The sequence below is a fragment of the Nicotiana tabacum genome, chromosome 19, assembly GCF_000715075.1.
Source record: "Nicotiana tabacum cultivar K326 chromosome 19, ASM71507v2, whole genome shotgun sequence".
NCBI lineage: Eukaryota > Viridiplantae > Streptophyta > Magnoliopsida > Solanales > Solanaceae > Nicotiana > Nicotiana tabacum.
Window position 1 is genome coordinate 75,757,207 of NC_134098.1, and position 72,089 is coordinate 75,829,295.

Consider the following 72,089-nt stretch of genomic DNA (forward strand, 5'->3'; position numbering starts at 1 on the left):
GATTGTAGCCGGAATATCCATCAAGAAAAGAATAAAAATCTCGTCTGGCCAACCTGTCAAGCATTTGATCAAGAAATGGAAGCGGAAAATGATCTTTCCGAGTGACTTTGTTGAGCTTCCGATAGTCCATGCACACTCTCCACCCAGTCACCATTCTTGTAGGAATCAACTCGTTCTTTTCATTGGTGACCACAGTCATGCCTCCTTTCTTTGGGACACATTGCACCGGAGAGGTCCACGAGCTATCGAAAATAGGGTAAACTACCTTGTCATCTAACCACTTTATGATCTCCTTCTTTACCACCTCTTGCATTGCTTCATTTAACCTTATTTGGTATTCAATGGAGGGTTTGGCATCCTCCTCTAAAATAATCTTGTGCATGCAAAAGGCGGGTCTTATACCCCGAATATTCGCCAGTGTCCATCCTATAGCTTTCTTCCTCTTTTGAAGCACCGCCAAAGTAAAACCTACTTGCACGGTAGTCAAGCAAGAGGAAAGAATAACAGGTAAAGTAGAACATGGGCCAAGAAACTCATACCTGAGATGTGAAGGCAATGGCTTTAACTCCAAAGTGGGAGGCTCCTCGATTGAGGGCTTTGTAGGAGGAGTCTTCCGGTTCTCAAGATCTAAGGACAATTTTCGAAGTTCATAAGTATACGATCCCATTCCTTGTAATGCATTTACACATTCCACATAGTCATCCTTTTCATCATCATAATGATTAATAAATACGGCTTCCAAGGTATCATCAACATTCATCATTGCACTAGCATCATCAACAATTACCCCGGTCACTAAGTCCACAAAAGAACAAACTTCGTTGCTATTCGGTTGCCTCATAGATTTGCACACATGGAAAACTACCTTTTCATTGCCCACACAAAAGGTGAGCTCACCGGCTTCCACATCAACAAGAGCCTTTCCCGTAGCAAGGAAAGGTCTGCCCAAGATAATAGGCACCCCATAGTCCACTTCGCAATCAAGAATCACAAAGTCCGCTGGAAGGATGAACTTATCAACACGAACCAACAAATCATCTATAATACCCAATGGTTTCTTCATAGTACGATCCTCCATTTGTAACATCATATATGTGGGTCTTGGTTTCCCATTCCCAAAGTTTTGAACACCGAGTAGGGCATCAAGTTAATACTCGACCCTAGATCACATAGAGCTTTGGCAAAGTCGGCGCTTCCAATAGTGCAAGGGATTGTGAAAGCGCCGGTATCTTCCAATTTCGGAGCCATTGAGTGCACAATAGCACTCACTTGATGTGTCATCTTGATAGTCTCACAATTCATTGATCTTTTCTTTGTCACCAAATCTTTCATGAACTTTGCATAGACGGGCATTTGTTCCAACGCCTCAACCAATGATACATTAATGGATAAGCTCTTCATCATGTCAATAAACATCTTGAATTGGTTCTCACTATTTTGCTTGGCGAGCCTTTGAGGGTATGGAGGAGGAGGACTTGGCATTGGTGCCTTGGCCTTTTGCATTACCGGTTCCGGTATGTCAATCGCTTGTTCCCTAGACGAGTTCACTTCTTCTTGGGTCTCCTCCACATTCTCACCAATATCAATTCTCATTTCTTCATTAGCTTGAACCACATTGCTTGGAATCTCATCTTCTTGAACCACTAATTCATTATCCATAAATCTTCTTTGATTTGAGGTGGTTGCATATCCACCTCTTCCATTCCTTGTTGTTACGGCCATGGCATGTCCCGTGTTGTTCCCACCCTTCGGGTTTACCACTGTATCACTAGGTAGTGCCCCCTTCGGACGAGTGTTTAAAGCTTGCGAGATTTGCCCCAATTGGACCTCCAAATTGCGGATTGAAGAGTTGTGAGAGGCTAATTGAGCATCGGAGTCGGCATTTTTCTCCATCATTTTTTGAACATATTTTCGATCCGTCCTATCTCATTGTTGGAAGAACTAGAACCTCGAGACGGATAAGGAGGCGGGTTGTTTGGTTGTTGATACATCGGGGGCCTTTGAGAGTCCGGCCCCCGATTTCCTTGGTTACCGTTCCAACTCCCTTGGTTGTTGTCTCCCCAATATCCTTGATTATTTCCACCCCAATTTCCTTGGTTGCCTTGATTGTTCCAATTGCCTTGATTATTGTTGTTGTTCTAATTACTTTGATTGTTGGTACCACCACTCCAATTGCCTTGGTGGTTTTGATTGTTCCAATTTCCTTGATTTCCTTGAGATCTCCATTGTTGATTCGGGCCTTGAGGGTTATTCCTTTGCCCTTGGTAATTATTCACATATTGCACTTCTTCCTCTTGCTCATTCTATGATTCGTCTTGGTCGAACCCACTATCATCTTGCACAAATTGTTCTACACGGTTTTGCACTTGTTGACCCTTTTGCCTTCGCTAATTCACCATCATATTGACACCTTCCATTGTATTTACTTGCTTAGGACCTTGAACCTGTTGAAGTTGAGCTTTGGCCAATTGATTCATTGTATTGGTCAACTCGGCAATTGCTTGCCCATGATCGTGCAATTCTTTGTGTAGGTGAATCACATTTGGATCGCCTTGAGGAATATTTGCTCTACTTTGCCATGCCGATGAAGTATCCACCATTTCATCTAATATTTCACAAGCTTCAGCATATGGTGTTTGTCATAAAATTTTCACCGGCAAGTTGGTTGACCATGCATTGATTGGTAGTATTGATCCCCCTGTAGAAGGTCTGTTGAATCATAGCCTCGGTCATGTCATTATTCGGGCACTCTTTCACCATAGTGCGGTACCTTTCCCATATTTCGTGAAAAGGCTCATTGGATTCGTGTTTTAATGCTAGAATCTCATCTCTAAGAGTAGCCATATGCCCGGGAGAAAAGAACTTGGCAATGAATTTTTCCGCCAATTCATCCCATGTATGGATAGAATGGTTTGGCAATATTTCTAACCAGTCCAAGGCTTTCCCCCGTAGAGAAAAGGGAAATAGTCTCAACCTTAAAGCATCCTCGGAAACGTTGGTCTGTTTACTCCCCCAGCAGGTGTCCAAAAAACCTTTCAAATGCTTGTACGCATTTTGATTCGGAGCTCCGGTGAAGAATCTCCGTTGCTCAAGCAATGTAAGCATAACATTGTGATTTGAAAGTTGCCCGCCCTAATGCGGGGTGGGACTATGGCACTTGCGTACCATTCATTCGGCAACACCCGGTGTGGAGCCGATCTTGGTGGATTTGGGGGAGGAACGGGAATGTTGTCTTGAGGCGGTCGACCTCGTCTATTTGCTTGAGGTTCAAGAGGAACCTCTTCAACTGGGTCATCTTCCACGTCCACGTCCCCCAACGGCATGTTTCCGAGAGGGTCATTGTTGAGATCTATTTTTGTACCTACAATTGATTCACAAAAAGGTTAGTAAACCGGAAGGAAAAGAAGTCAAGTCACACACAAAACTAAATATATAGTTAAATCCGTTTTTATGCTCCCGGCAACAGCGCCAAAAATTGATGTTCGCGCAAACTCACACCACTAATTTAGGTTGCGAGGCGATCGATACAATAATAAAAACCCAACGCGAGTCGGGGTCGATTCTACAGGGAGCTTGATGTGGGATTAGGTATATACCTAGTGTGAATGTATGACGTGCCTAAGATTACACTTCCACATTTTCAATTGTTGTTTATACTTCTACTTTTATGCTAATGCTTGTAATTATAAAGCTAAGAGACAATGTTTTTGGTTTTGGTTGTTTTTCAAGTTATAAAAAATCTAGGGTTGCGACTTCCGCCTAGTTGGTTACCTAACGAGTTTAGAGCTTTAGGGCATGTTTGGTTGATCGGGATACAATATAACAATCACACTCAATTACTCACTTTATACCTCTCGATAGTTTCAGTAATTTTGCCCAATTTGGCTTTCTCAAGTCCAAATGGGTATCTCACGAAACAAGTGATAAATGCTCAAGTCGGGTCTTACTATATCTAGATTCGACCCTTTAATTAGGGATATCAATTAAGTACCCATACTAGGATTGGGTCAAAACCCTAGCTAAGGGTTTAGCTACTCATGGAAAATGAAGAAATTAAAGATCAAACTAAGATAAAATGCATAATAATTGATTAAGGAAAGAAAATCTAATGTTTAAATGCTCAACTAGTACAAAGTTACCCAATACAGTAAAAATATGGCTCTAAGTGTTCAGGTGCACAAAAACTTAACTTAAAAATGATAAAAAGATCTATTTATACCCAGCTAAAAACATCTGAAAAAATTGCCCCTGCGAAGGTTGTGCGGCCGCACAATTCTGTATGTGGTCCGCACTTTGAGACTGACTGGTTGGTATGGCTTTCTGCGGTCGCACAAAAGTGAGATACAGCCGCACTTCCTCTAATTATGTGGACGGCATAATTCTGAGTGCGGCCGCACCCTTGCGCTTGGACTGGATCAGAGCTTCACTCTGCGGACCGCAAATTTGTGAGTGCGGTCGCATTTTGGCATTCTGCGGCCGCACAATAATGATGCGGTACGCACATCTTCAAGCTCCCCAAAACTAAAAGTCTCTGATTCTAGTCTTCTGCGGCCGCACAATAATTGTGCGGTTCGCACTCTATGAAGAGATTCTATCAGTGCATCTTCAGAGTTTGCGGCCGCACACAGTATTGTGCGATCTGCACTGTAGCCCTTTTTGCCTTATTTTAGTTCTTGTCCAATTTTACTCCTTTTTGAGTTGATCTTCACTTATTTGGCTCATTTCCTAATATTCTTGCAAGAAAGCACATTTCATTAGTTCTCAGGAATACCTTTAAGCATTTTTGAGCTAAAATGTAAGTAAAAGAGAGTAAATAAGCAGTCAAAATCCCTACTTATCAGCGCCCACTAATACAGGGCCACCCACTGATGTCGTTGGGATTCAGACTGAAGATCCAATTGACGTAAATACACATGTGACCATCGACGCGAACTTGCAGACCGATCCTGAAAATAGCGACCGTGGTGGAGCCCGATCTGCAGCTCGAAACACACAGAAGAAGATGGGATTAGTCTACGCATGATCTTCGAAATGCTACAAGCTCAACAGGTGGTGATAGCTCAGTTGCAAAGCCAAGCCCAGGCACCGAGCAGGATTGAACCCGATCCACCCCAAGAAGTCACCCGCATAACGAAACCGGTCGTGGTAAGGTCGAATGAACAAGAATCGGGGACTAACCTCGAAATTATAAAAATGTTCAAGGAGATGACAAAGCGGATAGAGTCATGGGAAAAGAGGATTGAAGCGAACAATAAAAGGGTCGAAATCTATAATTCTGGGGTAGATCAAATCCCAGGAGCGCCCCCGATATTGAAGGGACTGGATTCCAAGAAGATCGTGCAAAAACTTTTTCTCCCAAGAGCATCCCCAAAACCGATCCCCAAGAAATTTCGTATGCCTGAAATACCTAAGTACAACGGAACAACCGATCCGAACGAGCATGTAACCTCTTATACATGTGCCATCAAAGGGAATGACTTAGAAGACAACGAAATCGAATTTGTTTTGTTGAAAACATTTGGGGAGACCCTGTCGAAGGAAGCCAAGATATGGTATCACAACTTACCCCCTAATTCTATTGACTCATTTGCTATGCTTGCAAACTCTTTCGTAAAAGCACATGCCGGTGCAATCAAGGTCGAAACCAGGATATTGGACCTTTTCAAAGTCAAACAGAAGGAGAACGAGGTGCTCAGAGAGTTCGTGTCCCGTTTTCAAATAGAACGAATGGATCTGCCGCCGGTTGCTGATGATTGGGTTGTTCATGATTTCACTTAGGGACTCAATATTCGAAGCTCGGTGGCTTCGCAGCAATTAAATCAAAGCTTGATAGAATACCCTGTCGTTACCTGGACAGATGTTCACAATCGGTATCAATTGAAAATCAGAGTCGAATATGATCAACTCGAGGCACCTTTGAAGTCTATATACACTGACAGGATTCTCGATAGACCCAAGAGGGACATCGATCGTGAACCGGGATCAAACGGGGATCGATATTGGCCCTATAATGGAGATCGAAGGAGCAGCGGGTCTGGGCGGAACCCTGTGAGGAACGACAGAAGAAGTGATCGAGGTCAAAGAAACCGGGGGCTCATAACCAAAAATGGCTTCGACAGGACCACGGGCCTAAAGAAGCACCAAGGCAATCGGAGTACAACTTTAATGCCGATGTTGCCGCCATCGTATCTGCTATCGGGCGCATCAGTGATACCAAATGGCCTCGACCTCTACAATCTGATCCAGCTCAAAGGGACCCTAACCAGATGTGCAAATATCATGGCACTCACAGTTATAGAACGGAAGATTGTCGACAGCTGAGGGGATAAGTAGCCCGTTTATTCAACGATGGGAACCTTCAAAAAAAATTGAGCGATCGAGCCAAGAACCACTTTAGAAACAGGGATTCTAACAAACCGACATGATGAGAAGATACTGAACCTCAACACGTCATAAATATGATCATCGGTGGAGTCGACATCCCACAAGGGCCAATGTTGAAATGCACCAGATTCTCCGTCACCAGGGAGAAACGAACTCGAGACCTCTGTTTTAAAAGGCGTTTCTGGGGCGAGCTCCAGGGCGATGGTGTGGGGCGAAAGTGTCAAGAGGATTTGGGGCGTACGCCCGGGCGTTCGGGGGCGCAATGTTTTAGTAAAGAGTAAGCCCCGGAGACTTTTTCAAATTAAAACAAAATTTGTTGAATTAGTCCTTCATATAATACCCAAATTCTCAAAAGTCAGTTTGGTAATTACTCAAAAGATTTAAAAAGGAACTCAAAAGTATTAAGTTTAAAAGTAAAGACCTTTTTTATTGATTTAAGCCCTAATTCATGATTTTTCCAATTTTTTATCTTGTCCGCTAGTCTGCTAATATCTCCCAAAAGCATCGAATATTTAATTTTTTTTACAAATACAAAGAGAACTACATTCTTCTTCATAGCAGCAAATTCAAAGTTTAAATTGTAGGTTAATCATCATTTTTGTTCCTCCATATAGAAAACTTTACTCTTTGACTCAAATTATTTGTGCTTGTAAGTAACGTATAATAGATTATTTTGATTAATTTTTTGTGCGGATGGAGCACACATATATATAGTTTTCTTCAATATTTATGCAATTTTACCTATTTATAAGTATTTACTGACATTATATTATTTTATAAAATATTAAAAACTCAATACCTATGGGGCTTACGCCCCGCTGAGGCATATGCAAAATGCCTCGCCTTACGCCCACGCCTTTTAAAACACTGTCGAGACTACATACCTGAAGGAGCCTTATCCTTCAGCGATAAGGATGAAAAAGGGATCATACAACCTCACAATGATGCAGTGGTAATATATGTACTCGTAAATAAAACTAGAATCAAACGTGTATTAATTGATCCAGGTAGCTCTGCCAATATTATTCGGTCAAAGGTCGTAGAACAGCTCGGTCTACAAGACAGGATCGTGCCAGCAGTCCGAGTCCTAAACGGGTTCAACATGGCATGTGAAACCACCAAAGAGGAGATAATATTACCGGTCAACACCACCGGATTCGTGCGGGAGGCCAAGTTTTATGTGATGGAAGGGATATGAGGTATAACGCCCTTCTCGGAAGGCCATGGATCCACCACATGAGAGTAGTACCCTCAACTCTTCATCAAGTGTTAAAATTCCCAGTCCCATGGGGGGATCAAGACAATCTAGGGGGAACAACCAGCCGCAAAAGAGATGTTTGCCGTCGAAGAAGTGGTCACAACACCGAAGGAATGAATTCTGGCGCCGATCCAAAAGCGAAATAGCAATTACTGATCCCGAACTTCATCCCATCAGATAAGCAAAAGACTTACTGTGACGATGATTACGGGGTTCCCCATTCTTTTATAATCCCTGATGATTCCGACGCAGCCAAATCTACGGTCGAAGAGCTGGAGCAGGTTGTATTAATCGAGCATTTGCCCGATCGGAAGGTATACCTGGGCATGGGATTAACTCTCGAACTCAAGAAAAAAAAAATTCAATTCCTTATAGTTAACATAAATTGTTTTGCTTGGTCACATCTTGATATGACAGGGATCCCACCATAAATAACTACTCACAGACTAAGCATGGACCCAAAAATTAATCCGGTCAAGCAGAAGAGGAGGCCCAGTCCGAGGTCAAATATGCTTTCATCAAGGACGAGATATCTAAACTCCCAAAAATAGGGTCTATTCGAGAGGTTAAATACCCGGATTCGTTAGAAAATGTAGTGGTAGTCCCTAAAAAGGGGAATAAACTAAGAATGTGTGTAGATTACAAAGATTTGAATAAGGCATGCCCCAAAGACTCTTTTCCTTTGCCCAACATCAATGGTATGATCGATGCCACGGCCGGCCATGAGATCCTCAGTTTTCTCGATGCCTATTCCGAGTAAAACCAAATACGGATGGACCCGGGTGATCAGGAAAAAACCTCCTTCATCACTAAAAATGGCACATACTATTATAATGTAATGTTGTTTGGATTAAAAAAATGTTGGTGTCACATACCAATGCCTAGTAAATCGGATGTTCGAAGATCAAATAGGAAAATTGATGGAAGTTTACATTGACGATATGTTGGTTAAATACCTGCAAGCAGAGGACCATTTAAAGCATTTGCAGGAAACCTTCAGTATATTGAAGAAATACAATATGAAGCTGAATCTGAAAAAATATGCATTCGGAATCGGGTCAGGTAAATTTCTCAGGTTCATCGTATCCAACCGAGGAATCGAGATCAACCCTGACAAGATCAAAGCTATCGAAGATATCACGGTAGTGGACAATGTGAAGGCCGTGCAAAGACTAACCGGGCGCATCGTCTCCCTGGGGCGATTCATCTCGAGGTCCTCCAATAAGAGTCAACGATTTTTCTCGTTGGTGAAGAAAAAAAATAACTTCTCATGGACCCCGGAATGTCAACGAGCTCTAGAAGAGCTCAAAAGATACTTATCGAGCCTAGGGTTGTTCATTTGGATCGGATATCCGAAATCCGAATTGATCTGCTCAATTTCATATTTCGGATATTTGGATTGGATATGGATTATGTTTTATAAAATTTTGAATTTTCGGATTGGATTCGGATTGGTATGATTTTAATCTGATCCGATCCAAAATCCGAAATTATATGGACCTATATACTAAAATTTTAGGGTTAGGGAGTATTTCATTTTTCAACAGCCCACTGCCCACTTAGGTTAGGTTATAACTTATAAGTTATATCGAACTACTCTCTCTCACATTTTTCTATTTCGGCTTCTACCTCTCTTCTACAAGAACAAGAGTCCAACACTCTCCAACTCCTTGTTCGACTTCCGCCTCCAAGAGTCCAACTCCCTTCTCGACTTCCCCCTCCCTTTTCAGTCAAGACCAAACTAATATGTTAAAGAATTCTTAATGATTCAGTTTATTAGATAACTGTGGGGATTTTGGTTTGTTTTATTTTTCTATGAAGATTGTGTTTTGTTTATTACAATGAAAGACAATTGTTGCCTTTCAGTGTAATTCATATTGTGGTTTGAAACGTTAAGCTGCATTTGAAACGTTAAGCAACATTCCTATATTTTTATTGATAAACACCAATCTTAGTGGCAAGAAACAGAGAGCATTACAAAAGAGTGAGTATGATTGGCAATAAGCCATAATAATACGAACAATCCAATCCGACAATCCAAAATATTTATCCGATCCAAAGTTTAAAATCTGATCTGATCCAATGTTAATTCGGATCGGATTCAGATTGCATTTTATAGAATTCGAAATTCAAAATTTGAATCTGAAATGTGCTAAATCTGATCTTATCCGATCCGTGCACAACCCTAATCGAGGCCACTGCTGCTTCACACACAGAAGACGAAGGAACAACTATACTTGTATTTGGCAGTATCAGAGATAGCGGTAAGTGGAGTCCTAGTCTAGGAAGAATGAGGTACGCAATTTTTGATTTATTATGTTAGTCAGACCTTGGGTGAGGCCGAAACTAGATACCCCCACCTGGAAAAATTGGCGCTCGCTTTGCTAAGTGCCTCGAGGAAGCTAAAACCATACTTCCAATGTCACCCCATATGTGTCGTAACTACTTACCCATTAAGGAACGTTATGCATAAACCTGAACTCTCGGGCCGATTAGCCAAATGGGACGTAGAAGTAAGCGGGTAAGATATTGAATATTGACCTCGGGCCGCCATTAAGTCCCAAATATTAGCAGAATTCGTGGCCGATTTTACACCGGCCCTGATACCCGAGGCCGAAAGAGAGTTATTGATTAACTCAGGGACACCTTCGGGAGCCTGGACCCTCTTTACAGACGGGGCCTCGAACGATAAAGGGTCCGGACTTCGTATCGTATTAAATCCATCAACAGGTAATATAATTAGACAGTCTATTAAGACTGTGAAATTGACTAACAACGAGGCCCAATACGAGGACATGATTCAAGGCCTTGAATTAGCCAAATCTTGGAAGCAGAGGTGATCGAAGCCAAGTGCGACTCTCTCCTTGTGGTAAACCAAGTTAACGGAACATTTGAGGCCAGAGAAGAGCGAATGCAGAGATACTTAGACAAGTTACATGTGTCGTTACATCGGTTCAATGAGTGGACTTTACAACATGTACCTCGGGATCAGAACAGCGAAGCCGATGCCCTCACTAACTTGGGATCGTCAGTCGAAGAAGACGAGCTTAAAATAGGAGAGGTCGTACAACTTATGAGATCAGTAGTGGAAGAAGGCCATGCCGAAATCAACTCGGCGAGCCTAACTTGGGACTGGAGGAATACATACGTGGAATATATCAGGACCGGAAAACTACCCTCGGACCCAAAAGAATCGAGGGCTCTGCATACCAAGGCAGCCCGGTTTATTTTATCCAAGGATGGAACCTTAGTCAGAAGAATGTTCGATGGACCGATGGCAATATGTTTAGGACCAGGGGATACTGAATACATTTTGAGGGAAATCCACAAAGGTACCTGTGGAAATCACTCGGGCGCTGAATCATTGGTTCAAAAAATAATCAGAGTTGGTTACTACTGGATCAACATGGAAAGGGATGCAAAGGAGTTAGTTCGAAAATGCGATGGATGCCAGAGGCATGCCCTGATGATTCATCGGGTAAGAGAGTTGTTACATTCGATATTGTCACCATGGACGTTCATGAAATGGGGGATGGACATCGTCGACCCCTTCCGCGGGAGCCCGGTAAGGCCCAATTTATTTTATTTATGACTGACTATTTTTCTAAATGGGTGGAAGCACACGCATATGAAAAGATCAGAGAAAAAGAAGTCATCGATTCTATCTGGGATCACATTATATGTCGATTCGGAATACCGGCCAAGATTGTGTGCGATAACGGAAAACAGTTTATTTGCAGCAAAGTAAGCAAGTTTCTTGAAGATTATAATATCAAAAGGATCTTATACACTTCTTACCACCCCAATGGGAACGGATAAGAAGAATCCACCAACAAAACCATAATCCAAACCCTCAAAAAGAGATTGGTCGACGCCAAAGGGAAATGGAAAGAAGTGCTAACCGAGGTCCTATGGGCGTACCGTACAACTTCGAAGTCCAGTACCAGATCCACACCATTTATTTTGGTTTACGGCACCGAAGCTTTAATACTGGTCAAGGTCGGAGAACCAAGCATCAGATTCTGACATTCCACAAGGGAATCAAATGACGAGGCTATGAGTACGAGCCTAGAACTATTAGATGAAAGGCGTGAAGTCGCCCTTGTCCATTTGGCCACCCAAAAATAGTAGATCAAGAGATATTATAATCGAAGGGCCAACCTTCGATATTTCAATACTGGGGACTTAGTATTAAGAAAAGTTACATTGAACACTCGAAACCCGAACGAAGGAAAATTGGGACCGAACTGGGAAGGACCGTATCAAATTATCGGGATCACCGAAAAAGGATCCTACAAGCTCGGGACAATGAACGGCGAGAAATTACCATGCAACTGGAATATATCTCACTTAAAACGATATAATTGCTAAGGTACGACCCCAATTCTTTCTTCTATTTTTCTTTTTTACATTTCAAATTGACACTTGCAGACAACTTATAAAGGATGATACGAGATCTTAGGTCTAAAAGCACGCGTTGCACTCTTTTTTCCCTTGAATCGGTTTTGTCCCAAATGAGTTTTCCGACAAGGTTTTTAACGAGGCAACAAGTAATCGTGCTAACTTAAAATGATCACGACAGCATTCAAGGCCTCTCATCGGTCAACCTCGTACACTGGGGCAATATCCTCGGGTATCGAATTTTACAAGGCATTTCGATTTCGTGATTGAAGGGCCTCGATCAACGGGATTTATTGTAAGGGCCAAACGATCAAATGAACCGTGCCCGCTCAAATCACTCGAGCCATGGCACAAAACGTGTATAAATGTACAACTATTATGCATAGGAATAAAAAAGGAGACTCTTCTTTGCATATAAATATCTCGTCTTCAAAAATGTCACTTGCATTTTTCAAGGAATTTCCTACACCTGATCCCCTAAAGATATCGAGCCCAAGGGCCACTTTAATCCGAGTTTGAACATTCACTGCACTCGGGGACTGTGGGCATTGCCTAACTTAAAAGGCTAAGGACATTCCGAGTTAATAAAACTTGAGGGCATATGGCATGCCCGAATCTAAAGGCTAAGGCCATTCCGAGTTAATAAAACTCGAGGGCATAAAGCTTATTTGGCATGCCCGAACTTAACGGCTAAGGTCATTCCGAGTTAATAAAACTCGAGGGCATAATGCTTATTTGGCATGCCGAACTTAATGGCTAAGGACATTCCGAGTTAATAAAACTCTAGGGCATAAAGCTTATTTGGTATGCCCGAACTTAAAGGCTAAGGCCATTTCGAGTTAATAAAACTCGAGGGCATAAAGCTTATTTGGCATGCCCGAACTTAACGGCTAAGTCCATTCCGAGTTAATAAAACTCGAGGGCATAAAGCTTATTTGGCATGCCCGAACTCACGAATTGACTAGAGGTGGTAAAAGATATTATGTGACTTTTATTGATGAATTTTCTAGATATACTAAGTTGTATTTGCTTAGAAGTAAAGATGATGCTGTTAATACTTTTATTTCTTATAAAATTGAGGTTGAAAATCAACTTAGTAGAAAAATCAAAAGAATTAGATTTGATAGAGGTGGAGAATATTTATCTTTGAATTAATTTTGTAAAAAGAATGAAATAATTCATGAAGTAACTCCGTCTTATTCACCTGAGTCAAATGGAGTACCTGAAAGGAAAAATCGAACATTGAAAGAGATGATGAATTCTATGTTAGTTAGTTCTAATGCTCCTGATAATTTGTGGGGTGAAGCAAAATAGAATACCATATAGAAGAACTGGCAAAACTCCGTATGAATTGTGGATGGGTTATAAACCTAACTTGAAATATTTAAAAGTGTGGGGGTGCCTTGCTAAAGTTTTTTTGCATGAACCTAAAAAGAGAAAAATAGGTTCTAAAACTGCTGATTGCATGCTTATTGGATATGCTGAATGCAGTGCTGCATATAGATTTCTTGTTTTAAAAAGTGATGTGCTTGATTGCAATACTATAATTGAGACAAAGAATGCTGAATTTTTTGAATATATTTATCCATTGTCTGATAAAATTTCTCATACACATGTTGAAACAAAAAGTGAAATTACCTCTAATGAAGAACTGAGAAGGAGCAAAAGGCATAGGAAAGAATATTTTTCTTATGGAAATGATTTTCAAAATTTTCTTGTCGATAATGAACCATCAAATTATTTTGAAGATACTTCTTCAGATGCTAAATATTGGAAAGAGGCAATAATAGTTGACTAGTGGCAATATTGTATCTTACTATTCCTTCATTTACGATAGTGCCGGGTCTATGAATTTTCTATCGCGTTTGCTTTGCATCTACTTTCTCATTTTCATGATGTTATTTTTTCTATGGTTTCTATTGGTGATACTGATATTATCTTTTTTCGTCGTCTTAAGTCGAGGATCTTTCGGAAATAACCTATCTACTCCCTCGGGGTAGGGGAAAGGTCTGCGTACACACTACCCTTCCTAGACCTCACTAGTGGGATTTCATTGGGTTGTCATTGTTTGAAGTAAACCAAACTTTTGATAGCAACTAATAGGGGAATTTGATTCAACAACTGAAAGGAAATTACAAACTTGAAGGAAATTGAAAAGCTGCAACAGAAGGGTAAGAGGTGAGAAGGGATTACACCAAGAAAGTGGGGAAGAGATAGAGAAAGAGCTGCAACATTACACATTAACCATACCACTACTGATATTAGACATGTCTATTATAACAATATAATATTTCCCTATAACCAACCAGCTATTGACACTTGCCTCATCCAACTTGCCATATAAAATCCCCCAAAAGCCTATTGGGCTGTTTCAATCTTCTGCTCATTCGCAGTTGATCCCCAGGCCCAAGTTCTTCTCCCATTTGGTCTTTCAGCCCAACTACATCATTATCCAATACTAGGTCCAATGACGGGTTCATAATGTTACTCCCTCCTGAAAAGAGAACCTTGTCCCCAAGGTTCTGAGCAGCTGAATCTTGAAGTTGTAATGGTGTAATCTGTTCATCTGGCTGCCCCTTACCGTGCTTGAGTAAGGAAATGTAGAACACTGAATGAATCCTAGCTTCTTCAGGTAATTGAAGCTTGTATGCCACAAAGCCAATCTGCTTCAGTACCTTGTAAGGTCCAAAGTACTTCCTACTTAGCTTGTGTTGGTGAGCGCTCCTCAAAGACTGTTGCTTATATGGCTGCAATTTCACGAACACCCAGTCACCTTCCTCAAAATGATCATCAGTTCGCCCCTTATCAACATCTTTTTTCATGCGGGATTATGACTTGGACAGATTAAACTTCAGGATCCCCAGTACTTCATCTCGTTGTAGCATGTACTGCTCAATCAAATCATCGGAAGCACTACCCAACACATAGCAAGCGATGGTTGGAGGTTCTCTGCCATATAATGCTTGGAAGGGTGTCATCCCCGCTGAAGTTTGAAAAGCTGTATTATACCAAAACTCGGCTCATGGTAACGTGGGTACCCATTCATGCGGTCTGTCAGCCACAAAACACCTTAAATATTGCTCCACACACTTATTTAATGCCTCAGATTGCCCATCGGTTTGGGGATGGTAAGCAGTACTCATGGCTAGAACAGTCCCCTATAAACGATGAAGCTCTTGCCAAAACGAATGTAGGAAGCGAGGGTCTCGATCCATCACAATTGCTCAAGGAGGACCATGCAACTTAATAATATGGACTACAAAAGCTTCAGCCACGGACTGGGCAGTGAAAGTTACCGGTAAAGGAATAAAGTGCCCGTACTTAGAAAGTATGTCAACCACGGTCATAATGGTGGCTTTTCCCTTAGAGCTCGGCAAGCAAGTGATGAAATCCATATCTATCTCCTCAAAAACCATTTCGGGAACGGTTAATGGTTGTAAAAGACCTGCAGGTAGCTTATTGATGTCCTTGGATCGTTGGCATATTTGGCAAGAGGCAATGTAAACCTTAACATCATTACGCATTGCTGGCCAGTAAAAGTTTGAGGATAAGCGATGAAAAGTACGAGCAACACTAGCATGTCCGCCTATCTTTGAATCATGAAATTCCTGAAGCAAAAGTTGTTTTAAGGAAGAATCGTGTGGTATGACCAGACGACCTTTGTAAAAGAGCAACCCTTTGCAAAAAAAGTAGGCTGCATAATCCGTAGGTTTGTTTTCCATGCCCTACTGGATGGCCAACAACTCAGGATGAATTTTGTTTGCCTCTATCAACTCAGCGAGCCACTCAAATGAACGCTCAGAAATAGCATAAAATGTGCCAACCTCAGGTGGTCTAGACAGGGCATCCGCAGCCTTATTCTGTTTTCCCGGTCGATAATTGATGGTGAAATCATACCCAACTAATTTTCCTAGCCACTTTTGTTGTTCTGGGGTCTGAATTATCTGAGTTGTGAGGTTTTTGAGGGACTGCTTGTTAGTGATTATTGTGAAACGTCGCCCTAAGAGATATTGCCTCCATTTTGCCACAGCTTGCGTGATGGTATACATCTCTCGGTGGTAAGTTGAGGCTTTTTGAATCCTAGGACATAATATTTGACTGTAAAAGGCAATGGGTGCCCTTTCTGTGACAGGATTGCCCCAATCCCTACGCCCGAGGCATCAGTCTCTAGAGTAAAACCATCATCGAAGTTGGGCAGGGCCAGAACTGGAGTAGAGCTAAGCCTAGACTTCAGGTCCTCAAAGGCTTGTTGAGCTTGCTCATTCCAAACAAAGGCGTCTTTCCGGAGTAAATCAGACAATGGACTGGCCACAGTGGAAAAGTGACGAATAAAGCGCCTATAATAACCCGCAAGGCCCAAGAAACTGTGGACCTCTTTAACTGACTTGGGTGTGGACCATTGTTGTACAATAGAAATTTTTGAGGGGTCGACGGCAAGCCCATCTGAAGATATAACATGCCCCAAATAATCCACCTTGGTCTGCCCAAATTGACATTTGTTGCGCTTTGCAACCAATTGGTGTCGTTGGAGCAATTTGAGGACTAACTCCAAATGCTCCAAATGCAACGACCAGGATGAACTATAGATGAGAATATCATTAAAGAATACGAGTACAAATTTGCGAAGATGAGGCCGAAAAATGTCATTCATGGTTGCTTGAAAGGTCGATGGGGCATTGGATAAACCGAACGGCATAACCAAAAACTCGTAATGGCCATCATGTGTCCGGAATGCCATTTTAGGAACATCAACAGGGTGAACACGGATCTGATGATACCCAGATAAGAGATCCAACTTCGAGAAAAATTTAGCCCCATAAAATTCATCAAACAACTCGTCAACTGAGGGAATTGGAAATCTGTCACGCACGGTAATGGCATTAAGAGCCCTATAATCAACACAGAAGCACCATGATCCATCCTTCTTTCGCACCAACAAGACTGGTGATGAGAACGGATATGTACTAGGTTGTATTACTCCCTCCCCTAACATATCAGATACGAGTTGTTCCATTATTTGCTTCTGAAAATGAGGGTATCGATAGGGCTTGACATTGACTGGACGAGCCTCGGGGGCAAGATGAATGGAATGATCAGTTGTTCGCACTGGTAAAAGTCCATGTGGTTTAGTGAAGACAACAGCATGTGAATCTAGTAATGCCCCTAACTCTGAAGGTATATCCTGTGGTGCCCCAGAATCTTCGTGTACTAGAAACAGTCAAAAACAAGTAGCAATGGCATCCGTGGCATGATATCGGCGTAATGTTTGTAATTGAGCCGGTTGCAGATCATCCGGGGGGTCACCCACCCACTTAACTTACTGGCCCTCCAAATAAAACTCCATTTGGCGAGTGGAATAGTTGGTCAGTATCGGACCTAGAGTGGCTAGCCAAGCGCCGCCCAGAACAATATCCGCTCCATGGAAACCCAAGAGATATAAGTCCATTATGAGGTCTGTTCCCTGGACAGAAAACGAAACAACACGAATTACTCCTTCACAACGCAAACGCTGGCCATTTCCCACAACCACCGAAAAATTAGTGGTGGGTTCAACTATAAGATTCAGGAATTTGGTTGCTCGTGTCTCAATAAAATTATGTGTACTCCCACCATCAACAAAGACAGCAACAGGGAAACCATGGACATGACCCTTGAAGCGAAGAATTGTTGGAGAATGACCACCAGCTAAGGCGTGATAAGACATTGTCGATTGGGCCTGTAACTCCAAGCACTGAAATTCATCTGCCAACATTTCATCCGACGTGATTTGTGCGGATTCGGCAATGAGTGGTTCGAAATCGTCTTCAAGCAGAAGGATTTGGGGTAGGGATTTGCATTTGTGATTTGCCACGTATTTCTTATCACAATAATAACACAATCCCTTATTGCGACGTTGCTGCATCTCCGCCGGCATTAGCCATTTGACGGGCACTCGAGGGCCCGATGTGGAGGCATTGCGTGCTGGCACAAACTTTGGACGGAGGAGTAGGCAGTAAGGGTTGGGTTCTAGAAAAAGCAGGTTGCATGGGCCCTCTTTCTATCTGCAAACGCTGCTCATGAGTTTGGGCCAAAGAAATGGCCTCATCAAGTGTTTTGGGCCTGTGAACCAAAACTGACGTTTTAATATCCGAACGGAGCCCAGACACAAATAACTTGAGCATCAAGGATTCAGAAACATCTTCCGTTTCATTAGCTATTGCTTCGAACCGAGCCTGGTAGTCGGCAACGGTAGAAAACTGACGGAGCTTGGCCAAGCGACCTTCAGGTTCTTCCAGCTCTTTTTTTTAAATCGAATTGCCAACTTAGCCGCAAAATGAGGCCAGTCAACCAGTTGTTTGTTACGGAAGAGCCAGCGATACCATTCGAGAGCCTCCCCGTCTAAGTAAAACGAAGCAATCGTCAGCCTCTGTTCTGGAAGAATTTTGTAGAACGAAAAATACCTGTCAACCTGAAAAACCCAAGCATCTGGGTGATCGTCGGAGAACCGACTCAACTCCATAGAAGCAGGTTTGTGCCAGAGCACGACAGAGTTACCACCACCATCGTTTGTGGACAGAACCAGCTCAGTCGTCTTCGAACGAGACGTCTCTGCTACGGACCCGTTCAACTGAGATCCAATGGAAGCCACCTGAGAAAGAACCTCTTGCATCAATTTATGCTGACCATCAAATGTTATGTGGAGTTCCGACATCTCCCGGGCCATGCCCGTTTGCGCGTCTTCCAGTTGCTTGAGTCGAGTATCCACCATTTGGCAGATAACAATGAAAGCACCAATGAAGTAAACCAAATTTTTGATAGCAACTAATAGGGGAATTTGATTCAACAACTGAAAGGAAATTACAAACTTGAAGGAAATTGAAAAGCTGCAATAGAAGGGTAAGAGCTGAGAAGGGATTACACCAAGAAAGTGGGGAAGAGATAGAGAAAGAGCTGCAACATTACACATTAACCATACCACTACTGATACTAGACATGTCTATTATAACAATATAATATTCCCCTATAACCAACCAACTATTGATACTTGCCTCATCCAGCTTGCCATATAAAATCCCCCAAAAGCCTATTAGGCTGTTTCAATCTTCTGCTCCTACGCAGTTGATCCCCAGGCCCAAGTTTTTCTCCCATTTGGTCTTTCAGCCCAACTACATCATTATCCAACACTGGGTTCAATGACGGGTTCATAACATTGTTGTTGTTGTTGTATTCCGATCATTTCTTTATTTCGATATTAAAAATTGATGGATAAAAAAAATTAAACGATAGCTCACCCATTTTGAGTGTTCCCAGGATTTGAAAAGAAAAAAAAACGAATAAATCCGTATCATTTTCTCTCTTTTTCGCGAGGGTTTAGAATTAAGGCCCAGAGTTTCACTGGGACGAACTGAATAGGCTTGGGCTTAAAATAGATACTTGGTCTTAGGCTGTCCCACAATGAGGCTTTTCCTTCTTTTTTTTTTTTTTTATGTTATATAAAACAATATTTAAATCACACTAAAAGAAGAAGAAAAGATGTAGGAAAGTTACAAAGAACCCGTGCCCTAACAGCTTTTGGCTCGTTGTGGCACTCTATATTCTCCAGCATCTGCTGCTCTCTTTTTGGACCCCACCTTTATCATCTTTCTTATCAAAATTACAAATAAAAATATTCTCTCAAGAATTTCCCTAGGTAATCATTTTCTTTTATAAAAATGTACATAAGTTCAGTTTATGCAGCTCGATTATTTTTCTAACAATTGTTGTATATAGAGTTTTTATAACTTAGTAATTATGATTAATTCACGTGTGTCAAAAAGATTATAATTTTTTTTTAATGTTTATACACCTATTTATAATACTTCATGTACATATAATGGCAAAACAAATTGTTCATAAAATGTGAAAGCAACAGACTTCAAATATTAGAATAAAGTACTTTAAAATTCATTGTAAAATTTTTACAGTGAAGGGAAGAAAAATAAAACCTAACCTAACTTACCTCAATTGTCCTTCTAAAATTAAATTAATTAAAATTTTGATACATAAATCTTGTACGAAACAAGTGATCTGTATTGTGTTTTGAGGACCAAAAAGATCTCCTTTGCCAGTGATTTAGTCGAGGGGACATTTATTATGATGTTACCTTCACATACTAGTGGCTTGTATTGCATTTCTATTATACTAATCTATATTTCACGTGACTCGCACGTGCAACCCTAATTATTCCAAAAATATTTATTTAAGTCAATAAGCATGTATATTTTGAGTTAAATATTGTAAATATTTTAATTTGGATACTTGTGTTAGAGTGTTCTTATTTCTAGATTTTGAGTATGTAATATTGAGTAACGTAAATATGAAAATCGGATTGTATCTAAATTTCTTTTTCACATTCATAGTTTTAGAATAATATACTTGCTCTTATCCATTTTATATTTCACATTGTTTTAATTCGTTAAAAAAAAAGAACGACATATTTTATGTTTAAAAATATTTTAATTATAAACTTATCATTTTATCCTTAATGGGATGATTTACCGTGTACAAATATCTATAATTTTAACTTTCTTAAAATATATGCCCTAGTTAGACGTAGCCACATAAATTATGATTTTACTATTGAGTACTATTTTTTCAATAATGAAAAATCACTACTATTTAAAGTAGTAAAAGGAAACATGAGAAAAATATCTTAAGACCATCTATGAATTGTAGTCTTACAGCAAAATTTTAACAATTCCGCAATATTCATGTAACGGATTTTGCAGTTTGAACAATTACAAAGTTGACACATGTTTGTGACAGGTTGCATATTATGATTTTATCCAATATGAAATTGTCTTTTTAAATCATGTGATGAATACACATAGATTGTACTTTAAAATCGGAAGAAAACAAAAAAAGAATAATGAAAAGAAAGTATTTAATAAAACAAATTCATGTCGGCATAGTGAACTTTCATATCCTATCAACATAGATTCTCTAGCAAAATCAAAATCTGGAATTAAAAAAAAAAAATCATAAAGAAAGCATGCCACAAAAGTTTCCTGGAAGTAGCAAGAAATCATCCGACAATGAACATTAGATGAAGCAAACAAAAATAGAGGAAGCTTACTACTACTACTCCGCATGTTATTCCTCTTTGATGATCTACAGGCCGAGGTGATACCTTAACCCCCACCAGCAGGTGGCGTTTGATTTTTTAAAAAATGAGTGTGCACTTCAGTTACTTTACCTAGATAATTCTTATCTTACGATGAACAAAACATACTTATAACAAAAAAAAAAAAAAAAATATTTGGCTTGGTTCAAATTTCCCTTGAATTCAACTTTACCTCTATGTTTTGCAATGAAAGTCTCTCAATGGAATCAAAAGTTTGTTCATATACCACAAATTAAACCTTTTTAAAAGAAAAAATAAACCTTAATGAAGATAAGGTGACTATAATAAGGAGTATTGGATTCGAAGCAATAGCTATTGTTTTAGTTGAGTAGGACTATAAATTATCACGATTCTAGCTATAATGAAATTTAATTTTTGTTTCCTATAATCTATATTATATTAAAAGCACGAAGGTCAATGTCGTTCATCTTTTTTACTCCTTTAAAATATAATTAACACCGGACAAAATAGGTATTTGATTATTTTTATAATATTTAATAATTAATCATTTAATTAATTTCCTACTATAATGATGTCCCCTGCATGCAAGGAAATAAAATATTTTAATTAATTAAAAATTTCAAATATTTTAGGAAAGTTAAAGTGATACAAATATGATTGAATTAATTCTAACGAAATAAAAAGATAGGAAGAAACTTAGAAATATATGCTTTTGTTAAGTATCCTAACAAATTAAAAGGTCATACGTTTTAGGAAGTTTATAGTAGAAAAGAAGTACACTTGCTCTCCGAGTAGGAACATGAGTTTCAAGTCCATAATTACATACAACGACTATAAAACTAATTCATTTTTTTCGTATGTAGTTTATTTCATGTATCTACTATGAATTTATCTAACTGTCTATGGCAATTATTAGATTAATTGATTCGATAAACACATGAAGCCCCTATGCATAATATTGGTCAATATTTTATTTTTTAAAAATAAATTTTATATTTGAAAAAATTGTCATTTAATTATTTTTTATTGTTCAGTATATTAAAATCATTTTTTATACTTTTCTATTCATCGGGTTTTCGTAGAATATTTAAAAACTACACTCAATAATTAAAATAAATAACTAAAAAATATTTTAAGAATATGAAAGAAAGAGAGACAAAGAGAGGTGGTTGGCGCAATAGGCCAAGAGACTAAAAAAGAAGCATGATGACTTGTGAACTTAAAATAATAAAATTATAAAATTGGAGTAAATTTTAAATTAATATAACAATAAATATGATTAAGGACATATATGAGCAGAGTTTTTCTTTTGTTGAGTTGGCTAACAATGATCATCAATCATTTTCAGGAAGTTATACCTTTTCCTTTAACTTTTATTTTTTTTAATTCAAATATAAAATTAATATAATATGTAATTTTTGAATTGAGATGATTAAGGACTTCTTTGAGCAGAGTTTTTCTTTTGTTGAGTTGGCTAAATATGATCATCAATCATCATTTTCAGGAAGTTATACATTTTTCTTTAACTTTTATTTTTTTAACTCAAATATAATTTTAATATAATATTTATGTAGTTTTTATTTTTTAACAAATATTGAGATAAAATACACGCGCAACGCGCGTATCGTTGGACTAGTAATTATAATACCACGTAAGATGGTCGAAGCAAATGTCGACACCAACATATGTTAATTCTATTTGGACTCTAATTAAGGAAATATACCTTTTACGTCTTTGTACATTAAATGGTATATGATATTTTAAATATTAATGGATATTGAGGGGCACAAAAGTACGGTAATATTTTAGAAATATTTTTGTCACATAACATTTAGCATAAATTATTCATATTTTTATAATAATGTAGATAAAATCACCGAAAATTTATTGACTACAACCAAAATCCAAGAAGGATGCTATTTTTATGGAAGAAGTGACAATTGTTATTTTTTTTTGGAAAATGATATTGTTTTCAGAGCGTGCAGCAACTTGAAAAACGAAAAATAAATTGTACTCCCTACGTTTAAGTTTATGTGAACTTATTTCATTTTTGGTCCGTTTCAAAAAGAATGACCCCTTTCTAAATTTGAAAACAATTTAGCTTAAACTTACAATTTTACCCTTAATGAGAAGCTTTTATAACCACACAAATACTATAGGCCCTTTTTTGACTTGTTTAGGACCACAAATATCAAAAATATTCATTTTTTCTTAAACTCCGTGCCCAATCAAACAGGTTCACATAAATTAAAACGGTGAGAGTATAGCTTTAGAGTTAGATCTTGACCGAGATGTTACAACTATTTTATCTAGAGTTCTCTCCTTGATTACACCCTTTTCTATTTTACTCATCTTGAATAATCTCTTAAGGTCTGCATGATGGAAAAGCAAAAATAATTTTGGGATAAAAATTTAATACCGTCTTATTATCCCTTGTCTGGTTACTAATGCTGGGATAAGTTATCGCTGGATTAAAAATAGTACCGGGATAACTTATACCTGCCAGAAGTTGGAATACTAATCTTATGATAAGTTATCCCAGCATAAAATAGTAAAATTGACAATCTCGAAATTAATATAATATACCAAACAGTCAATAAAAAATAATATTAGAATAATTTGTCTCAACATAATTACTCCCGATATAATTAATTTCAGCATAACTAATCCATCCATAACTTATGCTCGATCCAAACCACCCTTAGTTCATCAGATTTAATATTTTTACCTCTTCTTCTTCAAACTATTAAACCTGGACTAACTATACCTTAAAACCAAAATTATTGTTTTAAATTCAGATTATGTGTACTTAAATGGCATCTATTATTATCATAAAAGAATATAATACTAGTACTATTTGACATTTCCTTTTCCAAAAAAATCTGCTGTCAATAAGCTTCTTGTCTAGACATGGAAAATATATACAGAAGGAAAATGGAAAGTGTGGGGACTGTGGGGGTCTGTCTATACAAAGTCTACAGTCAGTCAAAAGCCGCACTCGCTCCTCCTCGGACTGTGCTCAGTTGCCTTTGTTCACAAGCGTTCCTAATTTGCTAAAATAAGTTATTTCCTTTAGTGTTTCCTAATTTTCTCACTGTTCCCTCATTTCTGCATCTCTTCTTCAAGCTCTGCCATGGCATTGAACGGACCAGCCATTTTTCTGGGGGTTTTGCTCTTTCTTCAAATGCAGTTTTTTTCAGCAAATGCTGCTCCAGGTATACATTGTTCTCTACTATAGTAATTTCTCAATTTCCTCTTGTTTTGCCCTTTTGGGAGCTTTCCCTTTTCTTGTTCAGCAGTGTTATGCACTTCCCTTGTGGGCTATGTTTGAGTTCTATCCTCTCTTTGAACTTTGTTTTTCATACAGGTAAAGGAAAAAGTTTGCATTTTTATTATTATTTGGGCATATATGTGAGTGTTTGTTGAGGAAGTTATAGGAAGTTCCAAGCTGCTATGATTTTCTTGAATTTTGGGGGGGTTTGTATTATTCTTGATTTTGTTATATTTGAGGTTCATGGGAATTTAAGGGGGAAGTAGAAGAAGAAAGGTTTTTTTGGGCTGCATGTCTCTTAAGACCTGCCAATTTTCAGAGACAGTGTGCCTTTTAGTTCGTTAGAAATTAGAAAGGAAGCTAGCCACTGTCAGTGGTGGAGCTCATTCTGATCCAATTTATGTTTGCTTATAAGGTTCATGAGATTCAAATTCACTAGGATGCAGATGGGTCAGCAATTCTAGTTCAGTTTTAATATTGCTAATATGCATTAGTTCATTTAATTGATTGTGTTACTGCATGCTTTATAGATGTTCTCTTTTAAAGCTTAAGTTATATACAATGACTGTGTAAAGAATTTTTAAATTATCAACTGAATAGCCTATTATAGTAGGTTGTTAATCTATTTTCCGTGTCACAATATCATACTTACTTGATATGAAAACTTGTAAGTCAACTTAACCTGATCGTGTAAAATTCTTTATAATGTCAGTGCATTTCCACAAGTACATTAGTCTTGTTCGTTCTATAGACCTAGCTGCCCTACAGCATCCTGAAAGTATGAATAGTACAGAAGTACATATTCTGAGTTGAAACTAAGAGTCCTTGTCTAAACTTCAGGTACCCTTTAATTGATGGTGCCTCATCATTTCTAGATTAGTGTCATATGAAAGTATGGAATTCTCATTGTCGGAGTAATATACTCATGATTACAATCTTCGACTTCTGCTACATGATCCAAAATGAAGAATTTGATTGCCTTTTTAGATAAATGCTTTGATGAAGTAATTGCCTTTTAAGATGGTTTGTTTTATTTTCACGGGAAGTATTGTCAAAAATACTATAAATCATTCTTAGATTGCTTCAATGTCAGGAATGTAAATTTGGAAAAGCAATGATGAAGTATGCCTATTTGGGAAATTGCAAAATAGGTAAAATATCATGGCATTTGAAGTAGAGGAAGGTTAAGTTATGGAACATTGGAAAGTACAGTCGAACTCTGACTTGTCCTCTCCTGTCTGAGGTCTAATGGTTCAAGTTTGCATATGTAGTCTAGGCTTACTAAATCAGTGTCCATATAACTGGCTGCTAACACTTAAAAAGGATATAGGATTTTCACAGCGTTACTTGTTTCGTTAACCCCGCAGCAAGTTTTGAATATAGGGAATGCATGCAGGAGTTTGGAATTGGACATGTTTCATGTATCAATTCTTTCTATGCATGAATTTACCTCCATTGGGCTTTTCCAAGCTTGTCCTATTTGAACTCAGCCTTTATTGCAATCCTTGGAGTAAACCTGAGACATCTCTCAACAAATTGGGATTTGAACAATGATTATCTACATTTTCTTCTACACATGCAGAGTGCCCCTTAGACATGGCTGGATCCAACTATACTCTGACTGCCTCAATCTGCTCTAATAAAGAGGACAGAGGAAAGTGTTGTCGCTACATTAATGCCTTGATTGCAATTTCTGTTGCTCGATATGCAAACTCAACAAGCAACTTGGGGGTTAATGCTGAGTTATCAAAGATTTGCCTAGATAAAATAGCAGAAACTTTCCAATTCCATGGAGTGACCAGAAATGCAACGGTGTTCTGCGGGTTCGGGACAAAAATTCCTGTGAACTATGATTGCCAAGGTCGAACAACTGTCACTCAGATGCTTCAATCTCCCCAGTTTTCAAGTGTTACTAAAAACTGCCAAGTCCCCCTCTCGGTGGAAAGTGAATGTAGGAAATGCCTCAATGCTGGCATCTTGTATCTCCGTAATCTAGTTGGTGCAGCTAATAATATGACATTTAGTACTTGCCGAGATGCAACTTATGCTGCTCTTGCAAGCCGAGTTGACAGTGCATCAGCTATTGATATTGCTCGTTGTTTCTTTGGGGTTCATGGCCTTATTATACCTCCAGGTACGCCTTAATAGAGAAGTGGTGTGATTCATTATTGAAGCCTAGGTAGATCAGTTATAGGAATTATACCAAAAGTTTTATGCATTGGACTATTTGTTAGGAAATTGAATTCTTTTTCTCAAAATTCCCTTGAGTTGCTTTCAATTATCCATAATCTTTATAAGGTATTCCATTGATGTCTAAGTCCGAGCATACATAAATGTGTGCAACTAGTCCTGCAGAGCCTCTTCTATAACTATCAAAAGATAGGGAAAAGAAAAAAAGAAAGAAAAAGGAAAAACAGAAAAGGAAACCTACTTCTTCTTGTTTTCTTTGTGATATCGTAACCCCTGAAGTAATTACTTCTCGACACAAATGGATTCCAGTATCTTCTGTACCTTAATCATTAACTTATTTATAAGTCATAAATTCCTTAAATCTTCTATTCCTAGACTTGAACATTTTCAGATTCTTTCCAGGAACATCCTTCATATCATCAATATCTTATTTTGACTAGGCTGTGATATTATAGCATATTAGCTTCACTTTACACTCAAAGCAAACTGCTGTTATGACCCTTGTTTGTTAGGCAGGTAATTATGTGCCTGTTTTTGTATTTCTGCATATAAATAAAATTCCATAACCGTAGGTCTTTATGGATCATTTAAGTGACATAATGCACTTTCAGCCATATCAAAATTTCTGACGTCCATTGTACGTCTAAACCAGTTTCAGGAACATCTCCAGCACAACTCTCACCAGAGGTCTCTCCAAGCCCTCCTGTTGCTGCTAGCCCGACTCAACTTTCCTTGGGTACTCCTGTTAAGCAAAATCGCCGTCATTACCACCTTACATTGGTACCAGATGTTGGCATAGCAGTTACCGTCATGGCTGTCCTGATGCTGCTTGTCTTAATTGTTCTGATTTGGAGGAAAAGCAAACAGCTAGAAGATTCCGATGCAACTGATAAGAAATCTTCCAAATCTTTCACACAGCCGCCGAAAAGATTCCAGGAAGGTAAAATTTTTATAGTTCTTTTAGACTAGTTATGTACTCGTCAAACAGGAAACTGCAAAAATCTGTTAATTTACCTTTAGGGTTCTTATCCTGTTTGCTTAATTGTTGTACAAAATACACACAGGTACAGCTTCTATATTTAAGAAATACAGCTACAAGGAGACAAAAAAAGCCACCGACAACTTCAGCACAATCATAGGGCAGGGAGGATTTGGCACCGTATACAAAGCTGAATTTAAGGATGGTTACATTGCAGCAGTGAAGAGGATGAACAAGGTTTCTGAACAGGCTGAGGATGAGTTTTGCAGAGAAATAGAACTGCTTGCTCGACTGCATCATCGTCATCTCGTTGCTCTAAGGGGATTTTGCATTGAAAGGCATGAGAGGTTTGGGAATCATAAATACGACTTCTTGTTTGTTTTTTTCCACCTTCTTATGTTTTTATTCAGCTTCCTAAATAAGGTTACATATTAACTAGTTCACGTGTTAATAAATCTTAAATGAAAAAAGAAGAAGCTAGTTTAATATCTTCCTTTCAATACAGAACATTATTAACATCTTCCTTCTAATACTGAAAATTTATCATGGAGCAGGTTTCTTATGTATGAATATATGGCAAATGGAAGCTTAAAGGATCTGCTTCACAGTATGCTCTTGTTCTTTGAGTCTTATTTTCCGACTCTATTATTAAAAGATATTATGTCTTTAAGATCAGCGGGTGGACAAAAAATACGGTGCATCTTTGATTACGGTTCCATCTTAGAGTAGTTGTTATAAATATAATGAATTAAAACTGAACTTCTGCTAATTTGCTCAACTGTTTCTCTTAATATATGTAAAGATCCAGGTAGAACTCCCCTCAGTTGGCGTGCAAGAATTCAAATTGCTATTGATGTGGCAAATGCTCTGGTAGAGTTTTGATTACGTACTATCCAATTATTATAACTCTATAGGCTGCTTAACATTCAGTGCCTCCTTATTACATTTTGCCTCCATGTAGGAATATCTTCATTTCTACTGTGATCCTCCGCTGTGCCATAGGGACATCAAATCAAGCAATATATTACTGGATGAGAACTTTGTCGCAAAGGTAACTTACATTAATTCAAGGGTGGACCTAGGTTCACTTTACTACATGTGCAAATTATGAATCTTTCTCTTGTTCTTGCCTATCAAATTGTTATATCAGATCTGTTGGCAGGGCAGATTTTTCTTTTAACTCTGTAATATGATGATCAGGAAGTACTTTTTTCTGACACTTGAATCTTGTTCCAGATTGCAGATTTTGGACTTGCACATGCTTCAAAGGATGGTTCTATTTGCTTTGAACCAGTAAACACAGATATCAAGGGAACTCCAGGTTGGAGAAAATTATAGTTATTAGTAAAACTGAAACATCATTCATTACTTTGATGATGTAGAAAGAACTTTGCTTTGTTATTAGGTTATATGGATCCTGAGTATGTCATCACCCAAGAGCTGACAGAGAAAAGTGATGTATATAGTTACGGAGTGGTATTACTGGAATTAATCACATCGAGACGGGCAATTCAAGATAACAAAAATTTGATAGAGTGGGCTGAAATACTCCTGACATCAGAATCTAGGATAACCGTGCTCGTAGACCCTAACATTGGAGACTCTTATGACTTTGATCAACTTCAGACCCTTTTAGCAATTGTTAGATGGTGTACACAGAGAGAAGGACGTGCTAGGCCTTCGATCAAGCAGGTACTTAGGCTTTTGTATGAGTGTGCAGACCCGATGCACAGTGGCTTTGTGCAATCAGTGGAGGACGAAGACTATGACGAGATTGAAGGTAAGGGAAGATCAAGTAGGTCCAGGCAACACAAAGGTGAGGAATTATTTCACAGTGGTGATGGAAGGTGTTTAGCTTCTTCGTCAAGTACATCAAGGTCTTATTGTAGCCGAAGCTTCCTAATTGAAACCAGCCCTCCTCAGTCGCCACTTTAATAAACCAGCCATTTAGACCACTGTCTTTTTTTTTTATACCGAGAAATCTCCGTGCCCTGCTAGTGCATGGTTCGAAACTCGGTGGATAATAAACCTGCCCCTCCACCCTTTTGACTGTTTAATAACTTAGAAGCAGATTTTTAACTGTAAAGCCATCCTGACATTGATAAGCAGCATGTACACGCGACACCAGAAGCTGTAATCCAAGGTCCATGAAGTTGCTTCATTTCCATCAAGCAAGGATTTTTTTTTCGCTTATAAAGCAGCCAGTGTCTACAAGAAAATTTTATGACCATTTTTATTACAGAGCCAAGTTCCATTTTGTTCCTTCATGCAATTTTTTTGTAGAAGGGACTAACAATTAGATTTTCTTTTTTTCTTGGTTGGTTTGTTGAGTTTTGTAACATTCTTTAACACTTTCCGGGCTGGTGCTTCTTGCAAGTTATTGGAGTTGTAACTTATTGGCTTGTGCTGACTCCTTAGTTGTATTGTTTCCAACAGGCAACCTCAGTAGAAATATTGCTACTGTTTTCACATCTTATCTGGGAAACAAAAGGAAGTTTTCTGTTTTAGGTGATTCTTCATTGCAGGGTTGGGGTATCAAATGAGCCCTTTCTTTTCTTGCTTTGGCTCAATCCACGCTTGGATGATAGCGTAAAGTGTTTTATACCTTCATGTTAAAGAGACCTACAACATGTAATTCTCTACAGTAAGCCTAATTTTGTGACATAGAAACACTGATACTGTAAAAATAGATTGTACAGCCAATGCATTTAAGTTATATCCTTTTTAAAATTAGATGACAAAGAGAAAACTGAAGTTCGATTACCCTACAGTTGCAATCTAGTTAGGACAGACTGAAGTCTGAAACTCGGAGCTTGGGAAAAAAAAAAATTAAAATGAAGCAAAACACAATTACTGAAGTGAAGTGGATAACTAATGCATCTGAAACCAGAGATAGCTGATGGGCCCATACAAGTATTTCAATGACTCCAAAAATAACGTTGGGGGCCAAACAACCTGTCGTCCTTTTTGATACAAAACAGTTGGCAAATGTTCAGTCCTCATCAATATAACTAAGTGTGGAACTATACAAATCTTGCTGACAGATTTTATTTTTTCTGTCAAATGATTGCACCTTAGATATTTTTGTAAGACTAACCTGTCAATTACAATTTGTCAAATTTCAGTCTATACATCTACTAAATCCTTCCACAATACAAGAAATACAAGAATCAGCATTTCCTTTCAGATCCCATTGTGATACCCCACCCTCTTCTTAAAGATGAGTGCCACCATATTAAAGGAGATAAACCAAGTTCCATCAGGTAGCTATCAACTCACCTCCCCAGCCAGTGGGTGGAATAGCCAAAGAAGTACCGGTGAAGCTTGGCCCTTACGAAGGAAAATTCAACATGCGCGTGGTGATCATAGATGACTTTGAGTTGATAGTTGGATTGGAATTCCTAAGGAAAACCAATTCAATGAACAAGAAAGAGTTGCTATATGAAAATTTACTGACAAATGACAATTCTTCCAAGCACGCACATAATTCACCTTAAAGAATAAATGTTTCATACGGAAGCAAACGAATAGCTCCAAGTTATGTTGACAACGAGCAACATAAGCCATTAAACGATATCCCTGGCAAAACCACAACCTTCGGAGAGGATATTTGTTTCAGAACCCAATTATGATGCTTCTGCATGTAGCAAGCATCAGTTACATGGAGCAAGTGCCCCCTGCCAATGTCGAACCTAAATATCCAAACCATGTGATTAGACTATTGCCATGATTGTCCACAGAATGAAACAATCCAAAGGATAAACACAGCTGGAGTTTCATGACAAACTTTACACCTCAAGTAACAATATCAAAGTGCATACAACTATATGACTGAAGTCCTCGACCAACTATTCAAGCTACTGTATATGATGCGCAATCATATGGACTCTACAACTCTATTCCATATTGCTGCTGATAGCCAACTAATCCTTGTACAGTCGGTTGCATATCTCCACCCATTTAGATGTTCAAGCGACCAGATTCAATCCTTTATAGCTGCTCGACATGCACTTAAAGCTCATTTCAGATATGGATGGTAATACGAGGTAAGCAATCGATCACATTTGGGACCTTTACCCTTCACGTATTTCCCAAACCAAAGTTTACTATACTTGCCATCACAGACTTCTGCAGGAGCTTCAATACGCTACACAAACCATCACCCAATTGAAAGAAGTGACAAAAATGATCTGCTTTTGCAAGACTGGCCTGCCATAATTGACACCATCATGGAAGCGTTAGAATGGGGAGTCCTTTAACTTCAACATCCCTCCAATGCACAAGGCTTAAGCTGGAAATGCCAATGCCAATGCCAGATAAGATAATATTGTCAGATGTAACTAAGAAGGCACCAAAAGTAATACTAAGAATTTCACATTAGTAGTACAGCATGCAATGCTTTCCATCATGGAAGCTCACTTCTTTCCTTAGCAGGTGAATACATCCATAATTGTCCTTTCATAGTGCACAACAATTAAATATACCAAATAAAAAAAAAGGAAAAACAGATTAATATGCCTCGAGAAATGTTGCTAATTGATTTGTTATCTCCGCCTTATCATTGACCTCTCAACATATGGCAAACACCCAAGAGGAAAACTTAAGTTAGCCAGCACCCCCCCACCCCCCACCCCCCCACCCCAAATTAGTAAAAATTTTACCAAAAACTTTTTTGAGCATACTAGATATGGTCCTTGCATCTCTTCCCCCTGGTAAGCTTAAGAGCCTTTACGAAGGGGTAGACTTTCACTACTCCGAACAACTTTGACTCAATCAAACTGGTAAGTATTGTTCTTTACTGTCTAAAAAATATAAAGGTACTAAGATGATAAACATAATATAAAAGAAAAAGGTCTTAAAGTAAAATAAAGATAGCAGCCCAGTCATAATTAGCTTGAAATGGAAGTAACTTGACGCGATTCAAATGAAACCCTTCTAGGACGCAGCTTCAGGCTGGACTTGAAAACTACAATTATTTGTAAAAGAGTCCCAGAGAGAGCACATTCAAGAATCTTTTGAAAAAAAGTAATCTAAAATTCCAGCTCTTTTTGTAAGAAAAAAATATTCTTTATACGTGAAAGATAATGGTTAAGCAGTTGTTCCTTAGGACCTAACTCAGTTTACTCAAAGTTTCAAAATCGGAACGCCAGATTGCTTAACTTTGATAACAGTCTCTTTGCGGCAGAGAGTTTGCAAGAACCATGAGATGAGCTAAGAGTGTTCAACACTTTCTCACAGCAACTACAACAACAACATACCCAGTGAAATCCGACAAGTGGGGTCTGGGGAGGGTAGTGCGTACGCAAACCTTACCCCTACCTTATAAAGATAGAGAGGCTATTTCCAATAGACCCTCGGCTCAAGAAAAGCTTTCTCACAGCAAATACACTTAAGAAAATCTTTGAGTATTTCATAGACTTGGGAAGGAAATGGGGAGAGAAATGCATCTCACTGAATTTAGAAGCAAAATTCAGATCCAAGTTACTACCATAAAAAAGCAATTCCTAGAATGAAAATTCTGCTTTACCACGATGAGAAAAAAAAAGCACCTCCTGCACAGACTAGCTTGTATAATTTACACCTTCTAGCATGTATTTAGATGAAAGCAGCGAGAGGTAAATATACACAGAGATCTCCCATTGTGGTTAGATCAGTTTCAGTATTCTAGTGTTACATTGGGACCTCTGACATTATTGAACGAACAACAAGACTTCAGCTTTTCCTCGTCATACTGAAGAAAAAACAAAAAGTACAAGGACAAAGTAGCAACAACAAATACCTCAAGTCTCAAGGAGTTAAGATAGTAAATAGTCAGGAAATGAAACGACAAACACTTCTAGCCACCAACAGCAGCCAGAAACTTCCTCTTGCTAACTGGCTCCTCTTGCACAATCGCTACATCTTTCACCTTTGCTAGTAGCTGCTCAAGTTCAGCCACTCCAAAGCTCTCGTAGTCCAGTTGCCTCTTGTACCTTTGTTGATATATTTCCTCAAAGCAACCAAGAAAAATCCGACAAGAGTAGCTCACAAGTATCTCTTGAAGCTCAAACTTGAAATTTTCAAGACTTTTTTCAACTGTTGCACCCATATCAGATTTCTCACCACTCCTTCCATGCTCTTCTATGAGTGCTCTTTCATCATCCGAGAACTCATCCGAAGATCCAACCCCAGTCACAACTTCGGCATTTCCCTCTTGTGTTCCTTTTCCTTTATCCCTCTTTAATATAGTTATGGGAGGAGCACTTGGTACAGCACAAGAATTATGGAGGTAGACAAACTTCTTTTGGCCTTTCCCCCCAACAGATATTGCATCACTCATCTTCTTGAAAAGATTCACGAGCTTAACTGCCCTATATTCTGAAACATACAGTGGCCTCCCATAAATTCTCTGGTATTCAGCAGGAACACGTGTAAGAAGCAAGCAGCCGCCAGATAATTCAAGCAGCTTCACCAGCTGACACTTCAAACCATTTACATCCCCAGGCTGCACCCACGTCAAGTCACTCTGGTCATGTGAAGATGGACCTCCAGCTGAAACTTCATTTAAACCAGGTGGAAGACTCTGAGTTCCCATACCCGTAGGATAACATGGCGTGGAAATTGAAGTGCTATTATACTCAGCCAGCGAATGTGATATCATTGAGAAATCCCTTGCATTATAGTAGCTTTGTGAGAGGCCCCTATACACTATTGCTTCATCTTCATTCTGACCATATGGGCTGTCATTTATCTGGCAACAACCCATTAGAATCCCAGCAATGTCTGAGACACCACCACCACGACAAGGAATCAAGGCCTTTGCAGGGGGCACAAAACCTTCACCTCGAGCCACACTTGGCCAGTCCCATACAAACCTCCCTGCATTACATAGAGCAGACGAAACGCCAACCCCCCCAGGAATGACAAGGATCACAGTGTATCCACGTTGACCAAGAATGTGAAGTGCGGGAGCAAAATCAACATCTCCTGATATTAGCATAATGGACGAGGGTGGGGGATTGTCAAGAGCAAAAAGGAACATGTCAACCAAGATGGCCTTGTCGGCTGCATCTTTCCTGCCATTGGGGACATCTATAAGTTTAACACCAGTTCTCTGGCAGCCCTCTCTTAATCGCCTGGGGAAAGCATTAAAATCTCCAAAGGCAGAAAACATTGTAACTGCTCCTCTGATCACAGGATGTACCCGCAGAGCCATTCTGATGTTGCCAGCAACATCCTCAGGGCGTACATCACTTGGAACAGGACAGTTCTCGATGTCCCAAAGAATTGCCACTGGTCCCTGTGAAGAATTTGAGCTTTGCAGGGAGAGAGGTGCTAGTGCTTCCGTGTTTGTGTTTGCCATCTGCTTCCCACTTTGTTCCAAGGACTCTGACGACAATCCAAAAGATGACGTAGGAAGAAGTGCCATCAGTATATCATCCAAAGCTGTCTAGTCGCTGGCTACCTGTATATGGCCAATAAAATGCAACTAGCTAAATGAATGACTAGATACAAAATCCATGGAAATAGAAGTATTTCCAAAACACTTTCATTAATACTGATGCAGCCTCAAGAACAATAATTTCACAATCAGTCATCACAATTTGCTCAGGATGAAAACTAATACAATAACATTTTCGGCAATCTAAAAGCGGAACATCTTAACAATGGGCTATTTAGTTCCCATTAAAACTTCTACCGAGTTCTGTTAATTTTTCCAAAGCATACTTTGTAATGGATTATGGGACTTGGAACCCACATTAGAATCATTGATTGGAATGATGGATTTAAATACCCTTGGGCTCTAAGCCTGCAATAGCTAGCTTTGGGTCCCAAGTCCCAAATTCTCCAAAATATATAGTATCTTTTAAGAAAGTAAGCTAAAAAAACCACTTTCGAATTCTCAAATCATCAACACAAAGTAAAGGCCGGCCAGAAAACTGAAGAACTTCCCAGTGTAAAACAAGAAAGTGTTCTTGCAGCAGCAATCACTGATCTGGTCAAAAGACAAAAAAAAAAAAAAAAAAAAAAATAGAAATTCCAATAATGAACTCAATCAACTATACAGCAATCCCCAATTAGTTGGCATCGATTATATGAATCATCTATAACCATTCAGCTATATTCAAGAGAATCCAAAATTCCAACAACTCGAGATAATTAAATAAAGTAGTTTCGTAAGTTTAACTGGAATCCATTGAATTCACTTATGGGTAAATTCAAGAAAATAACGGCAGACATAAAGACGATCATCTTATCAAGAAATCAAACGTGTCATTGTGTGTGTGTGTGTGTGTGCGCGCGCGCGCGCGCGCGCGCATGTAGAGAGAAATTGGAAATTGAAGGATCTTAACTGGGGATGGGATTTAAATACGGAAACCCACGTGTAGCGAATAAAAGAAAGGGGGAGAGTACCTGAAGAAGAAAGAAATGATGAGCTGCAAAATACAGATGCTGATTCTGAAGTACGAAACCCAAAAAAAACTGTGATTTTGAGTTTACAATCTCTATTCAGTACACTTGATAACTCTTCCCTTGCTTGTATGTACGCGCTAGAAAAGGGCAGACATCTGAATTGGAATATGGGCCGTGGAAACACCCTTACTGCTTTACTCATCGATTTTATTACTAAACCGACATCCGCCTATTATTTTTCCCTCCGTCTATATTTCTCATTTATACGTTCTTAAAAAATATTTATTTCGTTTCAATTTATGTGCACTCATTTAATTGCACACATAATTTAAGAAAAGATATAAGACTTTTAAATTTGTGATATAAAATAAGACACATATATTTTGTATGACTATAAATCATTGCATAAAGGTAAATTATTTTCAAATAAGAAAAATTATTACTTTTTTAGCACGGATTAAAAAAAAATATGTTCACATAAATTAAAACATAGGGAGTATTAATTAAGAAAGGGTTAGACTATTCTACCCTTATTTATATTTTAACATATAATCTCTCTTCGTTGAATATTTATTCTATTTATGTGTTATCTCTATCTTAAAGAACAATTATTACTAAAGATAAAAAAGGAAAAAAATAATTAATTTTATCTTGAACTTCTAAAATGATAAATAATTTAAGACAACTATTTTTAGTAACCATGACTATTAATATGAGACGGAGGAAGTAAAATTCATCCCAAAATTATGTTTTTATATACTCCCTCCGTCTCATATTAACAGTCATGGTTACTAAAAGTAGTTGTCTCAAATTATTTGTCATTTTAGAAGTTCAAGACAAAATTGATTATATTTTTCCTTTTTTACCTTTAGTAATAATTATCCTAGAAAATACAAACACCTTAATTATAGATAATTTTATTCAAATACCAAGAAGTCAACCTTGTTATCTTAAACACTTTAATCATGTTTACACTAATGCAATCAATACTTTAAATACCGAAATTCTTTATAAAAGTCTATTCAAACCAAAATTCTGCTAGAGTAGATGATATTGAAAGAAAATTTTCAAATCACTCGTTTGAAAATATTTTGAAGGAAAGATGAATTCCATTTCATGCAATATCTGTTGGAAGAGTTAATTTTACTGATTTGTTAATTTTATCCTAGGTGTCTCTTCATATTTTCTATAAAGCAAATCAATTATATTCACATTTAGTAAAAATATGGATAATATTCAATGAAGAAAGATTAAATATTAAGACACGAATAAGGGTAAAGTAGTCAAAATCTCATCCTAATTAATTTTTCTTAAGGGGCGTGCATAAGAGAATCATGACATATAATATGAGACAGAGGGAGTACATTAATACTCCCTATATTAATACTCTCTCCGGTCCACAAGAAGTGATTTTTTGAATGTTTTCACACAGATTAAGAAATTCATCTTTTAACATTAATTAGCAATAAAATTGACCATATTAACCTTTATTATCTCTTCACATAAATACCCCTAAAACATACTCCAATATTATTTACTCCAAGGGCAATATAGGGAAAAAATAATTAATTTATTCTTGAAATCTGAAAAAATCACTTATTTTGGACCACAAAAAAAGGCCAAAAAATCACTTATTGTGGACCGGAGGGAGTATCATTTAAAAATAATTAATTAGTACTCCATCCGTTCACTTTTAAGTGTCACCTTAACAAAAAATAAATAAAGTACGTATTTTATAATTTTATCCATAAATAATAGAATTTCAAAAAATCTTGAGAAATGATTTGAAGAATTAGTAGTTAATGATAAGGGTAAAACATAAATAAAAGATTATTTTTCTCTTAATTTGTTAAAATAAATAAGTAAAAATAAAAATATATTTTTAATCTAATGCACAAATATAAATGTACAGAGGAAGTAATACATAGCATCACCTCAATTTTATTACTTAACCATAGCAAAATACTTAAGTTTGTGATATGCATGGGATGTGGGTAAGTTATAGGTCAAATTGGAAGGGCTTTCCCTTTTTACACTCGCCTCATTTGAAATAAAAATATTAGTTTTAAAATTGAGTCATCGCCTGTTCAATCCGAAAACAAACAGTTGATGTGTTTTTTTTATTGAACTAACTATTTTTGGATTTAATGCGTGCATCAAAAGATACTAACATACTATAATTAAGTGATAAATTGAGATAAGATTACATAAGAATTAACAACAATTAAGAGATAAAACTTATAAGAAAACATTATGTCACATTTACAAAATTGGTTCATATTCTAGGTTATTCCCCATGTACTAACCAAAATGTTAGATTTTTTCTCTCCATTATACTTTGGGTCTACTCATATCTTTGTCACTAACAAATCATTTTGTATTTGTCACCGTATCAATGGAGCTTTAGTGTCAAATGGATGAACTTCACGTGTCGAAATACTTCAAAAAAATATATTCAATTTTGTCTTTTGCTTTTGACTTTTGGCTATTATTTAGAATTACCTTCCGTCATGCTTCAAACTTGAAGATCCGTTAGGTTCAAGGCAAAATGAGACCTTTTTTTATTCTTCTGGGTGTGAGTTAAATTAGAGCAAAAGATAACGTAGTGTAAAATCTAAAAATTTCTATTAGTAGTAAGACCAACTTAACCCCTTTCTCCCTAGATAAAAGCTATTCCCCTTGCATACTACAAAGCAACTGCTACAATTCGGTAGGAAGATTAATGCTTTGACAATTTCTGGCCACAGAGTGACATTCCAGACCTGGAGATACCCCGGCGTTCACATATCCAAAAGGCGTTTATTAGAATGTTCAGAATAATACTTATTTCTCAACAAAGCTTAGTAACTCACAAGTCACAACACAACAAAAAGACAATTTTAGTAAGCAAATGCAGTCACTATTTACAAGTTCACAGACCCTATACAAATTTCATTGTGAAGAAAGTGGCAAGAAGTGCTATCATGGAGAGCCAATGATTCTTCTTAGTATGGAAAAGGAAAAACGAGCCGACGATTCACAGAGAAATAACAATACAAAAAGCAAATGCATAGAATATTACAAGACATTAGAGGGGAAGAGAATTCAAAAGAGAGTTATTAAGTTTGTGTGTTGAACTTGATATGCTATTATGACGGTCTTTTTAATGGAGGGAACTACATCTAAGAAGCTAGAAGCCTTTCAATCGAAGCCACATAGAACTCCTTAGGCATTGTTCCGATGACAGAGTCGCATTTCTCCCCATTCTTGAACAGTAAGACCACAGGAACAGCCTTGATATCGTAGTCCTCAGCAATTTGCGATTCACTATCTGCATCGAGTACGTAGCATTTTAATCTCCCTGAATACTCAGCTGCAATCTCATCAATTACTCGGTGAACCATCCGGCATGGGCCACACCAAGTGGCATGAAATTCAACAAGAACAGGAATATCACTGCTCAGAATCAATTTCTCCCATGACTTAGCAGTGACAACTTCAGCTGCACATTACAAGTTAGGAAACAATTATCAGCATAAACTTTCCAAAATCAACTTGGATCAAATACCTACTAAAAACACGCTTCACATATGAATCCATAAACAATCCATTTTCCCACACACTAGTGAGCCGAAACCCTTGACGACCATATTCAAACACAGTGCCTAATGTACTGGACATGTTGCAAAATGAATGGATGACATATGAACATTTTTCTGCTCCTTGTTGTAACAGAATTTAACAAAAGCGTAACAACTTTTGATAGGTAATGCAAGTATAACAAATGTATAACATTGTGAAAATATTTACATCAACCTTCTCTACAGATAGTATTATTGCAAGTATAATTGCAGTATGATCTCGACATACTAAATCTCCTTAATCCCTCCAAAGATTCCAATTCTCAGGAAGACAGACTACTTTTGCAACCGAGCACTTAGCTTTCCAAGGTAGACCACTAAGGGTAAGTTTAATTAAAAGCATTTAAAGAAAACTAAGCATATCCGGAAAAGGAAAAAAGGATTCTAGAAAACTAAACATATCCAGAAACCAAGAAAAAAAGCCCAGATAGAACATTGATTATGTAACAAAACGAAGCAAGAGACCAAAATATGTTTGACTGCCACCTTATAACAATACAAATCTTTTTCAACCAGACAGTAGAAATGGAGAAGTTTGAAATGGAAATATTTAGACTGTGATAAAGCACATTTCAAGGTTTTTCAGTCAAGAGATTCTTAAGCTCCAAAGAAGACGCGCCTAGACCTCAAACATCTTGTCTTTTTTCTTATGGTTGTTCTCTGGTGGGAGTTTAGTCCTCAAACCTAAAAGCATAGCAACAAATCTCGTTTGACATCTATTTAGGATAAACAAAACAGATTAGTTTTCGACCTTGCAGGGACAAAATATTAGTAGCAACTCATATCTATTTCCACATGCAAAGTAGCATTTGGTGATACCTTTTATACTGAAGATTTCAAATCACTTGCATCCACACGTGGAGCCTGAGATAATTTGCATAGTGATGCAAGTATTTCAGCAAGAGGAAACATAACTTTCAGTTGGCATGTTGGATACTCCAAGCATCATGAAGAACCTTTGGTGCAGCTGGAGTGGGATTACAAGAAGTAGATACGGAGCTTGTAAAGTAATACCACATGAAATGGCATAGACAATATGGAGAAATAGAAACATGAGAACCCTTGGACACGGTGGAGTTTTCTTTACCCCAAATTTCATGCTCTTTTGTTTATATTTTAGCACATAAAAGCATTCCAATTTTATAGGTAGGAATAAATAATTCCGTCTAGATCCTTCTCTAAGTACTTCTTAATGGTGGAGTTCAAATTTCTTTGCAGGAGAATCTACTTTTTTAACTGATGAAGAAAATCGAATCCATATAATTTCACGAAACCAGAAAAGAAGAAGTGTTTCCAAATAGACCAGGCTAAGACATATCAAGCCAAATGGAAAATGTTCAATATCAGTATTCTAGAAATAGATTTCTCTTTTACTTGCTTGTTTATCCAATAGCTATATCTTGGTTAGGGAAAAAATTACTAAAATCTACTTACTTCTGACATGAACAGTTTTGGATGAGGATAATCTCCGCAAAAGCCAGTCACTAACCAGAGTGAGTGCAATTAATTGTATTTCTCACTAATACCAATTGGTGAAATAAGTAACACCGTGATATTTCATAAGATTTTGAAAATAGTGGATCACGTCATTAATGAGGAAGAAATAATTGCCCGGAGATCTAGTACCAAGTAGAGATCCACTTACGGAAAGCATTTGATTCCATTTTACCGAACCGTCCACTCTACTAATCCGAGTATTCGACCTTGTGCAGCTTAGACACAACACACACACACACACACACAGACAAAGAGGAGTTCAAACAAATGTAGAAACTACTTTAAACCATAAGAAAAGCAATCATGATCCGAGAGCGATTCCATTAATTCTCCGATACAGCCATTAATGCTTAATCCTGAGGACCTACTCTTAGACCGGATCGGAGCATTTTCTTTATATTTAAAAATTGATGAACACTACAATAAAATGAGGACAATAATCACAACTATCAACTTCAAATCGGCGCATAAAAACTCGATTCACTTAGATTTTCACCAGCATAACAACAAAATAAAAAAAAAGTACGTATCCTGAGAAAGATAAACAAAAGATATTAGGTATTTACCTTTGGTGCGGAGACATGAGACGCGTAGAGGAGGAGGGGAAGAGGATTTCCAAATTCCGAAGCCCTTCTTGTGCTCAAATGAGAGACCGAATCCAACACTGTGGTGCTGTTTACACTTGTACGGCAAGTTACAGAGCTGGTGATATTGGAGAGATGAGGGGCGTGAGAGAGAAAAGGGAGCGTTGGAGTAAGGAGTAGCACAGTGCGCACTCGCAGCCATTTTGCAAATGCTGATATCTGTCTAAATTTCAACTAGTATGAGCCAGTCACGTACTCTGCGCGTTCCTTTATTTCAGAGGGGAAACTTTGCAAATAATATGATGTTGTTGTAAATTGTTGCAGACATTATTCCCAATTTAAGCGGGGAAGCAAATTTCCCAATGTAAGAATAAGTTTTATATATATGCGGAAGAATGAGATCTAAATATTTAGCTTGCGGAAAAAAATTGAAAGTTTAAGTTATGTTTGGAGATACATTTTATTTGAACAAAAATTAAAATTTTGTGAGTGGAAAAAAAAAATTCACTCAAAAATTGGTACAACTTTTGGGAACTTGGAAATTTTTGTAGTCTTTTTTTTCAAAATATGATCATATTTGATAAGCAAATAATGTTTTCAAAATAAATTTGAAAAAATGAAGCCAAAACTATGGCTAAAGGAGAGTTTAGTACTTGGACAATATTTGGTTAAAGTTCAAATAAAAGGATATTGAATTCAAGTATAGTTTTTTTTAAGTACTAGGATATGAAATTTAATTGAAAAAGGTTAAATATTTGTTAATGAAAACAATAAAATATTCATCATTTGTTTTTCAATATTTCACGAATATTTCAAATAGGAAAGTTTATGTTAACTGATTGAATGCGGCAATTGGCAAGTTAAAATTAAAGTCAGTAAAACGTGATTCCTCATGGAACGCTGATAGTGACTGCAACTGCCCACTGACCTATATTGGTTTATCAAAACTCGTGTTGATCGATTTGTGGGGTTATGAGATATCACCACCAAACCTGGAAAAACAAATATCGTTTTCTAATCGTATTTCTACTTTGGCAGTTTTCGCATTTCTACTTTGTTGGCACTTTCACCTAACCTCATCTTCTTTCTTTTATAATGATTTCTCTTTGGCGAAGAAAACATTAAAAAATTAAATTGGAAATAAATAAACAGTACCCAAAAGAAAAGAAAAGAAAAAAAAAACAAGGAACCAATTGACGTCATTTGCTTACACACGCCCAGTGGGATGCGAACCCACAATCGCCTGATTAGAAGTCAGACGCCATATCCATTGGTGCTGCAGCGATCGCTTTCAATTAATTTTAAATATTCGTTTTACACTAATTGCACCCAACACCACGTAACTCTTGACTCTTTTTTCTCCCAAGTACAAGTAATTCGACTGTAACTACTGTGCTTCACATTAATCTTAAGGTCTTCTCTTCAATTTTGATAAATTATATTATGAAATTAAATTCGTTTATGATCATTGAAGCATGAAAATTGAAGGGAATAAACTTATCTTCGCTCCATGTTTCTTGTAGGCACTTTAGTATCAAGCGTTTCTCATTTACACTTTATGCAGTCAATAACATTAGCAGCAGTCACAGACCCACAGTTATTAGCTCCTAGAACCAAGAATAATAACAAAGAAACATAGCCTCATCAGACTATGACTGCACGCTCAACCTAAAGCGCTACCTATATATAACTTCTTCTTTTTTTGTAAATCATGGAGTTTCTAACCAATATAAGTCTGCTTTCACGACTTAGAACTTCTTGTAACCTAGCTGATTATGCAGATAGTGTTGGAGACGAAAGCAACAAGTCTCGGACAGCAACTTCATTCTCCAGCTAGAGCTTGCATGTCACATTCTGAAGACACCAAATTTCGTAGCTTCTGGTCCACGATTCAAGGAAGCAGAGATGCACAGGCTCAATATTTTTCTCGTGTCTGCTGGATCGATTATGCCATCATCCCAAAGCCTTGCTGTGGCATAATATGGGCTGCCCTCTCTGTCATACGCCTCTACAACTTCAGCCTTGAACTTTTCTTCCTCTTCCTTTGCCCACTGCAACACATTCATGTCAATTACTGGACACAACAAAAATGATATCTAGAACTATAGGCGTCAATGTCTTTACCTGAATTCCCTTCTTTTTCTTGGTGGCTTTTTCTACTTGAGCAAGGACTCCAGCAGCCTTATTAATCCATGATTAAAAATGACAATTACAAGATTCCTCGATAAGTAACAAAAATTACTAGGCATTGCAACATATTCAGAATTTAGAAAGAGGAAAATGCACTTGCAGATAAGCATAATTTTTTTTATTCCGTGCATACGAGCAACACAAAGAAAGTGACAATGAAATGCATCTAGCGAAGATCGTTTGAATAATAATGAGCTGTGCTAGTGAAAGTAAAACATTGCCATCCTGCATATAGATATTGAGTTTGTTGGAAGCAATGTGTCACTGAAGAGCATATACCTGTGGACCTCCCATTACAGATATTCGAGCATTTGGCCAGAAGAACATGAAATTGGGACTATATGCACGTCCACACATTGCATAGTTGCCAGCTCCAAAGCTTCCACCGATAACTACCGTGATCTTGGGAACCTGATTCCATATATTTGCAAGAGACGTTAGTTTCTTCAGTATATTCCACACTAATGAAACAGAAATCATTAGTATAAAAGAAAAGGAAAGCTTAAATGATCAAAGTAACTACTGATAAATTGAATCAGAGTGTGGGAAGTTTCTATGAAGACTTGGAGTGCCAGAAAATGAAGTTCTGATGATGCTTTACCAGCTTGAGTTCAAAGGCCAAAAGAAATTCGAATTTTAAGACATATTCGAAGTTAAAACTTACCTTCGCACAAGAGACTGCCATCACCATTTTAGCTCCAGCTTTGGCAATACCACTTGCCTCTGATTTGGACCCAACCTACCATATTAATGAACATCATAACCTTATTTTCATGACATACAAAATTGGCCGGTCGACCAAAACTAGTTGCATTCGCTAGCCAAAAAGTGTATAAAATAGGTATATAATACACATATATGAAAAGTAAGCCAGCCGTATTAGCTCATCAACTCGCCTTAACGCACCCTCACTATATAGGTGCGGACTTGCGTACAGTATCTCTTCCTTTATTTTTTGGAGCAGCTAAAAATATACATTTCTCTTAAATGTTTCCCCTTGATGGGCCAATATAATAGCCTGTTTGGCCAAGCTTCTCCAACCTACCATATTAATGAACATCATAACCTTATTTTCATGACATACTCTGTATCCAAATGAAAATCTCCAAGTAAAACATGTCTAAGAAGCACATTCAGATTTCAGAAATCAAAACCCAATGTGGGATGCCAACCAGAAATACCCCTGAAACCACAAAAGCCACATATTCCTCCCTACAGCATCCGATTTGCACAACCAACTGAATGTGTTTCAAGATGCTGATAGAATTTTATAAGTCAGTCTAACTCTATTTTGGATTAATTATCCTTTTTCTGCTTCTGTTCCTTTTGTTCTTTTGTAGGAAGTAATGGCTTTCAAATCACATGTGAAACATGGCTTAGAGTTACATAGGCTATAAAAACTGAAAGGTCATGTAAAATGAACAAATATTTTGATGAATCCTTCTACAAGATTGCTAAAGCCTTGCAAGATTCGCTTAACAATTCATCATGAAGTGTTTCGAGATGTACCATAAATCCATCTATGGGATATCAATAAGTAGTTATTCCATATGACTAAACAACTACTTCAAACTGTCATGAGGAACTTGAGCTGGTTGAATTAAGTTTATTTGTTTTCCTCCTTATTATAGTTAATAGCAATTGATTAAAGCAAATTTGTATCAAACATTTATATCAAAGAAGAAGAACACTATAATGCTTACCATAAATCCAGTAATATTCTGAAGAAAGATCAGAGGAATGTTACGTTGAGTACATAATTCAATAAAGTGTGCCCCTTTCTGAGCAGATTCATTAAACAGTATCCCATTGTTTCCAAGGATCCCTACTGGCTGTCCACAAATTCTTCCAAAGCCAGTCACAAGTGTCTGTACGTGTCAACAAGCACATTAAGAAAACAAACGAATGACTAGTAGAAAACAAATTAGAGACAGTTGTGACTTGTTAAGGAATAAAAGGGCCTCACAGTGCCATACAGTTTCTTGAATTCATCAAATTCACTTCCATCAACAATGCGAGCAATAACTGATCTAACATCAAAGGGCTGTTTGAGGTCTGTTGGTGCAATGGTGCGAAGTTCTTTCACATCATATAAAGGTTCTTTATAATCAGCTCTAGTTTGTCCAGATGCTTCTGGACCACCAGCCATGTGCAAGTTCTTAACAATATTCCTTCCTATAGCAAGCGCATGCAGTTCATCTACAACATAGGATGTTAGATGCCATCATTGTGTCAGGAAACATAAAGATTGGCAGAAGACACCACCACAAGCATAAATCAAAACTATGAATCCAGGAAATGGATATACACTCTGAAAGCTGAATAGCACGAGGGGATCTTACCATGGGCAAAGTAGTCTGAAACCCCTGATGTCTTACAATGCACAGTTGCACCTCCAAGGTCTTCTGCAGAAACTTCCTCACCAGTTGCTGCCTGATAAAAGTTTTCTATCAGATAGACATTATGCTCAGAGAAGGCATTCAACTGAACCAGTAAAATCTCTAATGCTCTATTATTCTTAATTATGATGAAAGATATCAATGTTTTACAGAGAACAAGAAGGTCAACTGCTAACCTTTACAAGAGGAGGTCCAGCCAAAAATATTGTACCATTCCCTTTGACCATTACACTCTCATCAGCCATTGCAGGAATGTAAGCTCCTCCAGCAGTACAAGAACCTAGCACCAGTGCGATTTGAGGAATACCTTCTGAAGACATCACAGCTTGATTATAAAATACTCTCCCAAAATTTTCTTTGTCCGGAAAAACCTCGGCTTGCTTTGGAAGGAAAGCTCCACCACTATCAACAAGATATATACACGGTAGTTTGCATTGAGCAGCAATCTCTTGTGCCCTGAGATGTTTCTTGACAGTTATTGGAAAGTAACTTCCACCTTTGACAGTAGGATCATTTGCCACCAACATACACAGTCTCCCGTGTATTGTTCCAATTCCAATAACTATCCCACCAGAAGGTAATGATTCTTGGTACAATTCATGACCCGCAAGCTATATTTACCAGACTACGATTTAGATTAAGAAAAACACATACCGGGATATTTTTCTGAATGGAATTTATAACCAAAAAAAAACAAGTTTACTCAGCCCGACCAGAGGGACCAGGAAATGGTATTTTCGGCTTGAAATTCAGGCAGCATTGCCCCCAGGGCCTAGCTCAAGTGGCAAAGGGTGGTGTATTTGTGTCTTAGGTCACAGGTTCAAGCCCCCACACCATGCAAAGCAAAGCTTGGTATTTAAGTGGAGAAGGGTAGAGGGGCGGGCCCATTATCCACCGAGTTTTGAAGGCTGCGGTTGGTCCAAAGGATCGGCCCCAGACGGATTTCTCGGTCATCAAAAAAAAATTCAGGCAGCATTCTCAAGTACCGAATTTATCAGAAAAGAGATTATAGTAGCCACATATTCTCAAATATTTTGCATAAAGTTTAGTACATTAGTTCCTCAAGACAATGAGCAACTACCATACGTATCTTAAGAAATTCATGATTCAACTCAAGATAACTTGATAATGAAACAAGCTGGATCAAGTATACTAGTTGAATGATGCTAAGTGCACCAACAGTAATTTTTCCATCAGGTTCCTTTCACAATTTTCTATGCTCAGATCATGATAGAAACCTAGCACCCAACAAACTGCAAAACTGGTGCACCACATCCAACTTTCGTCTAGAAGGGAAGGGAAAGCTCCACATTGAAAGGGTTTGGAAAAGGCTCTTCAACCCTATAAGTAGGCAACCTATGTAGTTATTAATAAGTTCTGCGCCTTCTACTTCACAATATAAAATGTTTGTTCAGTGTCATACCATCCTATCTTTAAATTTTAAAATTACTAACCTCAGCCGCATTCCTACATTGTGTAACTAAAAGAAATGAATAGTAAGTAGCTTCATATCATTCACAATATCGATATACTAACTTTAGAATTTACCAATCTTTTGCTTATGCAAATCCTATCAACTTGTCAAAGTATTTCACAGGCAGATATTTATTGAAAGATAAACAAAAGAATCAAATAAATTGATTGACTTGCCAGCTCAAGTTTTTTTCATTTGCATTGTACCAGGCTCGAACTCTTGACCTAGTGGCATGAAGAGGACTCTCTCAACCGCTATGAACAAGAATGGCCGGTAAACACAAGCTGGATCAAGTATACGAGCTGAATGATGCTAATCGCACAAACAATAATTTTTCCATCAGCTTACAACAACAACAATAACAACAACTACGCCTCAGTCCCAAACTAGTTGGGGTCGGCGATGAATTTTTCCATCAGGTTCCTTTCACAATTTTCTATGCTCAGATAATGATAGAAACCTAGCACCCAACAAACTGCAAAACTGGTGCACTGAATCCAACTTTCACCTAGAAGGCAAGGGAAAGCTCCACATGGAGGAGGCCTGGAAAAGGCTCTTTAACACTATATGCAGGACTTATTCATAAGTTCTGCGCCTTCTACTTCACTATGAATATGAAAAGTTTGTTCAGTGTTACACCATCCTATATTTAAATTTTAAGATTACTATTGTCACCCTAATCCCTACATTGTGTAACTAAAAGAAATGAACAGTAAATAGCTTCATATGATATACAATATCAATATATTAACTTGTAGAATTTACAAGTCTTTTGCTTATGTGAATCCTATCAACGAAGGCAATTGACTTGTTAAAGTATTTCACAGGCAAATATTTTATTAAAAGATAAACAAAAGAATCAAATAAAGATGAATGTTTAGGAAGATTATTCCTATGAAGCATAGACAAATCAAAAGGACAATTCAATTTTTTAAAAATCTAGTGGCTATATGTCATATGAAGGTTAGTTCTGGAGCGAAAAATTTTCTGTGTACGCATCATATTCTTATTTCTTTTTATTTTGTTTCCTTTTGCCAATTGAAAAGTAAGAAAGCAAATGTACAAATGAAATGATTTTGTACGAGTGGTAGTAAAAGTTGGTGTCCTGCTATTAAGTATAGGGAAGAAAAGTATAGTCACTTTTTCTAGTAATTTTATTCAAAGGTAGGAAGTTGTAGTTCTCAAAGAATTTATTAAAAAAATCGTGTGAAATACGCTAGTTCTAGAATGTTGGGAGGTTTGGACAATATAAGAGAAGTTGGAACAAGTACATGTAAAATGTTAGGCAAAATACAAAATTGGCCGGTCGGCCAAAACTAGTTGCATTCGCTAGCCAAAAAGTGTATAAAATAAGTTAATGTCAGGTTCCCTCCACATACATATGAAAAGTAAGCCAGCCGTATTAGCTCATCAACTCGCCTTAACGCACCCTCACTATATAGGTGCGGACTTGCATACGGTATCTCTTCCATTATTTTTTGGAGCAGCTAAAAATATACATTTCTCTTAAATGTTTCCCCTTGATGGGCCAATATAATAGCCTGTTTGGCCAAGCTTCTCCAAGGCTAAAAACACTTTTCTTTCAAATTTTTTTTTTTTTTTTTTTAAAGTTGAAGTGTTTGGCCAAGCTTTTAGAAGAAAAAAAGGTGCAATTGAGTAGAAGTAGAAGCAGTTTTGGAGAAGCAGAAAAAATTAGGTTCTCTCCGGAAGCACTTTTCAGAATAATACACTTAGAAGCACTATTTTACAGCTTGGTCAAATACTAATTGCTGCTCAGAAGTGCTTTTCAAATTAATTAGCCAAACACAAATTGCTTCTCATCAAAAGTACTTTTTAGAAAAGAGCTTTTGAGAAAATGCATGGCCAAACAGGCTATAAGACTCAAAGGTAGGGTTGGCGCCAGTTTCTTGAGTTCCTAATATTCAAGGATATTGACATTTCACCCAAAGTATATGACTTTTCTTTATAGTTTTTAAATTATTAAGAAAGACTTGTCTTCATAGTTTTTCTTCTACTTGGAAATAATCTGTAAAACCATTTGTTAAATGTCATTTATCTACAATATATAGTCTAGTTAACATGCTTGTAACAATCTATCATAACAAGATTAATAACAAAAATGAGGTCGATAACTCCCACAAAGATGACAAACAGTGCTTCTAGCAATCTAAATTATAATTAATTGAAAAAGTAAGAGCTGGGAAGGAAATGGAAAAAGTTAACCTGAGAAAGCTCAAGGAAAGAAGAGCCAGGGTCAATAAGCCGTTCAATCCTCTCTCTAGGGAGAAGCTTATCCCTACTTCTATGTCTCTTCACTGCTTCTGCCCCTCCTCCTTCCATAACCTAACAACATAAAACAATTTACAATTGCTCTGTATACGTAGTACTCAAAACAATCAAAGTAAATAGAAAATTTGGGGAAAAATTTAAAATAGAAAAGTGACCTTTCGAATGTGAGAGTGAAGCTGGGAAACAAGTCCATCCATGACTTTAGAGTTGCGAGAATACGACTCGGAGCTACGGTCGAGAGTGTCGGGAAGGATTCCCATGGAGCTATTTCGGGTCGAAATGAAACTAGCCGGGTATATCCGACGTGAAATGGAGCATTCTGAAGCTAATCTCCTTGTCCAAATTCGCAGCATTCTTTCTACTTGATCGTCTTATTCTTATTTTTTGTGTGTGGATTTGAAGCTTTTTATTAGTGGGAGACTAAGAGGAGAGCTTTAGGTGCTGCTGTGTAATGCATATCCAATCCTCCGTGGACGCGCCTCAGCAGATAATAATAGACAGAAACGTGCACGACTTTGGGTTTAATCTAAAAAATGCAGAACGTGATGTATTGATGTACTGTTGGACTCCGAGACTATTTAGCTTCTGGGCCTCGGCAGAAATAGGCCCAAGTTGTATAAGTTTATTTGTATAGCTTCTTTTACTAGTTTAGTCCATTTAGCATTCCGGGTTTTGGCCCAATGTATATATAGCTTATTTTGTACATATTTTTAACACTTTGGTCATTCTGAGATAATGAAGCAATCGAGAAGCTTCTCCTTTTGCTTTACGTTCTCTTCAGAAACCCTAGTTGATTCTTCTTGACGATTTCATGATTTTTCAAACTTTTCATGGTATCAGAGCAAGGATTCATGTAGATCATGTCCTCCGCACTCGTCTGATACTATCCTCATAAAGTTTGGTTGAGTTTTTCTTCTCGTCTGAGTTTCGTCAGTTTCGTCGGATTTTTCTCATTCTGTGGTGATTTACGGTTGTGCGGTGATTTAAATACGTAATTCTAGACACCTTGCTTATTCGGGATAATCGAATTTATTGGGAACATCTCGCAACATAGAATAAGGAACTTGATACAACCATACTTGAAACTTACAGGAACATCATGGAATTCAATTCTAAGAGAGTAGTTTAGCCAACATACCTCGCTTTGAGCTTTCCTTAAATTACTACAATGTTCCAAAAATTCTAGCAATCCCAATCTATTTTTAGACATAACAAAATTGAACCATAATTAGGAAGATATTCATGGTCTCAGCTCATTTGAGCATTTTATCAAATATTAGGTGTGCAAATTTAACTAAAAGGTTCTTCTACGAGATTTCTTTCACTCCACAACCCAATCTTTACTTATTTGAGCTCAACAATCTTCCTACAAATCTTATTAGATAAGCATGTATAAATAATACTTTTACACCCAAGAATCATACTCTCAATCACCCATCTTTTACCCAAAATTCAAAATTGAAGGCTAGGGGTTTGAATCTTACCTCTTAGATGAAGATCTTGTGATTGGCTTCGTTGATTCTTGAAGATTGGTGCAAGATTGGATTATTAGAATATTAGGTTTTCTCCTTCTATCTCTAAAATACTCTTACCTCTCTCTGAAACCCTCAGAAAAATACCCCAAAATAAGCCCCAAAGGCTATTTATCAAAATAGGGTCGGGTTATGAAAATAGAAAAATTAACCCTCTGAAATCAGGTATGTGGTTGTATAATGAACCGCAGAATGGGTATGTGGGTCGCACAATGCACCGCAAAATTGATGCCCAGGACTGGGCTGCGCTGGCTAGGTCTGCGACCACTTTTGCGGTCGCATAACCACTTCTGCGATCGCATAATTGTTCCGCGGTCGCAGAATTGGCTGCAGAATTACATTCCGCCAGCCTTTGATAATTTGGTCATAACTTCTTGTAGTAGTATCCAAATGATGAATGGTTTGAAGCGTTAGAAACTAGACTTGACAATCTTTTATTTGATAGGTATATCATCACATAACTACTTTTATATATATAAATATATGCTCATCCAAAGTTAGGTCTTGTGCGTACTCATTTAGAACTTTAGTCTATTATGTAATTTCCAACTTGACTTGGACTTAGGGCTCTCCTTAGACCCCACAACCATTCTTAACGCACCTCATACATATATTATCATGATCAATTGATATCATTCATATAATAGTCCTTGTCTACACACAAAATAATATAATTAGCGCACACCAACTTTCTTAATAGCGCTTAATTACTTCAAAATTTTCCGGGGTGTTACAGTAAGACTAAACACCCTCACGAAGAATCGAGTAACAACACAAGGAGAAACAACATAGTATCAATAAGAACCTCAAACAATATATGAGCGTCAGGTTAAAAGAAGGATAAATGTTCAAGCAAATATCCATATTTTAGGTTGGGAGATCTTTAATACGGATTACACCACCGTATTTTTACTTACACCCCTCAACAATATGGGGTAGTTGAAAGAAAGCATCGAACCCTTCTTGAAGCATCTAGAGCTTTGTTGTTTCAATCCAACTTGCCTGCTCAGTTCTAGGGTAACTGTTTATTGACAACAACTTATGTCATTAATAGGTTACCTTCCAAACTCCTCAATGACAAAATCCTCATTTGAGATGTTGTATGGTAAGGTGCCTACCTATTCCATCTAAGATCCTTTGGTTGTTTATGCTATGCCACAGCCCCCATACCTCATAGGGCTAAGTTTAAACCTAGAGCTACACCTTGCATTTTTCTTGGCTATCCTTTTGCCAAGAAAGGGTACAAGTTATACAATTTATCTACTAAGAAATATTTCATATCCAAGGATGTCATGTTTCATGAGCATTATTTTCCTTTTTTCCAGTACAGAAATATGCCTGCCACTTCTCCCTTTCCTTCTCCTATTTCTCCTGTCCCTGATTCTGATTCTCCTGCTTCTGCTATGTCTCCTGCACCTTCTCCTTCCTCTTCTTTTTCTCTTTCAGATCCGTCTTCTAATGTTAGTTCTCCTGCTCCACTCATTATTCAGCCTCCTAAAAGATCTTCTAGAGATCATCATCCTTCTACTTATCTTCAGGACTACTTATGTAGATATCCTTCCACCTCTTCCTGCTCTAATACAGGCCTTAAACATGCTGAATTTGAACCTGGTACATATTCTCAAGCAGCCTTCATCCCAGCTTGGCAGAATGCCATGCAACAAGAGTTTGTGAAAGGTTCTCCTGGCTCCTTGACTAAGTTGGCAGTGTATGTTGATGACATCATATTGACTTGGGATGATCCTAATGTTATTCTTGATTTGAAGTTATTTTTTAATGATCAGTTCAAGATTAAAGATTTGGGTGTTTTGAATTATTTTTTGGGCATTGAGGTCTCCTCTTACTCTTATGGTCTGTTGCTCAATCAAAAGAAATTTATTTCTGACCTTTTGTTTGAGTATCATTGTTCAGACGTTTCCTATGTTATTTGTCCCTTTGAGCTTAATAACAAGTTATCTGCTAATTTTGGTGGCGTGTTGCCTTAGCCTAAGACATACATGGGTCTAGTTGGTAAATTGCTCTTCCTTATGCACACTAGGCCATATATCTGTTTTGTCGTTCAACACCTAAGTCAATTTTTAAAATGTCCTCGAGTTCCTCACATGTCTGATGCTTTACACATTTTGAGATATCTAAAGGGTACCTTAGATATTGGGTTATTTTTCTCCAACTCTCTTGATCTTACAGTGACTGCCTATAGTGACAGTGATTGGGGTGCTTGTGTTGATACCAGAAAGTCTGTGACTGGGTTTTGCATTCTTCTGGGGAATAGTTTGATTGGTTAAAAATCTAAAAAGCAGCCTATCGTTTCCCTGTCTTCCGTCGAAGCTGAATATAGGGCTATTAGTAAGGTTGTTGCGGAGTTGACTTGGCTGGTTCATCTTTTATCTGACTTGCATGTTTCTGTCTCACTTCCAATTTTAGTTTTTTTGTGATAATCAGGCAGCTATCCACATTGCGAAGAACCTAGTTTTTCATGAGCGCACCAAGCACATTGAGGTGGATTGCCACTTTATTCGCACCAAATTGGTTGAGGGGCTCATTCACTTGGCTCATGTTTCTACTTCCAAGCAACTGGCAGATATTCTGACCAAGCCTCTGACTAGGCAGAGTGACCTTCATATTCTTTCCAAGTTGCATGTGCTTTCCCCCTCCAACTTGCGGGGGGGAGGAGGGGACTATTTGGCTTCTGGGCCTCAACAGAAATAGGCCAAAGTTGTATAAGTTTATTTATATAGCTTCTTTTACTAGTTTAGCCAATAACTTCTTTTACTAGTTTGGTCCAGTTTAGTCTACTTAGCATTTCGGGTTTTGGACCAATGTATATATAGCTTATTCTGTACACATTTTTAACACTTTGGTCATTCTGAGATAATGAAGCAATCGAGAAGCTTCTCCTTTTCCTTTACGTTCTCTTCGGAAACCTTAGTTGATTCTTATTGACAATTTCATGATTTTCCAAACTTTTCATGTACTTGTCGAGTATTTCTAAAAGGAATGTTTAGTGGGTTTGATAAGAAGATTTACTCTCTATAAAAATATTATTATTATTATTATTATTATTATTATTATTATTATTATTATTATAATTTTATTTCCAAACAATTGTTTTAAAAAATTATGCAATACATGTTACTTTTAATACATTAAACCAAACAGTCTAACGAGAAATAAGTTACACAATACTAATTGTTGCTTTACAATATTTAACATGTTTTTGATTATTTTCTTACTTGATTATAATTAATTAATATAATATATTTTTTCTCAAATAATCATATAATTATAGTACATTAGTTGAGTTTGGTGTTAATATACAATTTAAGCTATCACATATTCCACAATAAAGGATACACAATGATAACATTATGGGTTGCCTTTGTTGACTATTGGCTCCCATAACGCTGCACGTCCTGAGCAAGCCGCATGAGTGTCGGTCGTGCAATGCACGTCCCGACGTTGAACTTCAAGGAGGAGGATTTGGCAAGAACACTGCGGGAGGCAATGATCATTTAGAGATGTTGTATTGCATGTACTTAAAGAGCCAAGGAAGTGTAGCAAGAAATTGGGAGGAGCCCAAGGGTCTAGCCTATGGGTGACAGCCACGTACATGCCATGAGTGTGGCATGTCGTGATTGGCTGAAGCTTCCGAAGGCAATATCTCTTTCTGAATAGGGTGAAACTTTACTTGACTTTGTGTCCTTAAGTCATTATTGCATGAGTTGTTATTAATTTTCTTTAGCATTTATCGCTCTTTCTTTTTTCTAGAACTTGCAATGAATTTTAATTAGCTATTAGTTTGATACTGTTACCTCCCGTAATTTAATATTAGGATAAGTCGTAGTAACCCATACGAGCTCGAAGGGATTAAAATCATTCATGAGATTATAAGGGATTCGTGATTATATTATTATAAGATCACGTAAGTTTAACAACCTTGATACCGTCATATATCAATTTGATATGATATTTTAAGTGGAATATTTTTGTAAAAAGTTTGAAAATTTTGATTTTATATAGTTATTAATATTACTACTTTCGAATATGCTTTAAATTTTACACATATATAATATGAGAAAGTTTATGAAATTTTCTTTATTGTAAAGATATAAATTATTTTCTCACAAGAAAAAAAGATTATCTTTTACCATTTTAAGAATTAAACGTACCAAAATTTATACTCTTTATATGAGATTTGGAAGAATTGTGTGCTACTTGTTCATACGCCTCTTTTCTACTTACGTGCTCAAGATATGCTTTAATTAATTGGTTACTATAAACACTAGTCTTTCCTGTAGGAGATGATAAAGAAGACCCGCTGTTTATTTTCTTTTACATGAAAATGCCATAATTGGCATTTGAGTAGTACGTTGGATTCTTTAATATAGTTCATATTGTTTTGAAAATAATTATTATGGATGTCTATTTATTATCCCATTATAGATAATCTTCCTGAAGAAGATTATTCATTTAGTACTCTGTTGAAATTTATCTACAAGCAGCTGATGCAGGCATGTTGCAAGTAGCTCAATGAAATGATTTGCAGCAACTTCTTATTAAACAGGCAGGTTGCAAGCAGCTCATGCAGACAACTTACAAGCAGCTAAAGAAAAGCCTTACAGCTGTTTCCTGAAAAGCCTCGCAGCTGCTTCCTTTCTTCTATAAATAGAGAATTTTTTAATTTATTATGTACAACAGTTTGAAGTTGAATAAAAATATCAATCTCCCTCTATACTTGTCTTCGGTTTCTTTACTTTACAGTCTTTATTTTATAACACGTTATCAGCACGAGAATCTGACATCTCAATCAAATACTATCGTGATTAGCATACTACAGTTTCAAATCCCACAAATCACTTAGAATTTGCCATTAACAGCCATATAAGTTCTTTAAACTGGAATGCAAATATATTCAGAAACAATAATAAATTTGAGCATCAAAAAGAAAATATGGTATAGTTTGGAAATAAAATCAAAACTAATGGAGTATGCAGTTTTCTCTCTCTTCCCTCCCATGCTCCCGATTCAAAGTTAGTTAAACCTTCGCCTCTGTGTTTGGCAATGGCCGGAGGTCGAGGTCAACGGCGAGGACGAGGATGAGGACGAGGACGAGGAAGAACACAGACGCAACCCACTGCTGTTTTTGGAAGCTCAGATGGAAATTTTATACCGACGGTGCAAAATCAAGAACAATTGATGGTTACTCCACCACATGCTGATGCTATAGTTCAACCTAGCTCGAAAGAAATTGGGGCTTCTTCGAGTTTATATGCTGCTGTAAAATTGCTGAATCTAAGTGCAACACAGCAAAGAGAATAGTAGAGTGTGACTACGACTCTGCCAGATCCAGTAATTGTTGAAGAGGAAAAAAAAGCCTCCAGTTAATACAGTATTCATCTCCGATGTAAGGCAATATTCTTATGTTCGTGGTCAGATCTTGTTCATTTCGAGCATCATAAGGCAGATTATATCCTTGAGGTATGTTCATCTCCGATGTAAGGCGACACTCTTATGTCCGTGGTCAGATCTTGTTCATTCCGAGTATCATAAGGCAGATTATATCCTTGAGGTGGTGAGTTTTTCTTCTTGGCAGTAGTGATGTAGATATCGCTTACATATGGAGTGACTAAATTTGCGTAATTTAATTTGAGCCTTTTGCTTATATTTTAATATCTTTATCATCACTTACTTGGTTATATGTTACGTATATAGTACCTATTTTGGTATTTATTTTCATCCTTATTATCTTAATAAATGATTACAAAGTGGATAATATTGTTAGATCCACTTAAACTCCACCAGAGTTTGTAAGAAATATACAACTATCGGAAGTTGTTATATTTCGTATATCTCATTGTAACTAAATTTTGTTAACCACCAGAAGTGGTATATGCCTATGACCACCAGAAGTGATAATTTAGGCTTTCTATGGTTACAATTAAAGTTAAGCTAGAGAAATATTCTCTATATTACATGCACGCCTCGATTTGCTCCTGAAGTAGTAAATATTTTAAAAGAGGTTGAAACATCACAATTTGATGTGATTAATGTGCGTTCAGATAATTATGTTCAATTTTCTGAAGGATGAGAATTTTTGATAAATATTAATCTATTCCCTGAAGTGAATGTGATAATATTAATAAAGTCGTAAATATGAACGCACTCTTGTTGTAAATATATTACAATTCACCTCCAGAAGAGTTAATATGATTGAGAGAATATATACTCAATATTTCGTATTTTAAATTTGGTCCTGAAGAAGTAACACAATTGAAGTTTCCTCCTGAAGTAGGAAAATATTTTGAAGCAGTATCTTTCTGTGCTTAAGCAAAATAATGAGCTATTCGAAGTTATTTTTGAAGCACATTTTCATTCCCTGGAATGAATGAATAAATACCACAACTCGACTCCTGAAGAGATAGAATAATAGAGGATATAAATATTATTTTTGTAGCATAAAGATAATTGCCACACGTATTTGTTGTACGTAAAATATTTTGGATAATTTTATTAAGTATCATTCTAAGGCAAAAATATTCTTGTAGAATACTTTCTACTACAACCACATTGATATATTATGGTTAGTTGTTATTAACTACCCCGAAGAAAATAACAACCCATGTATATTTCCCTGAAGGATGTAATGACTATGTGGTTGTCGCTTTGATATAAAATATTTATATGTTAATGGCGTTTCTCCCTGAAGGAGACACAAAGTTGGTGGTAAAAATATTGAAATTCTTGATTTCTTACATTTATAAATTTAGAATTGTCTTTATATTGTTTATTTGATTATGATTTTCTCTCATGATATCAGAAGTGTGTGAGCAATATTTGATAGTACAAAATGTATCAATAATTCCTGAAGAGCTAGATGTTTGTCTAGAAGACACATGACACCAGTAGTGTCTGATAAATATTAGATTGTGGATAATAAACGAAGGCTCTCAGCGAGCTTATATACAAATATGTCATTCTTATTATATGATTATGGTCAAAACATATGATGTAGTAAACCTGAAGTTTACTGATACAAATGGCTATCATATTGAGACCACAAATGATTGGAAGATTAAAAATCTTCATATTTTCATAATCATATGAGGTAAAATAATATGTATATGAGAAGTTACCCGCTTTATTCTTCAATTTGTACTACATCATGTATCAAGTAAACCAGAAGTTTACTAATGCAAAAGTTTATGCCATAGTAAACCAGAAGTTTGCCAAGAGATAGCACATGCCATGATAAACTTGAAGTTTTCATTTGCCATTTTTAAATGAGCTATTTGAGAATTCAGATAAGCATATACTGAAGAACTAGAAGATTCTTCAAGAATTCTCCTATTTTGCTTGTTCTCATAATAAATTAATTATACCAGCTAAAGTTGGGACTAAAACCCATGATTCTGAAATATATAAAAGGTGAATATGGGCTCATTCACCTATCATGTGAACCACTTATAAATGCATATATGAGATGGTTACATGTATGTTTATTGTCAACCTGCAGTTTGGCATTTGAAATTGCTTTTCCTAATTAAGAGCATAATTTTTAGATTATGAAATCAAGATAGTTCATTTTGATAATGCTGGTTTATATCCAAGCTGGTTTAGTATTGAATACCTCCTATTAATGGCTAAACTATTGTTTATGAGAAAAAAGCTTCATGTGTTTGTCTAAGATTTTCTAAATTGCATATAGCAACACTTGTATGCATCAGATCAACAATATATGATAAGTCATCCCCTCACAATTGGTTTAGGATCAGAAACCAAATATTTTTACTATCTAATAACTTTTGATGCCTGGTATATGATTAATTTCTCTACCACAAAGCACAAAGATAGGTTTTCCAAAGAAGATTTGTGATAAGTGTTAGTTTTTCTAATATCTGGAGGATGGAATAAATAGTTGGAAATATGCTATATGAATCGAATTATCAATAATATGATCCTCACTTAGAATATAATTCAAGTCAAATGCCAGAAGCATTTGCTGATCCAAAATTAAATATCATATTTCAGCTGCAAATGCTTCTATTAAAATTAAAGTCCCTGAATGATGGAGTTTACTGTACGCATGAAGCGTGGTAGATAAATCGGTTCCAAAGGTAACAATCCTTGAAAAGGATAGGAGCAAATGATCAAAATGATCATAATAAGGAGGAAATAAGCTCTAGAAGAGCCCACGACATAACATTTCATGAAACTCCTGAAGAAGTTCAGGTACCTGAAAATAAAGAAAGTGATGAGATCTCAACAAGTTATGTCACTTGTGAACCGATATGAAATGATCGTCGACGATATATTTGATACAATATAGTGCACAATATTGTAAATAATTGTGAGGATCGGACCAGCAATCTCGACACTTGAAGATGTCATGCCATTTAGATACAAGTCATAACCTATATGACTCATTTGATTAAATCTATATGAAGATCCCTGAAGGATTTAAAATGCCTTAAGCATATAGTTCAAAGTCTCGAGAAATGTACTCGATCAGATTACAAAGGTCTTTGTGCATTTTAAAGGAATCCGGGCATATGCGGTATAATCGTCTCAGAGCATATTTGCTAAAAGAAGGTTACGTAAGTGATGTTATTTGTCCATGTATTTTTATAATGAAAATGACATCAGAATTTGTTATACATGTTGTTTATGTTGATGACATAAATCTCGTTGGAACTCCAGAAGAACTCCAAAAGGCAATTGAATATCTTAAGAAAGAATTTGAGATGAAAGATCTTGGAAAGAAAAAGCTTTGTCTTGGACTGCAAATTGAACATTTAGCAGACATGATGTTTATGCATCAATCTGCCTATACAGAAAGGGTCTTAAAATGCTTTTACATAGACAAAGCGCACCCATTGAGTACACCAATAGTTGTTCGATTACTTGAAGTGAATAAAGACCCGTTCCAACCTCCATGATAGGATGAGGAACTCCTTGGTCCTGAAATACCCTATCTCAGTGCAATTGGTGCACTAATGTATCTTGCTAATGCTACAAGGCCTGACATAGCATTTTCTGTTAATTTATTGGCAAGATATAGTTCTTCTCCTACACGGAGACATTGGAACGGAATTAAGCATATATTACGATATTTAAAGGGAACTCTTGATATGAGTTTGTTTTATGCTAACAAAGATAGTGCAGATCTTGTTGGTTATGCAGATGTAGGTTATTTATCTCATCCCCATAAAGCTAGATCTCAAACCGGGTACGTTTTTACATGTGGAGGTACTATCATATCATGGCGCTCCACAAAGCAATCTACTGTTGTCACTTCTTCAAATCATTCTGAAATAATAGCTATTCATGAAGCAAGTAGGGAATGCGTATGGTTGAGATCAATAATTCATTTTATTCGAGAAAAATGTGGTTTGGAATGTGAGAAAATACCCACAATTTTATACGAAGACAATGTTACATGCATAGCCCGATTGAAGGGAGGATTTATAAAAGTAGATAGAACGAAGCACATTTCACCAAAATTATTCTACACACACGATCTTTAGAAAAATGGTGACATTGATGTGCAACAAATCCATTCAAGTGACAATCCGACAGATTTATTTACTAAATCTTTACCAACTTCAACTTTTGAGAAGATTGTATACAAGATTGGAATGCGGAGACTCAAATATTTGAAACAAAGTTTTTATCAGGGGGAGTAAAATACGCGATGTACTCTTTTTTCCTTACTAAGGTTTTTTCTCACAGGGTTTTCCTTATAAGGTTTTTAATGAGGCAGCTAGAAATACGTATTACTAAATATGCATACTCTTTTTCCTTCATTAGGATTTTTTCCACTGAATTTTTCCTAGTAAGGTTTTAACGATTCACAATACCTTTTAATGAACATTCAAGGGGGAGTGTTATGAAAATAATTATTGTGGATGTCCATTTATTACCCTGCTATAGATAATCTTCCTGAAGAAGATTATCCATTTAGTACTCTGTTGAAATTTGTCTACAAGCAGCTGATGCAGGCAGGTTGCAAGCAGTTCAATGAAATGATTTGCAGCAGCTTCTTATTAAACAGGCAAGTTGCAAGCAACTCATGCAGACAACTTACAAGCAGCTAAAGAAAAGCCTTGCAGCTGCTTCCTGAAAAGCCTCGCAGCTACTTCCTTTCTTCTATAAATAGAGAAATTTTCAGTTCATTATGTACAACAGTTTGAAGTTGAATAAAAATATCAATCTCCCTCTATACTTGTCTTTGATTTTTTTACTTCAAAGTTTTTATTTTATAACACATATCTTATGAGTCTATTTTTAGCTTTAAACTAAAGGCAGAACTTTCTTTTATTAAAATCATATTTATCGTCTTTTTATTAGTTATTTCAATTTCCAAACTCTTAAGTAGTTTTATGTTTAATCTCACGTGGCAGCTTTTGCCTTTAGGAACATTGTGACTCTTACATATATTAAAATAGGTTGCATGAGACCTTGAGAAGGATAGTTGACGGTGGCAGCATTTAAAGGAAGGAAATATAGGATAACTTTCAATACCTTCCATTCACTTTAAATCTAAGGAACTACTATACATTTTTTATAGAAAGAAGTTGTAATATTATTATAAGAAGAGTACTTTTCATTTCATGATTTTCTTTTTGAATAAAATCCAGCTCCCTTTCTTCTCCACACTATTATTTTGCCTTTGCCAGAGCCATTTCTAATTTCTAATCAGGAGCTTCAAGTCGGTTCAAGAGATTGGAGTATTAACGGGCTAAACCGTCGTCGTGTGGTTAGGTAAACGATAAAGGTATGTTAAGGCTAATCCTTCTTTCTTTTTTGACATGATCCAAGAAACGATACGTAAATATGGTTGTTTAACAAATATGGTTGTTTAACCAGAGAGAAAGTTTAACCAGAGAGAAAGTTTAACAAATATGGTTGTTTCATCTCAATGGAATCGTAGGTTCAAAGGTTCATTCATAAAACCAACTATTCTAGCTTTCATAACTTCAATTTTGATAGTATTCTACATTTTTTTTGTACCTTAAGACTTCTCAATATTCATCCTCATCAAACTCAGCTTCACATAAAAACACCATTGGATATCAGCTCTTCTAATTTGAAAATTGTGGTTCAAGAAATACAGATATCTAACAGATCCTTTCATGGAGTTTTTGTTGATGATCATCATAATAAGCCAACCAAAGATGAAGAAACTCTAACTCTTATATTACCAAATACTACTAGTATTATTTTGCCTTTGCCAGAGCCATTTCTAATTTCTAATCAGGAGCTTCAAGTCGGTTCAAGAGATTGGAGTATTAACGGGCTAAACCGTCGTCGTGTGGTTAGGTAAACGACAAAGGTATGTTAAGGCTAATCCTTCTTTCTTTTTTGGCATGATCCAAGAAACGATACGTAAACGTAATGATATTCCATAAGTGGTTCTACTTTTAGCAGTTAAGGATGTCTATATTATTCATTCCCGTAAAGTTATATTCAAGCATGTCTAATTATGTATCTAGTTCCCTATTGAGGTATTATGGTATAGATGTTAATGTTTTTAATATAGTGATACATGCATCTTTATGCATTTACCACTGTGCTACGGCCGGTCGGGCAGTTACCACCGGTTGGGCAGTTATGTATCATTATTTACGGCCGGTTGGGCAGTCATGCATATTCATTTAACACCGTGCTACGGCCGGTTGGGCAGTCATGTATATTCATTTACCACCGTGCTACGACCGGTTGGGAAGACATGCATATTCATTTACCATCGTGCTACGGCCAGTCGGGCAGTCATGCATTTACCACCGAGCTACGGCCAGTTAGAGAGTTACACATTTACCATCGAGCTACGGTCGGTCGGGCAGTCATACATTTACCACCGCGCTATGGCCGGTCAGGCAGTTACCACTTATCAGTTGGGCAGTCATGCATCATACATATGGATAATAGTCTCAAAAAGAAGCATTATATATATGTAAGTATGATAAGTATGCACATATGATGGCACTTCAGAGATTCAGGTTAATTTTTATGCCTTCAATTAATGTTGATTTATTGTTATGTTTCAGTTCTGCCTTACATACTCAGTACATTATTCGTACTGACGTCCTTTTGTTGGGGACGCTGCATTCATGCCTGCATGTATAGGTAAACAGTTTGACGAGCCCTCATGGTAGATGAGGTTAGTATTCAGCAAAGGATAAGTAAGACTCCACCTCATTCGGAGTGCAGCCGAGTCTATAAGTCATCGTGTTAGAGTTTTACTACAGACTTATGGGTAGGCCGGTACCCTATCCCATTTGATGTCAAATAATCTTAGAGGCTTTGTAGACAGATGTTCATTTTGTATAGTATGTTAGAGGCCTTGACGGCCCATATGTATTCATGTTTTAAGAAAGATTGTTCATTGATATAACGTTTTCCCACTTATAGTTATACATTACGAGTTGTGGCCATATTGGCCCATGATAGTTACAAAGAAAATAAGTTACAGAGTGGTTCGCTCGGGGCAGTATGGCACCGAGTGCCAGCCACGCCTCCCCAGGTTTGGAGCGTGACAAAGTGGTATCAGAGTGGATCGTGTCCTAGGGAGTCTACAAAGCCGTGCCTAGTAGACACTCACTTATGGGTGTGTTGCGTGCCACATTTATAATTGAGAGGCTATAGGGCATTTAGGATATGTTACCCTTCTTTTGTTTCCAGATCGTGCCATAGAGCTGAGTCGTAAGAAGTCAATATGAAGTTGTCGCGAGATTTTGTATGCACCAGAGGTACAGGTATTATAGTAGAGCTTTAATGCGTAATGTGGAAGGGAGGTTATGAAAGAAACAGAAGATACGATGTGAGATTGAAAGGTAAGTAAGTTAAAGGTGAAGAAGATACGAGATACTGAAGTAGAAAAGGTTGTGAATAGTCGAGACTTCAGATAGAGGTTGGGTTTTAGTTTAGTTACAGAGGAGACCCTAGTGAAAATTTTGTAAATCCCTAAGAATTAACATTCGAGGACGAATGTTTTAAAGGGGGAAAGGATGTTACATCCCGTACTTTAATATTAGGATAAGTCATAGTAACTCATACGAGCTCGAAGGGATTAAGACCATTCATGAGATTATAGAGGATTCGTGACTATGTTATTATAAGACCCCGTAAGTTTAACAACCTTGATACCGTCATATACATTTGATATGATATTTTAAGTGGAATATTTTTGTAAAAAGTTTGAAAATTTTGATTTTATATAGTTATTAATATTACTACTTTCGAATATGCTTTAAATTTTACACATATATAATATGAGAAAGTTTATGAGATTTTCTTTATTGTAAAGATAGAAATTATTTTCTCACAAGAAAAAAAAGTTATCTTTTACCATTTTAAGAATTAAGCAGTACGAAAATTTGTACTCTTTATATGAGATTAGGAAGAATTGTGTGCTACTTGTTCATACGCCTCTTTTATACTTATGTGCTCAAGATATGCTTCAATTATTTGGTTACTATAAACACTAGTCTTTCCTGTAGGAGATGATAAAGAAGACCCGCTGTTTATTTTCTTTTACATGAAAATGCCATAATTGGCATTTGAGTAGTACGTTGGCTTCTTTAATATAGTTCATATCTTATTATGGGTCTATTTTTAGCTTTAAACTAAAGGCAGAACTTTCTTTTATTAAAATCATATTTATCATCCTTTTATTAGTTATTTCAATTTCCAAACACTTAAGAAGTTTTATGTTTAATCTGACGTGACAGCTTTTGCCTTTAGGAACATTGTGACTCTTACATGTATTAAAATAGGTGGCATGAGACCTTGAGAAGGATAGTTGACGGTGGCAGCATTTAAAGGAAGGAAATATAGGATAACTTTCAATACCTTCCATTCACTTTAAATCTAAGGAACTACTATACATTTTTTATAGAAAAAGTTGTAATATTATTATAAGAAGAGTACTTTTCATTTCATGGTTTTCTTTTTGAATAAAATCCAGCTCCCTCTCTTCTCCACACTATAAACATAAACCTTCTTCATGAACCTGAGAGAAAGTTTAACAAATATGGTTGTTTCATCTCAATGGAATCGTAGGTTCAAAGGTTCATTCATAAAACCAACTATTCTAGCTTTCATAACTTCAACTTTGATAGTATTCTACATCTTTTTGTACCTTAAGACTTCTCAATATTCATTCTCATCAAACTCAGCTTCACATAAAAACACTTGGATATCAGCTCTTCTAATTTGAAAATTGTGGTTCAAGAAATACAGAAATCTAACAGATCCTTTCATGGAGTTTTTGTTGATGATCATCATAATAAGCCAACTTGTTTACCCGAAAAATCGGATAACGTTAAATTTATGTATGGTTCTAAAGCCAAGTAGATTCCTTTTATCTGAAAATAACAATACACGTATTTATGGTGCAAAAATAGAAGATGATGAACAAAGATGTTTAGTGAGCTTTAGAAAGATAAACACAATGAATTCTTAATCCCAGCGAAAAAGTGCCTTTTATTACAAACTATCTTTTCCTTTATAGCCAAGGATCACTACTTTATCTATAGCAACATGATGGAATAAATATTACTAGTGGAGGACCCATGATGGTGTGTCTCCTCCTTAATTTTCACAGAGATTCTCTCCTTTGGTGCGATTGTAACAACTTTTTGTCTGTGAACTCGATACCGACTCGAGCTCGGTATCGGATCGGAACCTCGGCCTTGGTTTCGAGCTAGGTGATCACTTTTGGGCATCGATGTTCGGGACCTGTATCGGTCGATGTTACCTCGGTCGATTCGAACGCCCGAGCTCGACGCCCCCATCTCGGAATTCGTTCGGGGTCTCCCCGAAGATACCCCTTGATTGAAATGCCATCCTCGATCGATCTTCATGACCGAGGATCGGTTTTAACCGTATACAGATAGCCCCCTCGTTTCTAGAAAAGGAGATGACGAGAAACGATGTGATTTCCCTAAAGTTCGACCGAATCGATAATGATGTTTCTATCGGCTTTGACTATGACGTACGTGATAGCTGTCCCATTGATTTAGTTTTATCGAGGCATTTAATGTGTGTCAGTCGGTGGCCGGCCACCGCTAGAAACGAATCGCCATGCCTTATAAATAGTTTTCACATATAATGTTTTCGACTTTTGTGCTTCCCCTTTTCCCCAAATTCTCTTTGATTAGTTTCTCTTATTTCGTTGCTTTAGTGCCGCTTATACCAGAGTTTTCAGTGTTGTCCCCTCTTTCACCTTTCTTTGCGACTTTTTCTTCTCGGATTAATGGCGAAAACTTCAAAAATCGTACCTCACAAGGAGAAAGCTTCTTCCTTACGGCCGTGTGACAATAAGGCGCCGACCGAGCCGTCAGTTCAAGATTATATTCCCGGCCCGTGTATTTTAAAAACTATTTTAAGGTGGAGAATCCTTCGTCCGTTCCGGGTCGGTGTGAGCACGTGTCGATGTATATATGCTCTATAGCGAAGGTTCACCTCGAGGCCGTCAGAAAAGACTGCGGCTGGGGTCCTGAGGTTGTGTTACAAATCCCCATCCTCCGATGAGAGCGTCACTACCTACGTGGAGGGATTTTTAAGTGTTTACACCTATCCCTTTATGTTGGGAGCTGTCGATCCCGTGATTTTTGATTTCTGCAGGAGATATCAGGTCACCCTCGGCCAAATTCATCCTTCCTTATGGCGTATAGTCATCTTATTGCGTTTCTTCTCTATCAAAGCCGGAGGGTTGGATTTTTCTCTGAGCCACCTTATACGACTGTATCGGTCTCAGATTTATCGTGGACTTATTAGGCTATATCATCGGGCATCGAAGGCTTTGATGTCGAGCATCGATGAAGATAAGGATCGAGGCTGGATGGGTCGATATATTCGAGTGAGGACTCGTGATCTTATCCCGGAGGAAAAGATGTTATTTCCTGAAAAATAGAACTTCGATCGTAAGTGATCCGTGTTTGCTTTTCGTGTCTTTTTCCATATTTGTTAATATTATTTTCTGATGTTCAGCTGCACCTTGGATGGCACAAGCTGTGCCTGATCTCGAGGATTGGGTTCGAAAGTTAGCCTCAACTTTATCCTATGCCGAGCGCACTTGGCGTGATTTGGCTAAAGGTAGATGGGAGGCCAAGAATCATGGTGAGGTTTGGTTCCTGTTTCCCTCGAGGTATATTCTGCGTTCATTTCGTTATCGATTTTTCCCTTGTATATAGGTGTAACTAGGGATGCCGTTTTGCGGCCTTCGAGCGGTGATGAAGGAAATAAGCCCTCGGTCCTGGAACAGGGAAAAGAAAAGAAACGAGGGGCTTCCTCTTGGCCGGAGGAACCTAAGCCCAAAACTCGAACGGTGAGGAGAAAAATTATTGCCCTTTTGATCGACTCGGTCCATCGACTGAGGGAGAAAGAAGAAGAAGAAGATAGCTCCTCGGCTTTGGTAATCCGACCTACGGAGGCAGTCGAAGTTGCTAGAGCTGCTGAGCCTATGGCGGCCGTGCCCATCGGGGTTGGTTCCGAAGACCTAAGTCTCGATCGGAGTACTCCGAGTGATTTGCTCGGGGCAATGGCAATGGGTCATTCACCTTCCCTTTCGTCTTTTTCTGAGGAGGCGTTGAAGGAGGCTCGAGAGCTGAAGACTCCTGATATTGGTGCTGGCTCAGGTGCAGCAGATCCTTTTAAGGATTGTTTTACTGGTGTTGATGATAGTTCCGATATCGGTGATGCTTCTCTTTTGTTAGAGGAAGCTCAGCGTTTTATTACTCGGGTAATGATTATTCCATACTTGGCTTCTTTGTTCTTTTCCATACTTGACGGTTCCGATATCGGTGATCCTTTTTTGCTTTATTGGTATTGATGACTGTTTCTAACTATGCAGGCCATCGGTAGGTTTCGAGTTGATCTTAGCCAGTGTGAGGCCGAACTCCGGAAGGTCCTAGGTGAAAGAGATGACCTTCGGCTTCTTTGTAGCAAAAAGGAGGAGGCTATAAAGGATCTTCAAGCGGATTTGGCTAAGGTTCGTGAAGAAAGGGTCGAGCTCGATCAGCAGGTGAGCCTCGTTCTGTTAAAGTATGGATTCGACTCGACTGTGGAAGTTAACCATCCGTTGTCTCAGTTGCAGCAAAAGATCGAGAGGATCGGGCTACTTCGAGAGGAGGTCGATCAAATCCGGGCCGAATGCAACCAGTGGAAGGAGACTATTGACCGCCTGGCAGCGGAGAAAGAAACTATCTTAACAAAGTTATTATCAGCCGACGTTCAGCTTCGAAACGTCAAGCAAAAGTTGTCGGTTCAGGCTAAGAAAATCGATGAGCTTGAGATACGACTTGCTGAGGCTAAGGGGGAGGTTGAGTCGTCGAAAGTTTTGGCGGATAAGTCTATTGCTGTATATCGAGCTGATGCTGAGGCCGCTCAGGTGGAGGCCCGGGAAGCGGCAAAGATTGCCGATGCTCGAGCTCATTGGGTTGCCGAACTTGTTAAGTGTAGATCTCGGAGGGAGACCCTCGAGGAGATTCATGCTCGAGGTTTCGATCTTACCGAAGAGGTAAAAAAGGCAAAAGAGCTTGAAGCGGAAGCTGAAGCCTTGGCTTCTGATGATGATGACGATGATAACGATGATGGTAGCAAAAGCGGGTCCGAGGGTAGGGAAGACCCCGACCCAGAAGCTTAGAGTCTAATTCTCATTATCTGTAAATTAATTACGTAGGCAATTTTGTATATATATAACAAGGTCGATTTTGCTTGTTGAGTCGATGATAATGTGGTTGTTAACGTAAATTCTGAGTAAACGTAGCTTTTTCAATGTTTCAAATTCGATTGGGTCCTTGTTCGAACTCGGCAGCCCGTAGGCTCAACGGTCGACTGAGTATTTCGAACTTGATATATAAGTAGCCCGTAGGCTTAATATTCGAGTGTTTATTTCGAACTCGAGATAACGTGGTAGCCCGTAGGCTTAATATTCGAATGATTATTTCGAACTCGAGATAATGTGGAAGCCCGTAGGCTTAATATTCGAGTGATTATTTCGAACTCGAGATAATGTGGAAGCCCGTAGGCTTAATATTTGAGTGATTATTTTGAACTCGATGTTGAAGTAACCCGTAGGCTCAACGGTCGACTGAGTATTTCGAACTTGATATAGAAGTAGCCCGTAGGCTTAATATTCGAGTGATTATTTCGAACTCAATGTTGAAGTAACCCGTAGGCTCAACGGTCGACTGAGTATTTCGAACTTGATATAGAAGTAGCCCGTAGGCTTGTTTATTTCGAACTCGAGATAATGTGTTAGCCCGCAGGCTTAATGTTTGAGTGATCGTTAATTCTGGTTGCATAATAAATCTCAAGTCATTGTACATATGTTTTGGGGCAATCTAATATGAGCGTGGTTTATTTTGACCATTTTGGCTCTTACAATTTTTCCTCTATTGTTGTGAGAAGACTTTGTTGCATCTGAACTCGGTGTATTTGAGGCCCTGGTGCCCCCCCGGTATTCGAGGCCGTTCGGGCTAAGGGTCGAAAGCCTCGGATACTGTTTTGAAAGCGCAGCACGATTGATGGTTGCCTCATTAAAAACCTTGCCGCAAGAAACCCATTTGGGAAAAAACCGGTCTAAGAAAAAAAGAGTGCAACACGTGCTTTTGAGTAGAAGAATACTTCTGTTCTTTGTTCGAACTTGGGTAAGGTCGGACCTTAGCAGTAGTACCGTTTTAGATGTGATACATTCCAACTACTTGATAGCTGTTTGCCGTTTATGATGCCGAGCCTGTACGATCCTTTCCCAAAGTGCTCGAGCACCTGGTATGGTCCTTCCTAATTTGGTCCTAGTTTTCCTTCGTTTGGATTTCGAGTATTGATGGTGACTTTCCTTAACACCAAGTCCCCTGGCCTGAAGTGGCGAAGTTTAGTTCTTCGATTGTAATACCTTTCGATTCGTTGCTTTTGTGCGGCCAACCGGATGAGGGCAGCTTCTCGTCCTTCGTCCGATAATTCAAGGCTGGTGTTCATAGCCTCGTTATTTGATTCTTCCGTCATGAATCGAAATCTGGGACAAGGCTCTCCGACTTCGACTGGTATCAATGCTTCGGAGCTATATACTAAGGAAAATGGGGTCGCCCTTATACTGGATTTCGATGTTGTTCGGTATGCCCGAAGGACTTCGGGCAGGATTTCTCTCCATTTTCCCTTAGCGTCGTTCAATCTCTTTTTCAGGTTTTGAAGAATAGTTTTGTTTGTTGATTCGGCTTGTCCGTTTCCACTGGGGTGGTATGGGGTTGCTAGTATCCTTCTTATTTTGTGGTCTACGAAGAATTTTGTGATTTTGTTGCCAATGAATTGCTTCCCATTATCACATACTATTTCGGATGGTATCCCGAATCGGCATATGATATGATCCCACAAAAAGTCGATAACCTCTTTTTCTCTTACTTTCTCGAATGCCTGCGCTTCAACCCATCTAGAAAAATAGTCAGTCATAAACAAAATAAATCTGGCTTTACCTGGGGTCGACGGTAGGGGGCCGACGGTAGGGGACCGACGATGTCCATTCCCCATTTCATGAATGGCCATGGCGATAGGACCGAGTGAAGTTTTTCTCCGGGCTGATGGATCATTGGAGCAAACCTTTGACACTTATCGCATTTACGAACAAATTCTTTTGCGTCTTTGCCCATATCGATCCAATAATACCCTGCTCTGATCACTTTTCGAACTAATATGTCGGCACCGGAGTGATTGCCACAAGTGCCCTCGTGTACTTCCCGGAGGATGTAATTGGTATCTCCCGGACCTATGCATACCGCCATTGGTCCATCGAATGTTCTTCGATATAACGTTCCATCCACAGTCAAAGTGAATCGAGCAGCTTTAGTTCGAAGGGTCCTGGACTCTTTGTGGTCTGAAGGGAGCTTTCCGTTTTTTAAGTATTCAATATACTTGTTTCTCTAATCCCAGGTTAAGCTAGTAGAATTTACTTCAGCGTGCCCTTCTTCGATTACAGATCTTGAAAGTTGAACGATAGTTTCCGAGTTCAAATTATTCACCTCGACCGATGATCCCAAATTAGCAAGCGCATCGGCCTCATTATTCTGTTCTCGTGGAACATGTCGTAGACTCCATTATTTGAAAAGGTTCAAAGTGATAAGCAGTTTGTCCAAATACCTTTGCATTCTGTCTTCTCGGACTTCGAAGGTTTTGTTTACTTGACTCACCACTAGCAAAGAGTCGCAATTGGCCTCAACGACCTCTGCTCCCAAATTTCTAGCTAGCTCGAGACCTGCAATTATGGCTTCATACTTGGCCTCGTTGTTAGTTAACCTGATAGTTTTAATAGCTTGCCTAATAATGTTACCCGTGGGAGATTTTAAAACTATGCCTAGCCTGGATATCTAGTTTCCGCTTCCCCTAAGGTCCGACTTACGTAGTAAACAGGAAATTGCGTACCTTCCTCTTCTCGAACCAGGATGCTGCTTATGGCGACTTCTGATACTGCCAAGTACAGGTAAAGTTTTTCGTCGGCTTTTGGAGTATGTAGCAGTGGTGGGTTCGATAG

General features: G+C 37.7%; 4 protein-coding genes across 7 annotated transcripts; 1 reads left to right on the plus strand and 3 right to left on the minus strand.

Moving 5' to 3' along the window:
- The first annotated feature begins 24,071 nt into the window (after nucleotides 1-24,071).
- On the plus strand, nucleotides 24,072-29,980 carry LOC107776088 (putative receptor-like protein kinase At1g49730). The gene is made up of 9 exons (XM_016595908.2): nucleotides 24,072-24,361; nucleotides 26,000-26,551; nucleotides 27,260-27,547; nucleotides 27,672-27,933; nucleotides 28,141-28,193; nucleotides 28,389-28,456; nucleotides 28,548-28,637; nucleotides 28,823-28,907; nucleotides 28,992-29,980. Exons 1-9 carry the CDS (start codon nucleotides 24,280-24,282, stop codon nucleotides 29,519-29,521), a joined length of 2,010 nt encoding a protein of 669 aa, XP_016451394.1. The 5' UTR covers nucleotides 24,072-24,279; the 3' UTR covers nucleotides 29,522-29,980.
- A 1,010-nt stretch (nucleotides 29,981-30,990) lies between these two features.
- Nucleotides 30,991-36,204, minus strand: LOC107776089 (uncharacterized). Of its 4 annotated transcripts, none has more exons than XR_001645891.2 (3): nucleotides 35,981-36,204; nucleotides 33,366-35,030; nucleotides 30,991-31,877 (listed from the first exon to the last, which is right to left on the minus strand). XR_001645891.2 is itself a non-coding variant. In XM_016595909.2 (2 exons), exon 2 carries the CDS (start codon nucleotides 34,992-34,994, stop codon nucleotides 33,423-33,425), a length of 1,572 nt encoding a protein of 523 aa, XP_016451395.1. In that variant the 5' UTR covers nucleotides 34,995-35,030; nucleotides 35,981-36,183; the 3' UTR covers nucleotides 33,153-33,422. The 4 variants fall into 4 exon arrangements, 1 of the variants encoding a protein (XP_016451395.1); XR_001645892.2 differs by having other exon boundaries at nucleotides 30,991-31,795; nucleotides 35,981-36,183; XR_012702804.1 differs by lacking the exon at nucleotides 35,981-36,204 and adding an exon at nucleotides 35,754-35,880.
- Nucleotides 36,205-38,865: 2,661 nt separating this feature from the next.
- Nucleotides 38,866-42,060, minus strand: LOC107776090 (thioredoxin M3, chloroplastic-like). Its single transcript, XM_016595910.2, has 2 exons — nucleotides 41,664-42,060; nucleotides 38,866-39,461 (listed from the first exon to the last, which is right to left on the minus strand). Exons 1-2 carry the CDS (start codon nucleotides 41,881-41,883, stop codon nucleotides 39,142-39,144), a joined length of 540 nt encoding a protein of 179 aa, XP_016451396.1. The 5' UTR covers nucleotides 41,884-42,060; the 3' UTR covers nucleotides 38,866-39,141.
- Nucleotides 42,061-43,208: 1,148 nt separating this feature from the next.
- On the minus strand, nucleotides 43,209-50,516 carry LOC107776091 (methylcrotonoyl-CoA carboxylase beta chain, mitochondrial). The gene is made up of 10 exons (XM_016595912.2): nucleotides 50,189-50,516; nucleotides 49,968-50,087; nucleotides 46,447-46,881; nucleotides 46,214-46,304; nucleotides 45,838-46,070; nucleotides 45,575-45,739; nucleotides 44,536-44,610; nucleotides 44,151-44,282; nucleotides 43,806-43,862; nucleotides 43,209-43,732 (listed from the first exon to the last, which is right to left on the minus strand). Exons 1-10 carry the CDS (start codon nucleotides 50,384-50,386, stop codon nucleotides 43,529-43,531), a joined length of 1,710 nt encoding a protein of 569 aa, XP_016451398.1. The 5' UTR covers nucleotides 50,387-50,516; the 3' UTR covers nucleotides 43,209-43,528.
- Between the last annotated feature and the right edge of the window lie 21,573 nt (nucleotides 50,517-72,089).

Excerpts from the sequence above, each read along its gene's own strand:
- LOC107776088 (XM_016595908.2), top strand. The coding sequence starts at position 24,280 with ATGGCATTGAACGGACCAGCCATTTTTCTGGGGGTTTTGCTCTTTCTT. Across the intron at positions 26,552-27,259 it reads TGGCCTTATTATACCTCCAG|TTTCAGGAACATCTCCAGCA; the intron begins GTACGCCTTAAT and ends CGTCTAAACCAG. Across the intron at positions 27,934-28,140 it reads TGCATTGAAAGGCATGAGAG|GTTTCTTATGTATGAATATA; the intron begins GTTTGGGAATCA and ends ATCATGGAGCAG.
- LOC107776089 (XM_016595909.2), bottom strand. The coding sequence starts at position 34,994 with ATGGCACTTCTTCCTACGTCATCTTTTGGATTGTCGTCAGAGTCCTTG.
- LOC107776090 (XM_016595910.2), bottom strand. The coding sequence starts at position 41,883 with ATGGCTGCGAGTGCGCACTGTGCTACTCCTTACTCCAACGCTCCCTTT. Across the intron at positions 39,462-41,663 it reads CTCATGTCTCCGCACCAAAG|CTGAAGTTGTCACTGCTAAG; the intron begins GTAAATACCTAA and ends TGTAATGTGCAG.
- LOC107776091 (XM_016595912.2), bottom strand. The coding sequence starts at position 50,386 with ATGCTGCGAATTTGGACAAGGAGATTAGCTTCAGAATGCTCCATTTCA. Across the intron at positions 50,088-50,188 it reads TTCACTCTCACATTCGAAAG|GTTATGGAAGGAGGAGGGGC; the intron begins GTCACTTTTCTA and ends TTATGTTGTTAG. Across the intron at positions 45,740-45,837 it reads TCAAGAAACTGTATGGCACT|ACACTTGTGACTGGCTTTGG; the intron begins GTGAGGCCCTTT and ends TGACACGTACAG.